This window comes from Folsomia candida, unplaced genomic scaffold, assembly GCF_002217175.1.
Source record: "Folsomia candida strain VU population unplaced genomic scaffold, ASM221717v1 Fcan01_Sc010, whole genome shotgun sequence".
NCBI classification, from domain to species: domain Eukaryota; kingdom Metazoa; phylum Arthropoda; class Collembola; order Entomobryomorpha; family Isotomidae; genus Folsomia; species Folsomia candida.
Window position 1 is genome coordinate 1,061,613 of NW_019091202.1, and position 71,486 is coordinate 1,133,098.

Sequence of the window (71,486 nt, forward strand, 5' to 3'; positions counted from 1 at the left end):
TTTGTCCTACATACATATGTACATATGCACATATACCTGCCAATCTTAAAAAGTGGACTTTTCGTATTTTTCGTAAAAAAACTCCATAATTGGAAACCAGTTGAAAATATTAAATGGTTGCCATCAGGTGAAATTATCAAACCAACGTTTTACCGAAGGGAAATTGTTTTTAAGAAAAATAGTAGTACGAAAGCGGTTAAAGGTCATGGTTTAAGCAAAAGCTCTCGCTGTGATTTTGTACCCAATTTATTTTTAAACAAAACCTTTTTTCTTAAAACCTTTTCCTAAAACTCACAGTATTTAACGGCATGGCCTGGGCATGTTCATTACGAGAAGGATTAAGTAGGTATTTTAGTCTCTGCCCCTCATGGATGGAAACAGTTTGTTCGAACCAACACTAGCCTCACTACATACCTGTGTAAGTTCAAATGTGAATGTAAAATGTTGTAATAAAGAAATATTTGTACATAAATTTTGTTTTATTTTTTCTACTCTTTGGAATTTAACAAATTTAGGAAGTTAAGAAATTAAGAAATTAACTTTAAAGCGTGGTAAATCCAGCGTTACTAGACTGCACATGAAATGGACGGGACTACACATTTAATCTTCAGCTTGCCCGAGGTAATAAGTTAATTCCCAAATTTAGAAAATTTGAAAATAAATGTTACGCATTTTACATTTACATGGAAATGGGGGTCATTACGAATTCATTAAACGTGCCATTTAAATAATTCTTAACTTATATTGTTCATGATTTTACAACATTTTGAAATTCTTACGATTTAGTAAAATTTGGTCACTTGAAATTTTCCTGGTTTCAGATTATCCACAAAATTATGGAATTCCTACCCACTCCCGACTTGGAATTGATCTCTCTAAACCCCACGTGGGAAAAGGAAGCTCTGAGACACATCCTAGACCGAAATCCGATCGATGTCCACCTCCACCACGTCACCGATTCCATGGACCTCGTCCCCTTTGTGAACCAGTCCCCCAAACAGCTGAATGTAATAGTTTCTGCGGCCAAAGAAAATTTACAGATGTTATTTTCAAAAATAGAATTATTCACCACCATCAACTTCAACACGGTGACAAAGTTAAGTCTCAAAATCCCCCTCGACAACTCCTTACGCCACTTGTCGTCCCGTTCCATCAAGATTTACGAATCTTGCAAAAACTTATCCTCTATCGAAGTTCATCTGATTTTCTCCGAGTACAACGCCATTTATTCTTCCGATCAAAACTGGACAGACTTACTGCCCGACAGTCCCCATGTTCCTCAAAAACTGACCACGTTGACCGTCAATATGTCCAAGCTCTATCCCGATGGGCATGTCGGGGGATGGAGTCACGTGGTCTCGCTAACCACCCGAATTCTAACTGTTTTCAGCCACGTGCAAAGTCTCAAAATGATCGACACTCCTGGCGGGCTGACTCAAAAAGCAGATCTCATCTTACCCTACCTTACCTCAATCTCCCTAGTAACGACGTATCACGCTCGCCAAGAATACAGATTTATTACATTTGAGACCCCTCTCAACCCAAACTTTGCTAACGTTACGCGGCTCGAGTTCAACTTAGAACTCAGCGTTTCGGTACAAATGTGCGAAATATTTAACCACCTCGCGCCACAGTTGGAACACCTGTGCATATCAATGGTTTTCAACCTCGACGCGAATATAGATTTCTACGACTCCCGCTGGATCACGATCCCGATTCTCCCCAGGCTAAAAGTTTTTGAAATTTTGAGGCTACGAGGTCTCTTTTGTAGCAAGGAGACAGACTGGTTTCGACCTTATCTCTGTCTAAATTTTGAAACTGAGCAGGAAAATGTTAAATTAGTTTATGAAAAACAGTTTCCCGTTTTGGAGAGGTTAATTGTGCGCCTCGTGTCGGAACCAGTTCCAAGGAAGTTTAGGTACACCGTGCATATTCCTGATGAGAATTTGCATTTTGAGGCGACCATACTTCTTCTGCATGAATCTTTTATGACGGAGGGTGTTTCGCCGTGTGGCACCTTAAGGAATTTGGATATTTCCTTCCCCACGGGAGAATTCGATGTGGGAAGTATGACGATGAAACGGCGGTGTTGGGGGGATAATGTCTTTATGCGGTGGGGATGGACAGAGAAGGTGCCTGATTTTTATAGCAGAATTGCCACAATTTTTCCAAACGTGGATTACCACGTGGTCGAGAGGGGCAAACAGGACGTCAGAAGGGCAAAGTTTAACAAGTTTAAGGAAATGGCTGTCACCTCCGGAATTTTTGATGAAGAGGGAATAGTTACTTAGGATTTTAGCGAAATGTGGAACAAGGCAAAATTTCGGTCAAATTATTCTAAATTAGAGCAGTTAAAGTTGTTTTGTGGATTTGAAATTTTGACGTTGATCATAATTTAGTTTAGGGGTTGTCCCAGCAAATAATACATATTTGAATATTTACCGACATACCTATGTAAATATTAAAAATTGAAGCGTTAAATCGTATCTGACTAATTACTTTGCAAATGAGTAAGAATTAAATGATTCGACAAGCAGATCCGCCGACTATTTCAAAAGTACAAATACTCTATTGGATTATGTTCCCCACATGAAACGAATTAAAACTTAGCATTTTTTTGGGCGCCAAAATTTCCTTTGGGGGGGTTATGAGAATAATGGGAGATAAATGTGGTGCACATAGGGCACAGCATATCTATGAAATGGGTTGATGAAATTTCAAAAACAAAATTTTGTTACACTCTATGGATCAGTACCCCCATAGGTTTTTCGAACTGAGGTGGAATTCCGACTTTGAGGGGTTTTTCACAGCGACGCAAAATTGACTCAGAAATTAATTTTTCGCTATAACGAAAAAGTATGACGAAATGTTCATACATTAGCTTTTCACCAATTTTTACTACGTTGCAAATTATTAGTAGTAGAATAAAGGTTAAATTACCCAGAAAGTCGAAATCGACCTGCGTGACCTTTTTCGGGGATCGAAAGGTCACAATGTCAAAGGTCACATAGCCACATAAATGGGGTATCGTTGGAAAGGTATTGGCGAGAGGATTCAGAATATGTATACTTTGTGGGGTCTGAAACCACTCCCTGCAAACATAGAGCCAAAAGAATATTTTTGAGTTTTTCCCATGCATGCTTCCGTGTTAGCTCCCAATCCACTGCTGTGTTAAATTCTGGACAACTGCCGATTTTCGTTCTTTGGCCTCTAGACTTGCAGGGAGTGGTTTCAGACCCCACAAAGTATACATATTCTGAATCCCCTCGCCAATACCTTTCCAACGATACCCCATTTATGGGGTAATGTGACCTTTGACATTGTGACCTTTCGATCCCCGAAAAGGTCACGCATGTCGATTTCGACTTTCTTTGTAATTTAACCTTTATTCTACTACTAATAATTTGCAACGTAGTAAAAATTGGTGAAAAGCTAATGTATGAACATTTCGTCATACTTTTTCGTTATAGCGAAAAATTAATTTCTGAGTCAATTTTGCGTCGCTGTGAAAAGCCCCTCAAAGTCGGAATTCCACCTCAGTTCGAAAAACCTATGGGGGTACTGATCCATAGAGTGTAAAAAAATTTTGTTTTTGAAATTTCATCAACCCATTTCATAGATATGCTGTGCCCTATGTGCACCACATTTATCTCCCATTATTCTCATAACCCCCCAAAGGAAATTTTGGCGCCCGAAAAAATTGCTAAGTTTTAATTCGTTTCATGTGGGGAACATAATCCAATAGAGTATTTGTAGTTTTGAAATAGTCGGCGGATCTGCTTGTCGAATCATTTAATTCTTACTCAAATATTTATGGTTTCCTTTCCAAGCCGTGTGACGTAATGCTCGGTGACGATATTTGTGCATAATACTCCGTGACGCCTTGCGATGACAGCAGTTTAAGGTCCCTGCCGCCTGCAAAAAGTCCCACTTCCTAGATATTTATATAGGATTTTGACGTCGAATCGTCGACGCTGCCGCCTTAAAATCACTCGACTTTTGGTAGTTCAGGTACTCATAATGATTGTTAAAAAGTTTGTTAAAAAGACCTCGGCGAGAGGCAGGGAAAACTTAAAATATGTACAGGCCCCGATCTTGCCAAAAATCTTACCCGGGCAAAAAATTTAGGCGCCCCAAGCCGCTCGCGCCCTCGGCGCTCGCAGTGGGTGTCTTTACTCAACCAAATATTTATGTTTGCCTTATGCGTGCAACTGTGAAACCTTATTAAGATATTTTCCGTCCTGATGATGATCGCAATCGAGATCGAAAGCTTGACACCATTTAGAAAACAATAAAGTTTTTCTCATTTGTACATCCACAATGTCCGTAAATAATAATTCTCCTTATTAAGATAGATATATACAATGAAATACTGTGTTTTTCGCGCTCTAAAGATTTTCAAGTTAGACACCTTAAAATTTGCATAAAATTGAGTAGATCAAAAATTCGTAACAAAATTGGGGTGGTCGCGATTGGGGTGGGGCTCTAACGATAGCGATGGCGATTTTAGACCTCAAACATTTCCTTGGCGAAAAATTCCTATGGGCGTCAAAAAAAATCGTACACGGTTCAACCAAAGCTAATTTTTCTTCAAAACGCATGCCGCATCCGATAAAAAATATGGACTGGTCGGTGAAGTTAAGTGTCAGGGTTCCCCGTATTGGTTTATCCAGTTAGCAGTTAATTTTGCATAAATATGTAAAAATTATCAAAATTGGCAAATTGCATTAGCTTTCTAAAACAGAAAGTAGAATTTGATTATCTCTTTTCGTTGGAAAATGACAGCACAAAATGTAGAAGGGTTGGAAAAATTAGTTTGCCACGCGTGCAAAAAAGTGATTTTCTCGGATCGGGAAAAGGCTCGTGACCACCCCACATTTCCAGGGATGCACCGGTCAAAATTCATCGTACACTATACAGATATAAGCTTGAAAATGCAAAATATAAAATTTTTGGTTTGATTTTGAACATTGAAGAGAAACATGAAAAACCTTTTACAGAAAACCCTTACAGATCTGTAAGGGTTGCACCCAGACAACTAAAAATTTCAAAAACCTATCTTCGCAAGATGAAAGCCAATAAGATGGGCTTCAAGAATTACAACACTTTAACCGGGCCAAAATACACTGAAGGTGAGCAGGCCGCAGCTAAAAAAATTTGTCGAAAACTTGTTGAGAACATGTGGAGATCGACTCCCAGAAGTTTGTCGTCGTGGATGATGAAAACTACTGTCCTGTGGACCTCGGAGCTTCAATCGTGCAAAGTTATACTCATGTAGAAGTAAAAATGACGTTCGTTCGAAATATAAATTCAAAGCCAAAGAAAATTTCCAATGAAATGCATAAAATGGCTGGCGATCGACAAAAATGGGAGAATCCATTGGCTTCCAGCAAGAACATGAACTTTGAACTTTATTTGAAAGAGTGTGTCATCAAGAGATTGACCCCTCTATCAAAAACAAACACGTTTTACTTTGGCCGAACATGTGTCATTTCCACAATGCCAAAATAGTGACCGGGTACACCCGAGGGAAAAAAGTTGATTTTGTCGATAAGAAAGGAAGCGCCAAAAGTACCTCAGTGTCGACCCATCGAAAGATTTTGGGCATAAATGATACTCTCATGAAAAAAGGACACCAAAAAATTTCGAAAATTTCGGCGGGTTATAGAGAAATTCGTTATTGACAATGGTGAAACGGGTGACAAAGCGGTCATGAGAGGTCCTCCACAAAGTCTTCTCTTCACCGGTACGGAAGGTGTATTTGGACAACTGAAGGATTAAAAAACTTAGGTCTGGTCATCGTTAATATTCCACAAAAGTTTCATTACATTTGATTAGTGCATTCATTTTTTGTACGTTAAAATAGCTTGACAATTAACTTCGCCGACCAGTCCATATTGAAAAGTTCAAAAAAAATTATCTAGAAAGTGTTTTTTTCGACCCCTCAAATTTTATCGGAAAAATGATCTTGACCGTTGACCTGTCTGTCACATTAAATATCGACGACGAGGAAATTGACCTTGACCTTAATTGAAATAGATACCTTCTAGATTTTGGGGCGGAGGTTTAAATTTTTAAATTTCGAAATAATGTCGATATAAAGAAAATGGGATCGTATAATTAAATTAGTCACATACTGTATATATTCTTCTCGCGTTTCAAAGTTTCCATAACCTTGTGAATTTTGAAAATAGGTCAAAATTGCTAAAAATTCGAGATTCCAAGTTTTACAACATACAACATATGTATGCAACATAACCTTTTAGAAAAATGACGCATTTATATTAGAGGAATCATAAACAGCACGCCATTGTATCATTTCATTGCCCCGATTTTAGCAAAAAGGCAAAAAGGCATTTCGAGCAGTTGGGCATGGCCAAAATCCGTCTGCCTAATATAGAAAAAGGAATTTCAGGCACGGCATGTTTATTTTCCTTTGCACACTCGGATTAGTTATAACAATGCCGTCTAGAAAAAGCGCCTATTTATGAACTCCAAAGAAATTACAAAAATGCACCCTAGGTTGATAAAAAAGATTATAGTAATGGGTAAAATCTACTCAATCCTTGTGTAAATTTATCCACATCCGTGAGAAATATACATAGTTAACGGCTGCTAATTTTGTTACAAATTGTAACAAAATTGTAACTTACAATCGTTGGTTTTAAAATCGAAGTTTAGAAAATTGTTGTGGCATCCCTTATTTAACTTAACCCTGCTTAAATTTTACTTGTATTTATTTAGAGTGGGGGTGCAAAAATTTAAAAACTGTAATTAAAAAAATTACACTGGTCGTCCGCACATCCAGTCTGGTTCAAGTGCCGGGGAATTGGAACTTAGTACCTGGGAAACGTCCCCCAAAAGTTCCGATCCCCTGGACATTTTAGTTATGCAAGTTACAGGGAAACGGAACCCACTTGTCGCAGGATTTAGCGGGCTTCGATTCCCCGGTACCCTCTTACGCAAAAGTTACGATTCCCCGGAACCCAACATTTTTCTTTCATTTTTCATAAATTGAATAAATTCCCAAGAAAAAATTTTATTATCTCAAATTAACAGTTAACCAATGAAGAACATTGGATAAAAAAAATAGAATTCTTTATAGTGGCGAAGTTTCCTAAAATCGCAAATATCTGACAAATTTGAGGAGCGGCAAGTCCAAAAAGTTACGGGGAATCGTCACCCAACAATTATTTTCAGGGAAAAATGCAATTATTTTTGGAGAAAAATAATTGTAACATAATAATAACGCAATAATTGTAACAAAAACTATAAAATAATTGCATTTTTCCCTGAAAATAATTGTTGGGTGACGATTCCCCGTAACTTTTTGGACTTGCCGCTCCTCAAATTTGTCAGATATTTGCGATTTTAGGAAACTTCGCCACTATAAAGAATTCTATTTTTTTTATCCAATGTTCTTCATTGGTTAACTGTTAATTTGAGATAATAAAATTTTTTCTTGGGAATTTATTCAATTTATGAAAAATGAAAGAAAAATGTTGGGTTCCGGGGAATCGTAACTTTTGCGTAAGAGGGTACCGGGGAATCGAAGCCCGCTAAATCCTGCGACAAGTGGGTTCCGTTTCCCTGTAACTTGCATAACTAAAATGTCCAGGGGATCGGAACTTTTGGGGGACGTTTCCCAGGTACTAAGTTCCAATTCCCCGGCACTTGAACCAGACTGACATCTGAATACTCGCGATGAGTTGTTCAACCTTTATTAAAATAAAAAAATCAAGGTAAAGATTTTAGAATCTTACTACTGGAAAATTCAATTATATCTATCCCGGTGTAAACCGGGGCGCCTCGCGGCGCCCCTCCAGGATTTGGCGCCCCGGGCAACCGCCCGTGTTGCCCGCCCCAAAATCGGGGCCTGAATATGTAAGGTATGCAGCTATGAATAAGCCATTTATAAATACTAGTTGTAAGTAATTTAATAAATTTAATATCTATGTACACATGCATATATACGTACACACATGTACATACATAAATAGGGTATTTATGCATGAATTGGTATCTGCTGTAATAATTACGACTAATAAATATTTGTTCTGTATATATATTCGAGGACACGTGGAATGTGGTGAAGGGTCGTGCATGAAATATTTGATCCATCTTCTGAGAATTTTTACCTCTACTCTTGAAATGCCCATGTTAGAATGGGAAGGATAGGCTACCCTTATCTTTATTCGACTACATTCCTTTTGCATGGCCTATTATCGCTTCTGTAAATACTCTGGTCAATAACTAGTTTTCTAAAAGTGTGCGCAAGTATATACATACATATGAAGCGACATGATTTTCACCCCAACTTATTTTTAGCCTTTTTAACCGACGACCTTTTTGCTTAAACCTTTTCACAAAATTTTGTTTAATAATATAAATATAATCCTCAACATGCCGAGAAGGTTAAACTATTTTAATGCACAGGCCAAAGTTATCTATGCATCAGTCACTTCTCTGCACAAATAGGGACCCTTTGAAAGGGTGACTAACCGAATAAATTTACATGTATGTAAGCTTAAATATTATCAAAAAGCGATTGCACCATTAAACGCGCATTTGTTCCGTACCGGCGAGATTTTAGCTTATTTGAGAATTTTACTTTAAAACGTCGAAAGCCATTTTAAAACTTGCCCATAAGAATGGAAAATTCTACCCGAACGTCCCATTTAATCTCGAGTTTCCCTGAGGTAATTGATTTCTGGAGGATTATAAAACCTTGCAAATAATTGTTGACTACTTACATTAAAATAACTCGGAACTTAAAATGTTACGAATTTCAGGTAATCTTCAAAATTATGGAATTTCTACCCATTTCTGACCTTGAATCAGCCGCTCTGGTCTACTCCACGTGGGAAAAGGAAGCTCTAAGACATCTCCTTGCACGAAATCCGGTCGATGTCCACCTCCACAACGTTAACGATTCCATGGACCTTCTCCCCCTTAGGAAGCTGTCCCCCAAACGGATCAACCTGATTGTCTGTGTGCCCGAGGAGAATGCTGAGATTTTATTGTCAAAAATAGAATTATTTACCGCCATGAATTTCAACACCGTGACAAGATTAGGCATCGAAATCCCCATCGCACGCCACGTGGCGTCACGTTTAGTAAAGATTTACGAATCTTTCAAAAACCTGAAATCTCTTGAGTTTCATCCAATTTTGTCCGATTGTAAAGCATTATTTTCTTCCGCTCTAAACTGGGCTGACCTACTTCCAGCCAATCTCGAAGTGCCCCAGAAACTGACGACTTTGACGATTAACATGTCTAAACTCTATCCCGACGAGCAGGCCGGACGATGGGCCAACGTGGTCTCGCTAAACACCCGATTTTTAACTGTCTTCAGCCACGTGAAAAAACTAAAACTTGTCGACAAGCAAATTTATGCACATAGTTCCGATTTGGAGCCAACTTCTGAAGAACATGTTCCTACTACATAAGAATATAATACCACAAATTGATTGCTTTTTCTGTATAATTGTCCAATATTTAAAAAACAGTATATTTGTAAGCATTTAATCGGAATAGCATACATTCGCAGAGATTTTAATATCTCGGATACTTGCAAAAATGTACCATTGGGTCAAAAGGTGGACCAGGGCCCCCAAAGAAATGCAAGCGATCCCCTTGTTGCTGACTGATTTTGTATTAATTTATGAACGAATCATAAGAAATGATTTTAATAAATGATACTCGAGATGTAATTGCCTTAAAAATGACGTAAGTAAATGATTTTTAACTATCAGAATTTTAGGGTCGAGATTCAGTTATTATCTATTTTTTTCGACCAGTTAGGGTAGGCCATTCAGTCCACCGTAGGGTTTAGTTTTTATGGTATCTCATTCAGTCACTTAGGGTCGCCATTAAATGCGACCCTTTATTTAGCTAGAACGTAGGAATAATAATCAAGGTTAGGAATGATTTGTATATATAATGGTTTTATTAAACATATACATACATACATACTTACCAAATCTATACACAAGCGTTATTGATAATTCACATTAAAAATATAATTAAACTAGTTATTTAAAAAACTGTGTTAACAAATACAGCCGTGGAAATCTAATTGAACCTTAACCTATTTTATATCGAACGAAGATTTACATATCTATCTTATAATTATGGAAATAGAACGGCACGCTAACCAAAACTAAACGGTCTAATTATAATGTTTGAGATATCATGAAAAATGAAATAATTCTGGTACATTTGCGGAGTTTATGTATCTACATTTATCTACCCCTTCCCTGGTTTTGGAAACGAAATAGCCACAAACATATAATATACCGCTGACATTAAATATTGAACAGAACACAAGTCTAGAACATTAAAATATATACATAGGCTTAAAATTGCAACTGGATACAAGTTACGATAGCATAAATTGTCTAGCTAAACAGACTGTGCTATGTTATACTGACGTTAAATATAAAGGGGGTTCAAATAGTGGAGGTATGAAATACTTGGCAGTAGTATTTCTAATATAATTTGAATATGAAAATTAAGGTGAGTATAATCTCTAAATTATCAATAACAACCCAGCCTGCACAAACACGAGATTAACATGAGTTTTGAACGAGTTTGGTGACCCCAGTATTCGTGTTAAACACGTATGAAACTGGTAGAGAGCTGGTGTTAAACTGGGGGCAAGTGTCGCTCTTTTTAACGTATCTAACTCGTTCTTTACACGTGTTCCAAGAACGAGTTTCACACCACATCGACGAGATTTACCCCAGTAAAACACGTATTTAGCCACGAGATTTACCCCAAAAAAACACGTATTTAGCCACGAGATTTACCCCAAAAAAACACGTATTTAGCCACGAGATTTACCCCAAAAAAACACGTATTTAGCCACGAGATTTACCCCAAAAAAACACGTATTTAGCCACGAGATTTACCCCAAAAAAACACGTATTACAACATGAAAATTTACGTTCACGATTTTTATTTCTTTATAACTTCTATATTATTCTACAAATTTAGACAATTAAATGAAGATGAATTTAGAAGGTACCAAAAGTAAATTAAAATTTATAGAGTATAAATTAATCGTCGGAGTTGAATCCAGCAATGACGGATGGATGATTTGCATTGGATTTTGCCAAGCGTTTCCTGCTTAAGCAGTTGAAAATGTTTACAATTCTTAATTTTAAAATTACATATAAATAAATCCTGCTGTCTTCGTACCTGTCAGATTCAATACGTTTATTGGAATTCTTTAGCCAATCTTTAATAGCGTTTGAAATCTCGTCGTCGCCAGCGTCGCTCAATTTCGGGATTCCATGAATCGCTTCTGAAAAAGAGTGACCAGTTACAAAAATTTATCTTACACACTAAAGTAGTAACATATTCATGAAAACTACCAAAAATAATGTGTTTCATCAAAGACTTCGAAAAAGCTGTCTTTTCTCCTCTCGAACCAATCCAGTTATATGAAGACGCATACGTATCCGTCAACAATTTCGACAGTATCCGCTGAGTAGCCTTCTGTGCCGTCTTTGTCGCACCTAGGCCCCTCTGCAGTTCTCGAATCTGAAAAATAAATACATAAATAATTAATACTGTATCATTAGCACTAACACCAGCAGCGATGCATTTATTACTTATCAAAGTAATTATCAAATGTGTTGCACGTAATATTCTACCAATGTGTTCCTGGATTCCGTCGCAAAATCTTCGAGTTTTTTTAAGTCGGAATCGCAATCCACAGGTAATAATCCAGCTGGCAACGTATTTAAACTTTGACCACCACCCTGTCCGTTCAAATTGCAGCTATTGAGCAAGGCGTCCACACATTCTTGTAGTTGTCGCAATTGGGCTTTCACAACATTCATTTGTCTAACCATCCAGTTTTGAAATTCTGCAGAAAAATATTTACAAATCTTTAGCTTAATAAGACCGTGTCGAGTCGCGTTATTCAAATAATAAATTTCTTACCTATATTTGCAGAGATTTCCTGATTTATCTCGACCTGCGTGTCGATCTCCACGCTATGGTTGCTCGAAACATTGACCAATTCACCGGTACAATGTTGACGCAGCATGTTATTTGGGGAGAGGTCTCTCATTTGACCATGTGGTGATGGGGAGTGGAGTTTGTTAAAGGTCAATGAATTTGCTGACCTGGAAGTAATTTCCTCATTTTCTTGCTGTGAATGGGAATCACTTACTGGTGGTGAGTGACGCGGTAGATGAATAGAGCTGCCTGATTCATGGTCATCTTGACGGTCTGAACGTTGCGATATACCTCCAACTAAAGCTAAATACCAGTAGAATGTGCAATTATACATAACAGAATAAGCAGACGGAGCAACAAATTATATGATTTCACATTATGATGACTAACCAAAATATTGTGGTGGGGGCGGAATTGAAAAATTCGGCTTTGATGGTATTTTAGTAAGTCCATCCTCTCTCTCCGAATCGCTTGACTCTTCCTGACGCTGACTTTTCTTGTGACGTTGCCCACGACCTGTCACTTCGAAATCACTTTCAAATTCCGGTTCGGTTTCATCCAAGGCTTTGCCAAGCTGACTCTTGGCTTGTTGGTATGATTCTGAATAGAAAATAAATTTATTTTGTAAATATTTTTCACGACTACAATAAAAAGGAGACTCACCAAATATTTTACCTCCTCCAACAACCTTCACGTCGAATGATAACCATTGTTTACTTGGATTGTCTCCACCCATAGCGGCCTTCAATTGGCGTTCGGTAGATTTAAACGGCGGCCACCAGCATTTATCTCTTGATGGTGACAACCAATTTATTGGGATAATCTCTATCTCGTTAGTTTCAATAAAATTTACTATAGAAAATCGCATGGTAAAAAGTCACTGGATTGCACTGTGAATTAGAGGATAACACATTAATTCTGTTTCCAGTGGAAGAAGTACACACTTTGTTTCAACTAAATTAAGGTCAAATCTTCTTATATTACTCAATTCTTTCACAATTTGCACACCAATTAAAGATGATGGACACGGAGAGTGAAAAAAATCTTCGCTTCTTTTAAACTTTTTCCCAATTATTTCTGGAGGAGAAGATCGAACAAAATAGTGGATTTTTATAACACTTCCGTCTTTTAACTTGCAAATATTATTTCCTGGTTTGTCTGATAGTTCAAAATTGGTAAATTTGCACACTCTAAAACACTCAGATCTCTCACTTGAATTAGTTTCAACCTGGCAAAATTTTAGTTGTTCATATTTTTCAACGTGGTCAGCCAACTCAACTTCTTCTCTTTCCATCAACCGCCGGCAAACTTGTTGCAAGGGGTAAGATGGAGATCTGACCAATCTCTTTATTTGTTGTAGTTTATTCTCAAATGGAAACGCACTAAAGCGGTCAAGAGGACCGTGTCGACTGCAATCTCGAGATAAATGCAATAAACTGTGCAAATTATGACTGTAATATTTCTTTCCATACAATGAACCAAAGTTATTCACAAAATATTCTAATAGTTCCCCTGCGTAATTATTTTTGCTGAGATAGGTGTTAGGATTGGCAAGAATTGCAATTGCAATGTGAAAACATAAGAAATGTTGGTAAAATGGCAGAGGAAGAATTTTTTTCAACACTACAGGACCAGTGTATAAAATAAACTGCCTAAATTCGGTTGCCTTCCAATGATCTACATCCCTAATTGGACGCGGTTTTCGTGCAAATTCCTTTGGTATTGACTTCTTGATATTTAACAAATTAATGGATAATTGGTCAATTTGATGAGGTCGCAAGCGCCCTGTACACTTTTTTCCTTTCGACCATAAAAACAATAACTTTCTCGTCACTCCTAAACATACAAGATGCATAAAATCAACCGGCACATCTTCTACTAAATCTATAGAAAGTAATTCTATTATAGAGTCCTGATTATGATGAGCCTGGTCAAATTTTGATCGAAAAGATTCGTTATTTCTTAAATTATAATTTCCCGGAGGAAATGTTACCCGATTATCCAAATATTCGCCTTTTATGTCGCACTTTCCGCAAGAACTGTAACCACTATGACACTTTGTCCCTAAAATAAATGATCTTGCAGGCACATCACACACAATTGCAGATATTTTAAATTTCAAAACTAATGACTGTTCTAATCTAATGAATTGGTTGACAAATCTACTCAAAAAATCGTTAATATTTGCGGGCTTTCCCAGACCAGAATAAATGCCTATTACAATAACTTCATTAAATTCTACAATATTCGCTAAAATTGGCCAAAATTGTCTGGCACTGCTTTTATAGAGAGGAATTCCGTCAATATTAATTTGAATGTTGGTTGTACACTGTGCACCTTTAAGTAATTTTTCTATTAATGAAATCCACTCAAAATGTACATACTCGCCCGGTTCAACCTTTTCAATAGCACAAGTTCTTGGCGTACGTAATAGTGTCCTTGGATCGCTTGGTAAATCGAAGCCAGGACGTCGTTTTAAAATATCCAGCAGATCACTCAAAGCAGAGAAAGTAATATTATGTTTAACTGCCCATGTTCTTAAATCACTTGTACAACTGCTGGTATCAGTCTTATCACAATCACTATCACTAGAATCTGACTCTGTGAAGATATGACTATCAGAGTAGTCCGAAGAGTACAGGTCATCTGCCCCAGAAATCGAATCGAACTGCGGAGTTGCGGCCTCAGGATGAGAAGTTTTTGGGTGTGGCTTTGGCGTTGTCTGATTTTTTCGATCACCACTTTCAGAAAGTAAGGAAAAATCCGACGTTCCTTGTCTTGCTTTGCGAAATAATTTTCTAGATCGTGTCTTGTCCATACTTTTTGGTTTTATTATGTGAGACATGCAACAAAATAATTCTCCCACCTCAATAACAAAGGGACAGTGTTTAGTTTCGCATGTGCAAAAACACTGGTAAAGTTCGTGTATTTCTCGCGATTATGACACGAGTCTCGGGTTATTAGCATACTCGAGTATTTCACGTGTTTTAATCGAGAAAATTCGTTTTGAAGATGCGGTGTAAAATTCGGTCTTTTTTCACGAATTAATTTCGTGTTTAAAAAAATATTTATACGAATAATGCACCCAACACGGGATTTACACCGGGGACACCAATATAACACGTGTTTAACTCGGTCGGTGCAGGCTGGGCAATTGTCTTCACCATAGGCGAGAATTCTGATAACTGAAGTCATAGATGAAATCTTCCAGTAAAAAATGGTACCAAGAGCGGTGATGCAAAAATTTTGCCGTCTAATTTTTTTAAATAGTTGTTTGCTATTGCACCGCCTCACTAAGAATTCCACTTTTTTGGACCATCTTTAATAGAAATTACATCTCCGAACCATCACGTCATCAATAAATGCATACCATGACATATTACTACTTATATCGCAACACGGTATTTCTGGAGGAAATTTCTTGCTCAATAATTACATAGATTTACGTATGTATGACAATTTCGCTTGGTTAATCGCTGGTGCCCCAACTACGGCCAGGACAGTGGAGTAGTTCATCCCAAAATCTTGCATAAATATTTGATGTGTAAGTACTTTTAGTATATTTGTTAATTAACTAATCAATTTATCATTAGTTGCATAATTGTGGAATTTATTTTCATGAGCAATACAGTGCACTACAGAGTAAAAGTATTTAAAAGTGACAGAAAAACTGACTTCACACGAGTCATATGAAACTTAACCTTGAATAATAACCTAAATAATTTTGAAAAACGAGTTCAAATGTTACTATCTAACCAACCCCAAAAGATAAAATTTTGCAAAAATTCGTACACACATTATTCGCCATCCTCGTTCTCCTCCTCTTCCACGGGATCCTCCTCCGCCCGTTTTTCCCTCGCCGCCCACATCTTACTCTGTTCGAAATGCTTGTAGCTCAGCACGGTGGCCACCGTCTTGTCCGGGTTTTTACCAATAAGTCCGCGATGCATGCGAATGCATCTGCCACAAAACTGCTCAAATAGCACGCTGGACTGGCACTTGCGAAGAAACACGACCAGTGTGACGTTTGAGTTGTCGTACCCTTCACGACACATGCCACACACGACGGCAATCTTCTTCACCCCCTTGGTGAAGTCTTTCAAATTCTTGTCCCGATTTTTGTCAGCTATAATGTACGTGGCACATTCGCCCAGTCCGTTTGCGACATCTTTCGCTTGATACGTATCTCCCACGAGAATCATGGCTTGGGGTGATTTTTCCCGTCGTTCTTGGCCTTCATGTTTGCCGAGAATCTCGGCAATATCCTTACCTAACTGTTCTAAAAATTTGGGATCATTCAGCACCTCTGAAACGGCAGGTTTTTCGCTAAACTCCGTTGGTCGGATGGTCACTCCTAGGAGTAAAAATTAATATCGCTCATTACTACTTGATCATCATTATTTTCGAAATTTCGAAATAAATATTTGTTCACTACATCTTATCTTAATTGTTCATTTTATCCCGAATTCGCGTTATTATTATGCAGAAAATGAGTTGTTTAAAAAAACATCACCGGAGTGTTGTAATGGCCCTCACAAACTACAGATCTTAATCCCATTGAATCTCTGTGGGGCCATGTAGAAACATAAATTTCAGACTTGGGCGACCTGAGACAAAAATTCTGAAGCATGAGATAACGTCTGTGTAGAAATCGCCTCAAAATGGTTTCATCCATAGTTTTTGAATGCAATTATTTGCTATAGCATGCTGTATAGAACAAACACATAATTGATTACAAGGTTTTGATGTTTAATCTTACACCCAAAATAACAAGTAAAATTTACTTAAGGCTGAGCAAAAATGACGATGACACAACCAAAATGGAAAAATTGGCTGACGTTGTGCTAAATGTATCCTCCCGTTGGACAGATTTTATACAACTTCGGTCAAATTTTGCAAAACGTTTTGCTTATTATTATTAGCTCGCCCTGCGTAGCATGAGAGCTATTGAATTCCTCTTGTCCGTCTGTCTGTCCGTCTGTCTGTCTGTCCGTCTGTCTGTCCGTCTGTCTGTCTGTTAACGAGTTTTTTGCATCAATTGATGCTACTTAAACAGCCCCTTGACCATTATTGGATACGTTAGGCGCACCATTGGTACTAAACAAACCGAATCAAATTTTTTAACGAGTTAATAGGACTATTGATATCTAACAATCGGGAACACAAAATGATGCGAAATAATTGGGGGAAGGGGTGCAAAACGCACCAATAGGGCAGAATATCCGGGAGAAATGATCATACAATTTTGACATAAATTTTTCAAAATTATCGTTGGTTGGTAATTCTGCACCAGTGATGCACAATTTTTGGACTCTTCTCGATGCATAAAAATTATTGATCCACTTTGTTGGATTGTTATGCACCATTGGTGCATAATTGCAAAAAATTATGTAACTATTTTGTTGCATTTTTCTGCACTTTTGGGGCAAGTTATAACCAAATCATTATTACAGGGTGAGCTACTTCTAACGTTACTACGGTTTATTTAGAGTGTAAGATGATGTATATGCATACGCAGTTATAACATAAAAGCTAATAATTCTGCTCGAATAATTTTGCCCATTTTTCAGACTTTTGTAAATGTCACTTGGTTCATAAGGAAATTTGAATTTTTCTTTCAAAATAGATTTAATACAAGTGAAGGACTGGTAAACGGTGCACAAATGTAAAAGAATTGAAACCGATGTCTTTTCTAGTTACTCACTTATTGTCTTTTGAGTTTTAAGGTACCTCTTGTCCAAATAGTATTGCTCCCTATTGCGGTGCATCGAAGTCAACCGGAGAGAATTTCTACGCGCCAAAATCACGTGCCCATTTGATTAACATTGGAGGCGGGCCGGAATTCAAATCAAATCCATCCGGTTGACTTCGATGCACCGCAATAGTGTGCGTCAAAATTTAAATCTATTTTGTATGTTCATTCTGCACCCTTCGTACCAAGCTGCATCCATAACACTATTACAGTGCGAGCCGCTTCTGTCATTATGTACAATAGTTTACTATTTATTCTCACCCTCCAGCCGATTTCTCGGAATTTCATAGACAACCTCCAATCCTCCAAGTAGCTTAAACGCCTTGTCATCCGATCCGCGATAAGGTGTAGCCGTTAAAAAGACGATATTTTTGCCCATAAATGAATTCACGATGACCTCCCACGTCTTGGCCGGGTAGTGATGCGCCTCGTCAACAATGATGGTATCGAACTGCTCCAGCTTGTCTAAGATGATTTGCCTTTGTGACGACTTACTGCTCACGCTGCTAGCAGCTTTCCCCGCGAATTTCTGAGCATTCACAATCACCAAATTGCCCTCTTCCATGTAGTCGACGACGTCTCTGGTTGACCTGGCGAGGAATAAGGGCTCCAGCAGTTTCTTACATTCAGCTCTCTTAAACATGCCAGACTTGACGAAAAATGGCTGAGTCCCTTCCCCACGGCCGAAATCGGCGGCGAGCTGATCAGAAATGATTTGCGATGGAGTCAAGATCAAGACTTTCTTCGAGCTGAGGACGTACGGGAGGAGGGTGACCATACCAGATTTTCCGGATCCAGGTGGCGCCACGATCAAAGCCATGTCAGGGGCTTCGGACGGAACGGGTTTACTTCTTGCGAAAAAGTCGGCCGTCTTAAGGACAGCATCGATTTGATAGTCGTACAAGGAGGACGGTGTCGCGAGGCCTTTTCTGATTTGAAGGAGATTATGCTTCAGCGAACTTGTGATTAATTTACTTTGCTTTTCAAACTTGGATTTTTCTGATTCTTCATTTTCGAACTTGCGACGATTCTCTTCATATTCTTTCACCAAGTCGTCATCGGAAGGGGCTTGCATGACTGTTGAAGAATTACCAATTAATATATCTTTTAGCTTAGCCCTGTTGTTAGAAGTCAAACTCCAATCTCCTCCTTGAGATGTTGCCAGCCAAAGCAAACCCAAGGTCTAGACTAGAAAATGTGCCCAAACTGAATTATTTCGAGTTATCTACTTTACTTAAATAAACTGCGGCAACGCAGGGTACACAAGTAGCGCAATAATGCTGAGAATGCGATACAAAATAAAGAAGCTATAGATTGCCGAATCTAAATAATTTAAAAATAATAAAATAATTTAAATTTCCTCAATAACACGTAGCCACTCTGACAAATCATACATCTTACATGTTTTATAGTTTTATCAATCTTAATCGATTAATTAATCAATCTTACTGTTTTACATATCCTTAATGCTAGATTAAATTTTTATAAAAATCTCATTTTGCCCCGACCACACCCCCTGGCGCCCGAGGTGTGTGGCATAACTCGGGGACACTTAATTTAACTCTGTTTCATCCATAGATTCTATTTTTGTAAAAATTTCATTTTGGCCCGACCACACCCCTGGCGCCCGGGGGGTGTGGCACAACTCGGAAACACCTAATTTTACTCTACTTCATCTGTAGATTAAATTCCACTAAAAATCTCATTTTGCCCCGACCACACCCACTGGTGCCCGGGGGGTGTGGTCCGGCCGCCCCCAAAAGCTTAGGGGATCCTCCCCCTATGGGCATACGTATGATGGCGAAAACCGATTTCGATTATCTCGATCCGTTCTCCTGTTATCGTGTTGACGGACGGACGGACAGACAGACAGACAGACTAACTAAGTCATCGCATTAAGTAGCTTGCGCTACTTAATAAACAGACTAGTAAGTCGCTGCTCGGTCGGTGGCTAAGTTGAGAATTTACTGATAGTCCATCATTTTTTCTTTTCACTCTATGGAGGAGAAAATGGTCGGGCAACTTTACTAAACTCCTGTTGCCATTCCCTGACACGATCTTAACTTAACTCGTTCGGAAAGAATATGCGTGAAGATACTACAGATATATACATATGGCATTAAATTTTGGGTATATGTACAGGGTGGTTTAAATGTCAGGTTACAATGGAAAATTTTTCAATGGGAAAAATTCGCAAATCTCCATGAGTTACCAAAATTTTGCCTTTGAAATTCAATATTTTATGAATTGTGTCATCAGTGTTCCAAAAGTTTTGATAAAAATTAATAAAACTCTCAACCCCAAACCCATAACTAATGGAAATTTACGAATTTTTCCCATTGAAAAATTTTCCTTTGTAACCTGACTTTTAAACCACCCTGTACATAAATACACAGTGTAGACGTGTCGATTTGTAATTATATTTATTTACCTTAAAGCTTTGTAAACGATGGAAGCGGAAATTCAGTTGGCGCAGGGTAAAAATTGAGATATGTTGATGTAAATTGTTAAATATATTAAGTTGCACATATATCACTAAAAATTTAAGTACATGCTTAATAAGATTATAACAATGCTGCTCGCGAGAATTAAGTGCCTCCTAACTTTAAAACCCCAGAAACATTAGTCAGGTAAATTTTACGATGCTGAGTTTATATAGCCAATGCACCCCATCTTCATACATAATCTGGATGAATTGGTGGAGTCATTCGTGTACATATGTATCTACAGATATCTATGTGTATTTACTTACGACGAAGTGAATACATCACTATGAGTTAAGCCGGGGATTATTATCCATTGTCCACAAATAATTTTCAGTTAGTCATACATTCGTATTTAAGCTGTCTTCCATTATCATTGGGTGAAAGGATGTTGGTCTTATTTAATCTGGTGGTATGTAGGTTGGATAAATACTGTTTGACGAGACGGTAGCCTGGAAAATGTGTACACCTTTGAAATGAGAACGAACTGATTACACATGCTGATAAGCATGCCTTTGCCGGCTCTGGTGATCGGGGTTTTTACCATGTTGGTGATGGTCTACTTCTACGTAGTGATTGAGTACAAAGGGTTGAGTACGTGAATAGGAAAGTTCTTGTCTTAGACTTTAATTTGCCATTTATTTCAGCTCAATCCGTCATATGCAAGTAAAGTAATTTAAATTCAAAGTGCTGTATCGACAATATGGCAAAACGATCTTTTGGCGAAAATTTTCATACTGATTAAATTTAGAACAATGTTTTAAAATTTAATATTGTAGCTCATATGGCGCTAATATTAGATTAGCACAGGCCAATACAAGCCTGAATGACCTTAAGTTTTAAGTTTCAGGTTTATCGCCCGATGTTAAGTTTCTAGGTAACGTTAAGGTCCTGGAAAAGGTCAAGGCGCAATTTTTTTATTTTTATTAGGTAATACAAGCCTGTACAACCTGAAGTTTTAAATTTGAGGTGGAATGCTTAACATTAATGTTTATTTCGCCAATTCAGCTTTTTGACGAAATGGGTTTCGCTGAACGTGTTCTGTTTTGGTATTTTGCCACTTGTACATAATGAGAAAAGTATGAATAAACCGTAGTAACGTTAGAAGTAGCTCACTCTTTAATATTAATTAGGACATTACTTTGTACCAAAGGTGCCAAATAAGCGCACAAAATAAGCGCGGTACTATAATATCTATAATTTTCCATCAATGGTGCATTATAATTGGACAACATACATAGATGTACAATTTTGTACAATTTTGCACCAATAGTTAGAATAAGGTGATAAGATAAATATCTAATTCTGACACAATTTCGATTTTTGTCCGGAAACCAAGAAATTGTGGTGACAAATTTTTGAAATTATTTCTTCAAGTTACTCGGCACTTTTGGTGAATTTTGGATGAATGCTACCAATTGTTTCGCATTATTTTGAACAACCGATTGTTCGATATTAACAGTGCTACTTATTCCAAAATTGTAGTCCTTTCTAGATCTATTTGCACAATTGATTCGCACCATTTGGCTTACGGATTGTTCGATACCAAAGGTGCGAATAAGTTAATCAATAATAGACAAGGGGATTTTTAATTAGCATCAATTGATGCAAAAAACTTGTGAACATAAAGACGGACAGACGGACAGACGGACAAGAGGAATTCAATAGCTCCCGTGCTACGCAGGGTGAGCTAATAAGGTCACTTTTCATGGAGACAGTCACAAATATGTAAATACGTATGTATGTAGTAACCGGCCGGTGATAAAATTTGTTAGGGAATAGGTTTCGACGGCGTTTAACCAAGTGAAAAGATGTGTAAACCCAATGCCTACTGTGTGCAATGGGTGTTCAAAAACAGCGGACTTTAGGGCCACCAAACGCTGGTTAAGCCAAAAAATAAAACTGCTGCTATCTAACCCACGGTGAATGAGTAAATAGTGAATAGAGTAGTGATCCCGGTGGGTGATAGTGGTTTGCATTTTAGTCATCACGTGACTTGCATCCTCAATTAACTAAGGTAAATCTCATAATGTCTAATAATGTATGTAATGTGTATAATGTATCTGTGCTATGTATCTCGTTATGTATGTAAACCATTGTATGTAAATATCTTAAATAATGATTGAATGATGCCAGGTACATAAACATTTGTACTTGCACACATATGTACTTATGATATGTATGTACACAGCCGCATGTGGGGGCGTGGCTAAATGCCGTCCCTTTGCTACAACTTGGGACGCTACTCCCAAATGAGACTTTCCGTGTCGCTTGTGCTCTTCGTCTTGGTTGTGTGTGTCCCAATTATGCATATGCACATATTCATTTACCTCCCTCCCTTCTGGAATCGTTTTAGTTATTGTGTATTCATACTGATACTTTTCCGCTTCTTTCCTTCCACCCAGCATGGTCGTCCAGACGTAGACGGATTGATCTCGATTTGTGTGGCTATGTAGTAGGAAATTTTTGCTCTGTTTTTTCAAGATGCGAAATGGCCATGCCGTTCCACCTGGATTTGCGGGTGCATGAGGTTTTATGGATAAAATGGTAACTGGATTCATAAGGGAACTTACCAAGGTGTCAAGCGCGTTATGGGAGGAAATATGTTTGTATTTAAATATTGTATGTATGAATATTTAGATATGTTTGAACCATAAGCTGGGTTGGAAAACTCCGATTCTAGAAAAATCTAACCCCACGGGTTTTTCCGGTAGTTTTGGGGTTTTTGTAGGTTTTTGCGTTTTTTTGTAAAGATTATCTTTGAATTTTGGAGCAGATTGAACCAAAATTCGAAAAATTGTGAAAATTGATCAAAATTTCGTTATGAATCCGACAATTTATTAAGTATTGATCCAATTTGTAGTTTAACGGATTTTGTTTCAATCTGCCTCAAAATCTTGCAAAACACCCGGAAAACCCTATGAAAACCCGCCAAAACTCCATGAAGCATTAGGGTTTTTCCAGAGATTTGATACTCCGAAAACCGGCAAAAATCCGGGGTGGCGAATCCCGACCATATTGGATTTCTTACATAAAGCGATGAGCAGTCTTCGTAAAATATGCATTAGGTTGAATTATCTATGATGATAAACCAGTTATGTAGCTCTAACCAAATAAAATCGTCACAAATACAATGACACCTTAAGGAAAAGTCAGGTTGACAGAAATTCGTTCACTTTACTTGATACATTGTCTCCGCACTAGCTTGACACCACGGCACGTTCCATTAAATATTTACCTTTAACTTTTCCACCTTTGCATTCAAATTGGCAAACTCCGCTTGATCTCAAGGGCCTATCGTGATGGTCTCGTAAATGCGGGAGATAGTCCTTCATAGAAAATTTTGCTCCGTCACATTTCTTAGTTGTCCATTGCGTGCAGGAAATATCACTGATAAATTGAAAAGTTATAGTTTTTAATTCAAAAAATTATTTGATGTATGTACATACATATGTAGAACTCAAAATCGTCAGGATCAAAATATGTATTTGAAATTATGTATATCTTGGTTATATGGATTTATTTTAAAATTCTGACCGACAAGTTTATAGAGCAGGTGGTTACGATTTATTAAAAAAAATGAACACCAAATTTTGATATTTTCGAAGGAAATCTCGAGCTTTCAGAAAAATTGAAACTGGTTTCAGAAACTCACCTGCATTCTATTAATCAAGTACCATTCATTCAAAATTAATATGAAGTAAAAAATCCGAAATGTTGGATGACTTTTCCGTGACTTGATTTTGTTTAAAATTTTCGATTTTCAGTTAAACAGTGGAATTAATATGTGTGGGGAAGAGAAGTATGAGTGAGATTTGACGGGTGCATTGATATGGTGGTCGCGTAGTACAAAGGAGTACGTCTGGGGCTATACCGGGAAATGTTTCCTTCGATGGAGACCGGGGTCACCAAATTTTTGCACTATACCGTTATTTCTCATTCCTACATATGCACAATTATATCATTGTCAGCGAGCAATGATGAACTGTGACCATTTGACCTAAACAAATTTTGAGAACTTCACTGCATATTAATTTTGAAATCGTGTACAAATTAGTCGTCCAGAATTTAAAAATAAGCTCCAGAGCGGAAGAATTATTAAAAATTTGTTGATCTTGCCAATGTTGATAAATATATAATACTAAATTTTTGCTATACCGGTATTCGCAACTTTCCTTATGCGTTGTATGATCCGCTTCGGCAATAACTTGTTGACAGCCGACATCGTAGTATGGATACTTGAGTTTAAAGTCGAGCTGAAAATATGTAATTTTATTAGGGGGCCGTCCATGAATTATGTAACGTAACCATCGTGATTTTCTGGACCCATATCCCCCTTTAACATGTGCAAATACGATAGCATTGTAGCTTAGACCCTCCCAACCACCCTTTTGCGTTATGTAATTTATGAACGGCCGATATTATTTGTTCGTTGGGAAATCTATGTATGGACACCAACCTGTCGGGACAGTCTTTCTCCGAGGATGGAAACTTGCAACTTGGTGGACTGACAGAGCCCACATTTAGCAACTTTCTCCACACAAACGCCACAAATAATGTGCCCATTCGCACAATTGTGGATCCGCGAGGCCGGCACGTCCAGACAGATGGTGCACTCGAGCAGGTTCGGAAGACTGGGTTCGGTAGACTTTGCCATGATGTAAATACCACGGACAACAATTTATTAAGAAATTTTATTTCCAGGATTTTAGTACACTCTTAGAAATCCTGTGTTAAAATAAGTAATACCAAGGGGTTATCATGTATTTATGTATAACTCTCCCAAGGAATAGTTGATAAACAGTTCCTTGCAGGAATATCTCAGAATTCAAGTTTTACCATATCGGTATCAAACTTTTACAGACCGGCATCATTTTAATAAGGGGCGTTCGTTACCTTCATAACACAAATTTTGTGCTTTTTGGACACCTATATATGTACCTACCCCTTTTTAACCTGCGTCACATAAGCACGATATCATTTGGGGCTGACCACCAACATATACGAAGTTTACGAACGTCCCCACACCGAGATATCAATGCCTTCCTGACCACGCCAGATTTTTTCTTAGTGTAAAAACGATTGAAAGAAAATGGTGATTATAAATATTTCCATGTGTTTAACCAACCTTACATTCCTTGATAGGATCATCCTTACTTTAAACGACTTTCATAAATCCATACGTAAATATCTATACAGATATGTGCCTGTAATATGTTTGTAATTTAGATAATTCACTTCCAGCTGAACACGGAATACTGAAATACGCGAAACGTAATAACTATAAATTTCAACGGTTCAGTTAATTCGGTTGATGTTGTCTTCCAAGAAATCCGCCAAGAAACAGGAACACAACAATACAAAATGTACAACCCTTCGAATGGGGCCATACATAAAGCATGTGATGATGTATTGATTGCGGGAATTTTAACCCCTAGGCCACGGAGTAGCCGATACCCCTCATGTTATGTAATAATTAATATGGGAAGGATTAGGGATGTGCCGTCATGACATGTCATTGACAAATTGACATATTGACATGTCATAAATGTCCAATTTGTCAGACATTTAAAATTTGTGACAAATATGACATATATGACAAATATGACAAATTCAAAATGTCATAAATGTCCAATTTGTCTGACATTTAAATCTTGGACAAATTGGACATTTATGACAAATTGAACTTCTCAAATGAACATTTGTCAGTGAAATTGACTAAATTAAATTTATTTATTATTATATATTAAAATTTATTAATCAAAACATAAAAATTTCATTTCCTTGCTCGACTCAAGCAGTGTGAGATTCTTATACCTACTGGGAGCATTTACTTTGACTTGATTTACACAAAATTTCCAAATCAAAATAGCAACTCGCAATGCTGAGGAAAAGAGATCTTTACATGCCCCTCTCAAATCCGATGCATTTTGCACATGTGGTAACCCTAGGCGAATGCATGATAACCCTAAAGTGGATTGATGCCATGGACACATTTGCATGCGCCACACCCCCTCATAATTATGAAACCTATAGAAGTTACCAGCTTAAAATATCCACCAAAAATCTAATTTTTCTCGTATGTTGATAAGTTTTACATTTTTGTGATCCCTGGTACTTGTGTAATCATATCCGGTAGATGTCTTAACTTTGTTGAAATTTTAAACTTTTTTAAATAATGCTGTGGGATGTCCCAAAATTTAAAAAAATTCAAAAAAGGTGAGATATCTACTGGATATGATCACATAAGTATCTGAGATAACAAAAATGTAAATTTTATCAACATCCGAGCAAAATTGGATTTTTGGTGAATATTTGAAGTTGGTAACTTCTGTAGCTTTGGTCACATTAAGGAGGTGTGGCGGACTCAAACGTGGCCATCCTACATTCTATCAGGGATATCAAATATTCAAAGGGCATCAATATCTGAGAGGGGCAAGTAGAAGGTCTCTCCTACTGACCCCACATAGGAAATATTAATGCAAACATTTGGCTGCTGATGTAAACAGTTACTTATATCCAGCAAGGATATCATTGATAAAATGGTAATTGGTAAAGTTAGAAACAATTGATAAGTAATATCATAGGTAAATTAATTCAATCAACTAATTAAGGGTTATTATCTCGATTATTTTTGCTGCAGTACCCTTATTTGACAATTTAGACAACTCTTGCCTTAAAACCCGCAATATCTTACTTTACGAACTCCGTAGGATTTTAAAATTGTTCCTAGCTTAATTAATAAAATTAAATAAATTTATGTACGAACGTTTAGTTTCTTGACAATAGGGCATTCCAATAGACTCAATTACAAATTCTGCCATAACTGGGGAATACTGAGACAAAATGTCATATTTGTCCAATTTGTCCAATTTGTCCGTCATATTTGTCATAAATGTCTGACATATTGAAACCGTGACATATTGGACGGTCAAATTGACAAATATGACATATATTCGCTTGACACGGACAAACTCCATCCTTAGGAAGGATACCACTCACCAGTCAAATCGATCGCATGATTTCTGCACAGTCTCCTCGTATGTATGTATCTATGCACTTTTTATATCCTTCTTTGTACATATAGGACTGGTACACTTGCCCAATTCTGTGTGTATCCCCAACCTAAGGATCTTTATCTAAGGGTCTTTATCTGTGGGTACCCTTTTTCCCGGGACGGACACGGTTATACGTGGGTGTTTTATTATTAATTTTCAAAAGGTATGTTCCGCACTGTTTCTGACCAAACTTTTGATGAAATAACAAACTTCAAATACTTTTAGGATGCTGTGATTTTTTTCAGTTCTGTAGGTTAACATTAACACTAGCAATAACTCATTAAAATTTACCTCGAAAATATGCCAAAATTTACGACTTGATTTCATTATCATCCGAGAACCGTTTTCTTCTGATGTTTTTCTTTTAGTTTCGAAACGAATAATAATCACTAAGGGACAAGTCTGGACTGCACGGGGCGTGGTTTGTGCAGGTAAAGCGATTTTCGTCTGCACTAACCCTCGCAAAAAGCCAGGTATGAGGTGGCGCGTTGTCGTCTAAAAAAAGGCCAACTCTTTATTTTGACCCCACGTTTCTTTTCAACCGGAGGACGCAGCTCCTTCGGGGTTCCAGCATACACGGCCCCATTTATTGCAGTATTACCAGCAATAAATTTTATAAGGAGGGGACCTTTGGTATCCTTGAAAATGGTCATCAATTTTTTTGTCAGATTTTTGCACTTTTCAATTCACGGGCGGTGGCAACCCCTCGTGCTTCCAATGAGGGAATTATTATTTGGTCACCGGGTCATAATAGTAAACCCAAGTACCATATGCAGCTAATAAAATATTGAGCAGGTTCCAGTTTTCATTTAATAGGTTAAAATTGGCATTGCAAAAGTCGACTCGATCCTGTTTTTGAGATGCTGGAAGCAATTTTGGTACCCAACGGGCGGAAACCATTTTCATACCTAAGTCTTCAGTTAACATGGAACAAATTGCTGGTTTTGGAACACCCATCTCATCTGCTATATAGGACAGTTTCAATCGCGGATCTCTCATTATTGGTTCCTCTAGTTTCCGGAGCCTTTCTGTGGAAGAAGCGGATTTTGAGCGTCTTTGCGACTTTTTGCCCGAGACCTCGTTTCGCCATAATTAAAAATTATTGACCCAATTGAATTTGTGTTTTGTGTTGGGCAGTTTTCATTGTACATTTTAAGCATTCAACCATAAATCTGCGACACGTATTGCCCATCCAGCATTAAAAATTAAATCACACTACGATATTTAATTTGCAAATCTAGCATTTTTTCCGTCGAGGTAAAGTTTGCCGATTTATTGCTAGTGTTTATGTTAACCCACAGAGTTGAAAAAAATCACAGCCTCCTAAATGTATTTGAAGTTTGTTATTTCATCACAATTTTGGTCAGAAACAGTGCGGAACATACCTTTTGAAAATTAATAATAAAACACCTACGTATTTATATGAATTATGTTTGTCTATATGTCGCAACCGGTTATGCATACATATGCATGTACATGCATAAGTGCGTACACTCTAAATAATTTTGGGACAAATCGTCACCCTACGGAGGTACTATATGTAGTGTTCTGTTTTTTGGTCCTACGTTTGTCACTAGGGGGAGATAAACCAAAAACTCGTGTATCAAGCACACTTGACGTCGTCATTTAAGAAATTCAATATTGACATGTAAAAAACGATCTTATTGTCAGATAACAATGTTTATTTTTTTAAATTACGACGTCACGTGTGTTTGATACACGAGTGGGGGACTCATCTCCCCCTTGTGATAAAACCTCTCGTAAATCGTTACCCAAAAATAGAGCACTAAAATCCCTCCGTCGGGTGACGATTTGTCTCCAAATTATTTACAGTATGTAGTAAGTACTTACACTAGTCGAGGACATATGTACATACTATGTACATATGTCCTCGACCTGCTAGGGGTACTCATGCATATTCACCTATAGATTATTAAATTATATTAATTATTGAAGCCATATTTTCATTATGTAAATAAATGGATCACACCATTCTAAAAAATGCTACAAAATGCAGACTGCATTATGCAGTAATCATGGAACAGAGTCTTCCGGAGTTCAACTGACAATTGAGGTCTCCCTAGGTATTCTCACAGATTTGGACCAAGTTAGTGTAAATAGATCACAAGTATAATTAGCATGAAATTTTCCAAAAATGACAGTATCTGCCAATGGGCACGTTTAGCAGAGAAAATTGCATCCGAAGAGGATAAAATGCAAAGAGGTAAATTTGGAAAGTGTAAAATTTGTCAACTTTTACGCAAACATCTCCGCTAAACTGATGTTTGGCAGATAGTGCCATCTGCAAATTTCATACTATATAGGCTGGCACATCCAAACAGTTGGTGCACTCGAGCAGGTTTGGAAGATTGGATGGACTTGACATACTCTAAAGAAGTAAATCTAGGGAACAATTCAGGATTTGAGAAAACGGTCGAGTATATATTTCACCTATTTACAAATACTAAGCGTATATTTTTTTTGTATTGCCTTTTGTAATTAATCTAGTTCACTTCTAGCCGAGTATTTAGTGAAGTATCTATGTACATATAAATATACGTGTAGTAGAATTAATAGTTTCAAGAGTTGAATAATAAGTAGAGACACGTGTTATCTGAATTGTTTCCAAGAAATTCAGCACCGCCTTAAGAAGATAGAGTAGTGCTCAATCATCTTAGTTATTCATCGGCTGCATATGTACATACATATACATTCTTACGATTTTACTAACAAAGAGATGGTGTGCCAACCTTCGGTACAAGTCGGGTTTTGAGCTTACTTTCATATGTACATATGTACATAGTTAAGTAGACATGTACATACTTTGAAGGCGTACATACCGTAAAAACTCAAATAGTAGCTCATGCTCAAATAGTAGCCGTGCCCAAATAGTAGCCCTGCCTTTTTTCGTAATTTTATAAATAGTGACCTGCCCAAATAGTAGCCTTATTCGAATTTTAGACGTTCGTCAATTTCCAATGTATATACAAGCAGACATCTCCTAGCCAGCTCTTTTAAGTACTTAAATCACGATTCAATTTAATCTCCGTTATACAAAATCGAATTGAACACGAAATTCGGCTTATCGGAAAAATTATTAAAATTAAGAGCAGGCCTAACCTATAGAATTGTCATCTAATACGAATCTAAGGGAGAATTTGGTGCTGTTATTAAAATTTAATTTGAGTTTGATTCAGGAAACAAAATTACAATAGCTGTTTGCTAATAGTAGCCGTGCATCTTTTCATAATTTTATAAATAGTGACCGTGCCCAAATAGTGACCGTGCCCAAATAGTAGCCTTGCTCAAATAGTAGCCGGGTCCCAGCCACCGGTTTTTTAAATAGTAGCCCCCGTCTACTATTTGAGTTTTTACGGTACATACATATGTAAATATATATCCTTTAATATATTTAAGCAGCATGGATACAAATGTATGTACAAGTAGTAAGTACAATGTACATATATACTTACAATGGAGGTCTCCCAACGTATGCTCACAGATTTGGACTAAATTAGCGTCAATCGATCACAAATATAATTAGTATGAAATTTGCAAATGACACTATCTGCCAATGCGCAGGTTTGGCGGAGATATTTGCATAAAAAGAGGAGAAAACGCACCACCAAGGGTGGCAAATTTTTTATTTTCTAAATTTGCTGCGTAATTTTCCCACTTCCTATGCAAATATCTCCGCCAAACCTGCGCATTGGCAGATAGTTCCATTTGCAAATTTCATACTAATTATATTTGCCATCGATTGACGCTAATTTGGTCCAAATCTGGGAGCATACGTTGGGACACCTCCATTGTTAGTCTAACCATAAGAAGTGATAGTGGTGCGTAGTATTTGACCCGGTCGACATAAAATTAAAATGTAAGTTACAGTTTGTGCCTACATTCAGTGGCTATCATTGTTGTTAACCTCATTTGACTGACTTCACTAGGTCAAAAGCTAGAGGAGCTTTACCACACGCGCGCGACAATAAGTTTTCACTTTTTACGCGAGACAAAAAAATCACAATGCTAGATATAGGGTAGAAATTCAAGGGCAACTACGATCTGGTTGTCCAACCCATTAAATTGACCCTATGGACTGTGACTGTTTATGACATAAAAGTTCCGGTTGTCCAAGGTCAAGGAGGACTACAGTGATGTCCGAAGCTTTGAACGCCAGAATAGCACAAAATCTCCGTCTGACACCGAAGACTTGGGCCATACAAATGACCTTTCAACTTTAGAAATGAGATGAGCACTGAAAAATGATCCAAAGATGGAGGCCTTTTATAGTAGAAAGCGTTACGCGCTACAGATTTCCTAGACCCAAGCTAAGGTCAATAAATCGACCTCCCTCTCCCAGCGGTACGGTGAAAAAACAAGCAACATTTTCCATTTACCGATAGGAATTTCTTTAAAACGGAACCATATTTCCACAAAAAAAGAAGCAGAATTTATGATAAATATTCTTAGGGTTAGTTGATTACGAAAAAGAGGTCGAATGTTATCTTATCGGGCTGCATTCATGGTTTTGGCGGGAATCGGCGGAATCGAACAAAAACCGCCCAATTTCCTCGATTATGGAGAGGAGATAGTTCAAAAAAATATTTGATTAACGTCATAATGAAGATGGAACACCCCCTCGACCAGTCCATATTGGGTGGAAAGCCACCGACCTTTGTGCAGGGCCCACAGAAAAAAATGCAGCGAAATTCGTGAAAACCTGGCTGAAGAAATCTATTTCTGACTTCATTTTCGATTTAAGTTTGTCGTTGGTATTTTCCAACCGAAATTGATTTCACCGCCAAATCATCATTAAAGTTGAGGAAAAGGTCCGTTCTGAGCCATATCGAAGTGTCAGGGTCACAAAAAAATTTCTGACCCGGGAATGATACACTTTTTCAATAAATTTCGTGCGTAATTTTGATAGAGGCTTCTCCTCTGGTAACGAATTTTTCATGGTCACAGGAGAAATATATTTTCAAGTCTGATACATATTTCCTACGTGAAATTTAACTGGCTTTTCAATGGAATAAAAAGAAATTTGAAATTCCTTAAAACTAACATAATATAGTCATCTGCTCTACTATCACTTTTTAAGTTTAGACTAGGTACAGTCTGTATGCTATAGTCATATACTTATAAATACCTATGCTGTTAAAGTGTGCACAATGGGGAAGTAAAAATGAACCTAAATTTCATATTCAATTTCACATATTGACTTTTTGCCTTAATGGTAATGTTGCTCCTAACTAATTTTTAGAGTCCCCAACAAACCTTTTTTCCTTGCGCATTTCTAAGGACTGTGCAGAAAAAATGTAATCGATTCGAGGGGAGGTAGAGGTCAAGTAGTGTTCCTATTCTTCCCATGTTAATTATTAACATGGGGTACAGTCAATGGAAAAAGTATTGGCAACCCCCACGCCAGCTAAATAAAATTGGCTGTAACGTTGGAATGCATTATACAATTGGCATGAAAATTTGTAGGCCTTTAGCAAATATAATGTAATTTTCGATTATAGTCATGTTTTATTGATTAAAATTAGATCAACACAGTTTTTAAATAATTTGTTGGAAAATTTGCAAAATTTACCCGCGAAAAGTATTGGCAACATGTGGCCAAATTAATAACGCAAAACAATTTTCTTAATCGGCTACCACATTTCATTACGGTAAGTTAATTAGGTGAGCAAATATGACGTTAGCTACATTTTAAGTCCGAGGGTCCCCAAAACGAACCAACTCAATAAATTCGAATGGACTAAATACCACCCTGAATAGACTTCCAATGAATGAAAAAGGTTCTGCTGGTCTGACATAAGCATATTTTACTTATTCGGAGCCAATTGAATGGTTCAAGTCTGGCAGATGCCATAATAGCCTCACAAAAACGAATATGTTCCTATGACAGCTAAACACAGAAGAGGAGCGATTATGGTTTGGGGTTAAATGACTAGGTCGTGGCGTAGGTAGCTGGTCATTATCGATGGAATCATGACCAATGAGGTCCAAATAATCATTCTAAACGATAATTTGAAATAATTTGATAAAAATCTGACCTATGAAGGAATTTTATATTCCAAAAATTCAGTGACCCCAAATATGTAGCCAATTTAACGATGCAAGGTTTTGGAGATCGAAAAGGTTAAGCTTTTTTCGTTGATTGCACAGTCTCCCGATGTGATTCTGATTGTCCGGATTGAGAAAAGAGGGACTGGTGGGAAACCACTCTTCGAAAAACGAGCTTGTCAAAAGTTCGAAGGAAGTGTGGGCAGCCATATAGAAAAGCGTTATAAAGAAACTTGTTGAATCAATTCCACGACGTATTTTTGCTCGTATTGCGTCGAAGGGAGGTGCTACGTAATACTAGAAGCAGTTTGTCATAATAAAATTGGCGTTTCTTTGATTTATGATTTTTTAAGTTAAGGGTTGCCAATACTTTTTGTGGGTAAATTTTGCAAATTTTCCAACAAATTATTTAAAAACTGTATTTATCTAATTTTAATTAATAAATCATGATTATAATCGAAAACTACATTATATTTGCTAAATGGGTACAAATTTTCATGCCAATTGTATGATACATTCCATGGTGATAGCCAATTTTATTTAGCTGGCGTGGGGGTTGCCAATACTTTTTCCATTGACTGTATACAGGTAACCCCTGCGGGTAGTGGTTAACATTCAACATTCCCGCAAAATCGATCACATATTTTATATGTACGGCCCCCTCCAACATTTTGTGTTATATGTAGCGGATTATTTCTAAATGCCAAGTATTCTAATCCTTTCAGTCCCTAGCCTTCAAAAGGACTAGTTTCTGTCTACTTTCGAAAGGGCGCACTGAAGGACAACACGCCTCGCATCTTAAAACATTGTCAAAATCGATTCCAGAGTTTACATACATCGAGATTGTTTGTGTTAAGGTGAAACATTAAGTCTGAAAAAGTGTCCTTGAAAACTCGATACGGCGCGTAGGTAAAAATAGAAACTTCCACCCGAAAGCGCAACATAATTTCCGGCTTGCCTGAGATTGATTCCGTCACGATTTTTTAAAATTTGGAAAAAAAATTGATTAACATTTGCGTAATTCTTAACAGGAAGTTGTTACATGCTTAACCAACGTTTCAGACAGTTTTCAAAATTATGGAATTTCTTCCCATAAAGTAAACGCTGCGTGGTAATTTTTGATGACGTAATATATCGTTGGCCCCAAAGCTAGTTATTTTAGTCGCTGTCCTTCATACGCAAATATTGAAGGGACCAGTCCCATCATACCCTCGGAACAGTAGTCACTACCTGAGTTAGTTCACGGGTCTACTTAAAATATTATAGAAAAGGGTTAATCATTAACATTTAGATTACTTTCTGTCCTTGGGAAACGTTAGGTTAATTGGAATATTCTACTTTCAGAGTTGGATAAAATCTTACCAAGGTGCGCATAAAAATGGAAACTTCTATCGAAATGCGCAGCATAATCTCCAGTTTGCCCGAGGTACATCATATTTTATTGATTTCTTGACGATTTTTAAGAAACTGCAAATAATTATTTCCTACCGTGAAATAATTCCAAGCTTAAAATTGTGTGATTTTCAGATAATTTACAAAATTATGGAATTCCTGCCCTGTCCCGACTTAGAACCGGCCTCTCTCGTCAACTCTACGTGGGAAAAGGAAGCTCTGACACATCTCCTTGCACGAAATTCGATCGATGTCCTCCTCCACAACGTCACCGATCCTTTGGACCTCGTCCCCCTTAGGAACCTGTCCCCCAAACAGCTCAACATAACAACCTGTCTGCCCGAGGTGAATACTGAGATTTTATTGTCAAAAATAGAATCATTTACCGCCATAAATTTCGCCACGGTGACAAAATTACGCATCACTTTCGCCATCGATAACTCCTCACGCCACGTGGGGTCTCGTTTGGTTAGGACTTACGAATCCTTCCAAAACTTGAGATCTCTCGAATTTCAAGTAGTCTTAGCAAATGATAAAAAAATGTTTTCCTCCAATGAAAACTGGGCAGAATTGTTTCCCGATAGTCTCACAATACCCCAAAATCTGACCACATTGACCCTTAACCTTCCCAAACTCTACCCCTTCGCGGGTGATCCCCAGTTTGGCAGCATTTTCTCGCTCGCCACCCGAATTCTGGTTGTGTTCAGACACGTGGAAAATCTCACCGTAATCGACACTCCTAGCAGGCTGATTCAAGAAGATGGTCTCAATTTACCCCACCTCAAGTCACTTTCCTTCCTAAGAACGTCTCAAGTTGGACCGTATTTCTTCTCATATTTTAAATTTAATGCCCTCCTGCCGCCAAGTTTTGCTACGGTAACGCGGCTCGAGTTCAACCTTCCGATCTACGATCCGGAAAAGGAATGCGAAATTTTACACCTCCTCGCGCCACAGCTGGAACACGTGGTCATCTCCGGGGTGAAAAACATGTCTCCGGATGCAATCCTGGTGGGCCCGATCCAATCCCGATTCTGCCCAGGGTGAAAGTTTTCGAAATTTTACGCCAACAACGAGTCTCTGAGAGTAACGAGAAGGACTGGTTTCGACCGGTCATTGATTTAAAGTTTGAGTCTGCCAGGGACGGGGTAAAGTTAGACTATGAAAAACAATTTCCCGTTTTGGAGAGGTTAATTGTGCGCGTGGTCCCGGAATCTGTTCCAAGGAGATTTTTAATCCAGCCGGATCATTATCCAGGGGACGATTTGCATTTTGAAGCGACCATGCTTCTCCTCTGTGAAACCTTTTTGGCGGAGGGTGTCCAGCCGTGTACCACCTTAAGGAATTTGGATATTCAATTTCCTAGCAGCGAATGGGATGTGGCAAATATGCAAATGAAGTGGCGGTGTAATGGGGAAGATTTCTGCACCCCGTGGGGCTGGAAGGAAGAAGTGCCGGATTTTTATGGGAGAATTGCCACGGTTTTTCCCCACGTGGTCGCTGAGGGAATGAAAGCCGTGAGAATATTGAGACTAAAGAAGTTTAAGGAGATGGGGGAGACCTTGGGGGTTTTTGATGAGGAGGGACGAATTTCGAAGGAGTTTAGCGAGTTGTTTAAGTTTAAGAAGGAATAAATAAAAATTTGGATTACGTTTTGACGAGGGGTTTTGGAAATTTGAGGCTGATGGAAAATTAATTAATGGCTAAAACGATATTTGCATGTATGTATGTAAATATTTCGATGTTAATTTTTATGACATAAAATTATTTATTTCATAAAAAATAAATATAATGTCTATATAAGTTAAGTCGATAAGATAACCTCTGTATCTGTAAGTGTATGTACGCAGACTCTTAAAAATACGGTGTTTGTCAATTAAATATATCTGATTTTGTTAAGGCTTGGACATTTTTTTGGAGCTAATTTTTGTGGGTGCAACTTGCGCCACTTAAATGATGACGTAATATATGTACCGTCCCTTCTGAATCCGAAATATCCATGTATTTATAATAGACATGTTCCGGGTAGCAGCATTACCCGGTACCCGGTTACCCGGACCCTGTAACAAAATTCCTACCGGGTCCCGGGTACCCGGCCGGGTAATTAGTAATTTAAAATTCGCGAATCATATGCAAGCTAAGAACATGCTAAGTATATGAGTAATTGAACACTTACAATGGGAGTATGGTTCCAGGTACGCAGGGATTGTCTAGCGAGTTATACTATAACATCAAGCCAAGAACTACCAACTTGGTAGGAGTCATGTGACGCATATCTTTCCGTTTAAGGCACATTTGAAGACATATTGACAGCAAATTTCACCCGCTCGACTTGGTTTCCGCCACGTGGAGATAATATCGAGAGAAAATTAGCTCGAAAATTTAACTTTACCTCCAGTATTTTTATTCAACGGAAACATAAGCGTCACGCGATTCCTAAGCTTTGGCTTCACATAACTCATTAAACAATCCAGGTGTATCTTGAAAAAATATGCCATTGTTAGCGATAGCTTTTAAAGCTAGAAACCTAGCGAAGTTTTAATAAAATCATGTAGTATTCATGTATTGGAAAAATAGGACGGATGTTCCATATTCGGGTGGTCGAAAGATGTGACCAAAAACAGAAAGACAAACCAAATCACTTAAATTGAGCAGCATTCTGTGATAAAAGTTTATAGCAATAGAAGGGATCCCCCCAACCGGACTTCATCAACGACCCCTTTATTTAATCATTGACTCTTCTCCTTCACTATGCATAACTAGGGCTAAGCAATGTCCTAGTTATAGAAAATAAGTTGATACCGAAGGGAACGACCAATTTCCGTGACTTTAGAAATAGATGACCAAAAGGTGAATGACCTGGTCATGGCCTACGGTCGAGTTAAAAATTGGGAAACAGCTCGGGACTTGTACTTTTCTAAAATCAATGTCCTGATAATCCTACATAGACGTATTGCCCTTAACTTGGTCAGTTTAACATGAAGGAAAATGAATTTTAGCATTCAGTAAAAAGTAGCCGATGCCCATTTTCGTCAAGCAAATATAGACCTTCAAAACCCACACAAAAACTTCTTTTTGATCCCGTCAACGGGGATGGTATCTGGTTTCATGGTTAATGGTTATGATCATGAAAGTAAGCCGGAGACAATGGGATTCAATGAATGAAATTCGATTTCGCAATCGATAAAATTCAGACAACTCAAGGATTTCTGGTGATTTGATTTATAAGGAAAATTCTTCAAAGATTCGACATACGTACATATGTTTGTCCATAGAATGAAAGACAATAGATATTTTGAATTTGTTTGATTTTTATCAATTTTATGGTTGACACGACGAGGTGACATGAAACGAACATGAGATGAACATGCATGCACCCAATATTGAGACAAATGCATGCATGCATATCAGGACCATGCGATGAAAGAATACTTTTTTGACTAGTAAGATTAAAAATTTTATGTAGACGACAAGACGACTTGAACTCAGCGCACCAAGTGTGTTAACCCTGCAGGGGACTACACTGGAAAATAATAGGGCAAGTACCCCGAATTTATTGCTCCTTCATGGCGTTGCCACGTGAATATGGAACATTCGTAAATTGTAATGACGAACGTATCGCATATTAATCAGTGAAATTAATATATTCAGTTATTCTTTGCTAGGCACAAGTAAAGTAAAAAAATATGTTTCAACATTTATTTAGCAAAATAAATTTTTAAAGTACCCGGCCGGGTAAAACGGGTAGTAAAATTACCCGGTACTCGCCGGGTAGTTGGAAAAGTGCCGGGTAAGCCGGGTACCGGGTAGCTACCCGGTACCCGGAACATGCCTAATTTATAATCTAGATGTTTTCAATTGAATGCACATTTTTTTCTATTTAATTATCCAAGTTAATATTTATACGAGTATGTAACATCGTCAAAAGCTGTAATAGTTATATTTATTCGGCATAAATTATCTCATGCATAAAATTACGAACAATTTCAAAACACTCAAAATATACACACTCTTAAATATAATGTTATCATTTTGACAAGTATAAAGATGAATTTTACATATGTTAAGCAAGATTATGTTGAAGGTTAAAGTTGGATTTATTTATGTGATAGTTTGCTTAAATTTAAGGTTCTAAATAAATTCAGGATACTATTAAATGCAGGATGCTTAAATTTTACTCTTCAAAAGGGTAACATTATTTTCCCTTTTGCATAAAGAAATCAATTCATTTTTAACTCCATCATGGTGTTCAATTCGTCCTGAAAATTGTGCAGAAATCTTTGCAAATCAATGTCATCAGTAAACGCGGCCTTATCCGTGGTTAACTGGATGATAAGTTTCCCATTGTATGAAATAGTAGTGATAAACAACGAATTTCCCGCTGCCATAATTCCCGGGAGAAGGTCGAACGTTTCCATCACATGGCCAAACATTTTGAGCGGGTTGCTCAAATTAAGGTTCACATTGGAATGCGCATAAGTTCCACCGTTCGATATGCCGATATCAACTCCAAATGAGGCCAGAAGCAGGCAGAAGCACGTGGCCGATGCCATCAGACCGATCGGGAGGGCGGAGTGGAGCACGTGGTCGAACTGTTTCGAAATCCATGCAAGTCGGCGAAATCGATCCTCCAAATTGATGGGGGATTGGAGCGGGAAGCAAAATCTGGAAGTAAAATATGGCAAAGAGATATGTGCAAATATTTTGCATGCAGTCTTACATACATAAAAATGATGGAACCCTTTGAAATTGCAGTACTTTCTGCTGCTAACAAGGGAACCACTTCTACTGTCCCATCTCGATTTCCTTCGGAATAGCCTTAATCGATAGATAATTTAGTGAAACTAAAACTTTGTCATAGAACATGTGGTGCAAAATCACGTTTTCGCGAAATATTTGGCGAGAGCTGCACCAAAACCTGCCATTTTCCTAATGCTTTTAAGATAGCCTCCAGCCTCTCGAATGATGAAATGAACTTTATGGAATATTGAAAAAAATATGTACTCGTCCGCGTAATTTCAGCCAGAATTGCAAATATTGAAATTCGCAATTTTGCATGAAAATTAGTTAAAATAACCAATTCCAGTCTATTTTTACGCATTTTTCGAAATTATTTGCGATATTTATTTTTTGCAAACTGCAAAAAAATTGTAATTTATGTCGTAATTTTTTAGTTGTTCAAAAAATTAGCTGTTCCTTGATTCGTACATATGTAAATGATACTTTTCTAGTTTCTATAAAATGATAATGAAAAATTGAAAAATTGCGAACTTCAATCTTTGCAAATTATTGCAAATATTTTGCAATAAAAAATATATTTTACATTAGTTAAACTTGTATATTTTGTTGAATTTAAAGGAACGAAGAATTCAATTTGCGAAATTTTTCCGATTTTCGCAATTTGCAAAAAATTGGGAAATGCTTGCATCACTTTTTGCATATTCGTGATCGGGCTGAAGTTACGCGGACATGTACATACATAATTTTTCAATATTCCATAAAGTTCATTTCATCATTCGAAAGGCTGGTGGCTATGTTAAAAGCATAGGGAAAACGACAGGTTTTGGTGCGGCTCTCGCCAAATATTTCGCGAAAACGCGATTTTGCACCGCATGTTCTATGACAAAGTTTTAGTTTCACTAAATGATCTGTCGATTAAGGCTATTCCGAAGGAAATCGAGATTGGACAGTAGAAGTGGTTCCCTTGTAAGAATAGAAAGTTTTTTCAAACTATACTGAGACTGTTTAGTGAGTTATATCAAAAAATCAAGCCGAAAGTTAGCAATCACATGGCGCTTGTCAGACTTGTCACATGATGGCCTATTTGAAGAAAAATATTTGCTGCAAAGTTAAATTTTAGAGTTAATTTCTATCGCAATCTCCTACACGGGGCAAAAAACAAGGCGCGCGTGACTTTTTCGGCCAATATTTTTCTTCAAAGTGGCTGCTGGATGAAAATATGAGTGTCACGTGATTGTTAATTTTTGGCTTAATATTTTTTACACAATTTTGAAAATTCTGGTGCAACATGAAAAATGATTCCATTGTGAGTTCGAAGAATCTGAAGTTATGATTATAATTAAATAGGTCGCTATTTTAATTGAATTTAACTGAATATTTAACGTCTTACACGTTATTCGCCATGGTTCCGGGATGATTGAGTCTTGGCAGGATGTACGATGCTACCACGTCCCGCTCAAGATCCCCGCCCCTCGACACGATTAGTTCTCTCAATGCCCCCGCCAGTCCCGCCTGAATGACGGCCGTTACACTGAATCCAGTCTTTTTTGAAATATTTTTCAGCAAATTGATGTCGAACCGCGCCGTCGTGTTGGTCACTCCAACCCCAAATTTCTGCGGGTTCGAATCTGGCGGCGGGATTTTTTGTGAATTTAACCCTTTCATCATGTAGTAAACCGTTTCGCTCGGGGTAACGAAAATAAGTTGGAAAAAGTAGCAAATTTTCTGCCACGTGGTTAACTCGAACTTTTTCCTGATACTTTTTAAGACTTGGGCGACATTCGCGTCCATGGCGGGATCTGGGTCGCACAATTCGCGAATAATGGAGAGCATGGAGAGCCCGTCGCCGATCGAGTGATGGATGCGTATGATGATGGCGGACTTGGTGCCGTGCTCGGCGGGGGTGTAGTTCGGCAGGGAAATACATTCCCATAAGGGTTGGCCCGCCAGAAAACTTTTGGTTACTTGGGAATTTATAAATTCAGCAAGGATGGCGGGATCAGATTCTGTGTTGAGTTTGATGTGATTGTGAAGGTTGAAATTGTCACATTTCTTCCAAAAAGGGACGTTCATCCAGCGCGTTAGGCTGCAGGTGAATTTAGGATCCTAAGAAAAGGTAACGGATTTTTGGCAAAATTAAAAATTCGCTAATTAATATGAACATACATACTTTGTAAATTTTAAAAAGTTGTTATAAATTTGAAGACGTTAGGTGCCAAATTATAAATCTCCAAGAATGTGTGCCGGAAATATTTTGCGCATTTTGTGGCCTTTGTTAAATTGCGTTTGCCAGATAAATAAATATGTATGTGCGCACCTTTCCAGACGCCTTCTCAATCCTGGCCACAAGGTCGCTAAAAGAGTGCGTTCCCTTCAAATAAATGACGAACACAATTCCAGCAAGTGGCCGATTGTACACATCGTCCCAGGCCCACGCACAATCGTTGAGACTTAAGGGTCCGGACAATTCCTTGTTCCAAGAAGATAGCCAGATCACAATTTTTCTGTAGATTGCGAGTGGAAAAATTACGAAAATCAAGGAAACTGGGAGAATCGTGAAGGTTATAAAAATGGAGGAGACGATTGAGAAAATTTCCTTAAAATTTAACGACATTTTAAGAAGTCTTGGAGAGATGTACATTCAATGAGAAGTGACCGAGGAGAACTGGACGAAAGTAGGAAAAACAATTTTTTTACTGGATTTACTTCCATACGTGACGTTATTAATAAATGTTTTGAATGTATGAAAGGTTATCCGTTAACTGACCCCAGCTCAGTGTATCAAGTCAGGAAAAGAATCAATGTATGTCAATTGGGTCGAGTTACAGATTCAGATTACTTCAGATTTTGCACGTGTGAAAGAAATGTAAAGGAGAGACCCAATATATACATAAATATGTATGTAAATATGTATGCAAATACATATGTGTAGTTTTAATGAACTAAATACATACATATAAATAAATAGTTTTAAACCAGAATAATTTATTTCCAAAGTTTGTTAGTACATTGCTAACTAAAATCAGTAAAAATTTGTCGTTTAATTTGAATAGTACATAAATATCTAAATAAATTCCTGAGTGTCACATGCAAACTTGTAAGTGCTTATGAATGGTGCTGCAAATGTCTGTATGTATGTATACTCGTTAGCTATGATATATCTTATCTAGCTCATTCATTGCGAGTGCTTGAAAAATCTAATAAGGAGAGATTGTGACTGCTGAAATTCTTTCCAAGCAATAAAGAAAAAAATCTTTCTAAATATTTCTAAATTAGCTTTTAGGCTATACCTACAGATCTATGTACTTATAAACAAACTCTGAGTGACACGACAAATATGTAGCCGACATTTATGTAGCGATATGCATATTGGCTGACAAATATGACAACTAACCCGACAAATATGCATTTCAGTTTTTTTTGTCTGGATGTTTCTTAATGTTAAATGTAAAATGATGTATTTATGAAATTGTTTTATGTATTTTTGTAAATTGTTGAATATGCGTGTAAGATTGCCCCGTGACGTGGTGGTGGTTGCCATGGTGACGTCAGAGTGGGATTTTGAGTGCGCGTCGCTCTTTGTTAAGTCGTAGTAAGTAAGTAGGTAGAAGAATTCTACACAGTCGAGTTTTAGTCGTTGTCAAAGTCAGACATTTTGGATTTAGTCGTCGTGGTAGGCAGTCAAATTTATGAATTGTTAGTTCTTTTTTGTTGCCCACGATCAATTTATAATTAAAGTAAGTCATCAATCAACTCGTGTTGTTGCAGAGCTCTGAATTGTGTTGACCATCGTTTAATTGATTTAAATAAAATCTAGTTTAAGTAGATAAAATAATCGTATATTCACTTAGTCACTTTCTTTAATTCCAACGAGCAAGGCACAATTAAATATTCGTAAAGACACTATACTCCGGGTAGGTGATAGCTTGGTTTTTACACTTAACGAGCAGTTCGTACTGGGTATGCATGCACGTATTTAACATTGGGATGATCAGTTAATGTGAAGTCGAAGTTATTTTTAGTGTTCATATATAAATAGATACACAAAAACCCTTTTTTAAGCCTGTTCACACAATTTTGTTTAGTAATGGATAATCCCAACATGCCGAAAACTATTTACATATATAGTAATTTTAGTCGCTACCCTTCATATGAAGTATGAACAGAAATGGTAAAGGAACCAGTCCCATCATACCCTCGGAAGAGTCACTACCTGAGTTAATTCACGGGTCTACTTATATAAAATTCTATAGAAAAGGGTTAACAATTTAAATTTACATTAATTCCAGTCCTTAGGAAAGGTTAAATTAATTGGACAATTCTACTTTAAGCGTTGGATAAAATCTTACCAAAGTGCATATACTTCAAAATGGAAACTTCTACCGGAATGCGCAACTTAATTTCCAATTTGCCCGAGGTAAGTACATACATATCGTCGCACTAATTCTAAAAAGACGTAAGTGCATTCGATGCTTAATTTTAAAACCATGTAAGTGCACTCGATGTTTAATTTTAAAACCACGTAAGTGCAGTGGATGTTTAATTTTAAAAAGACGTAAGTGCACAAAAAAAAACTAGTAAAAAGACGTAAGTGCACTTTTAAAATTATAAAGAGTAATTACTTGTTCAAAATTGTCCTATCAAGGGAAATTTGAACTTATTGGCCCCCGCAGGCAAGTAATGAAAAACAATTCAAAATTTAAAAACCACACCCTCAGGGGGTGTGGTTCTCGGCACCTAGCGTAAGGTGAATTAAATGCTGACGTATTTATTTCTTCACCTCGGTGACGCAATTCCTAAAGATTATTAAAAATTTAAAAACCACACCCTTTGTGGGTGCGGTTCTCGGCGCCTAATTTGCAATAAATAAAACATGGCAAGCAATATATCCTTTTTCTCATCTCGATGATCCATATTCGACGATACATTCAAAATTTTAAAACCAAAACATTCAGGGGGTGTGGTTCTTCAAGCAAAAATTGCATTTTGACGTGGTTACACCCCCAAAGTTTCAAAGATTGCATTTCAACGTGGTTACACCCCGAATTTTCTAAAATTGAATTTTGACTTGGTTACACCCCCAACGTTTCCAAAATTGAATTTTGACTTGGCTACACCCCCAAAGTTCCAAAAATTGAATTTTGACTTGGTTACACCCCCAAATTTTACAAATTTTTTTTTTTTTTTCTGAAAAATAATGACGAGATTATTATTACATAAATTAAATTGGGATACATTAAACATTGTTTTGGCTGAATTTCAAATATTTCAAAGTATATTAATATTTACAAAATTGAATTTTAAGTTGGTTACACCCCCAAGTTTTACAAAATTGAATTTTAAGTTGGTTACACCCCCAAAGTTTCTAAAATTGAATTTTTACTTGGTTACACCCCCAATGTTTCCAAAATTGAATTTTGACTTGGTTACACCTCCAAAGTTTCCAAACTTGAAATTTGACTTGGGAAAACTTTGAGGGTGTAAACAAATCAAAATTTAGGTTTGTAAAATTTGGGGGAGTAACCAAGTCAAAATTTAATTTTTGAAACTTTGGGGGTGTAACCAAATCAAAATTCAATTTTTGAAACTTTGGGGGTGTAGCCAAGTCAAAATTCAATTTTGGAAACGTTGGGGGTGTAACCAAGTCAAAATTCAATTTTAGAAAATTCGGGGTGTAACCACGTTGAAATGCAATCTTTGAAACTTTGGGGGTGTAACCACGTCAAAATGCAATTTTTGCTTGAAGAACCACACCCCCTGAATGTTTTGGTTTTAAAATTTTGAATGTATCGTCGAATATGGATCATCGAGATGAGAAAAAGGATATATTGCTTGCCATGTTTTATTTATTGCAAATTAGGCGCCGAGAACCGCACCCACAAAGGGTGTGGTTTTTAAATTTTTAATAATCTTTAGGAATTGCGTCACCGAGGTGAAGAAATAAATACGTCAGCATTTAATTCACCTTACGCTAGGTGCCGAGAACCACACCCCCTGAGGGTGTGGTTTTTAAATTTTGAATTGTTTTTCATTACTTGCCTGCGGGGGCCAATAAGTTCAAATTTCCCTTGATAGGACAATTTTGAACAAGTAATTACTCTTTATAATTTTAAAAGTGCACTTACGTCTTTTTACTAGTTTTTTTTTGTGCACTTACGTCTTTTTAAAATTAAACATCCACTGCATTTACGTGGTTTTAAAATTAAACATCGAGTGCACTTACGTGGTTTTAAAATTAAGCATCGAATGCACTTACGTCTTTTTAGAATTAGTGCGACGATATGTACATATAATTCATTTCTTGACGATTTTTAAGAAACTGCTAATAATTATTTCCTACTGTGAAATATTTCCAAGCCTAAAATTTGTGATTTCCAGATAATTTACAAAATTATGGAATTCCTGCCCAGTCCAGATTTAGAATCGGTCTCCCTCGTCAACTCCACGTGGGAAAAGGAAGCTCTGAGACATCTCCTTGCACGAAATCCGGTCGATGTCCTCCTCCACAACGTGACCGATCCCCCGGACCTTATCCCCCTTAGGAACCTGTCCCCCACACAGCTCGACGTAATAGCTTATTTGCTCGAGGATGATGAGAATGGAGAGATTTTAATATCAAAAATAGAATCATTCACCGCCATCAATTTCACCACGGTGACAAAATTACGCATCACTTTCGCCGTCGACAACTACTTACGCCACGTGGCGTCTCATTTCGCTAGGACTTACGAGTCCTTCAAAAACTTGAGATCTCTTGAGTTTCAAATAGTCTTAGGAAATTATAAGGAATTATTTTCTTCCGATCAAAACTGGGCAGACTTGTTTCCCGATGGTCACGTGCCTCAAAAACTGACCAATTTGACCCTTAACCTTTCCGAACTCTATCCTTACATGCATGCTCCCCAACTGGCCGAAATTTTCTCCTTGACCACTCGAATTCTCGCGGTGTTCAGACAGGTCAAAAGTCTCACCCTAATCGACACTCCTGGCGGGCTGATTCAAGAAAATTGTCTCATTTTACCCCATCTCGCGTCAATCTCTTTAATAAGAACGTGCCGCGTGGAGGAAAATCTCGGCCGATATTTTCAATTTAAGGCGCCCCTCGCCCCCAATTTTTCTAATATAACACGGCTCGAATTTAACGTTCCAATCATAAATAGGACAAACGAATGCGACATCTTGAACCTCCTCGCGCCCCAACTGGAACACGTGGTCATTTCCGCAGTGGACAACATTCCCCCGAGTGAAAATCTGGTAAACTGGAGATTCACGACGATTCCGATTCTTCCCAGGTTGAAAATTTTCGAAATTTTGAGAAAACAAAGTATCCTTTATGAAGAAAAGCCGAACTGGTTTCGACCCGATTTGCGTTTAAAGTTTGAAACGGAGAGGGACGAGGTTAAGTTAGACTACGGAAAACAGTTTCCCGTCTTGGAGAGGTTAATTGTACACGTGGTGAGGGAACCTGTCCCATGGGGGAGGAGGAATTGTCCCGATGACAATTTGCATTTTGAGGCGACCATGCTCTTTCTATATGAAACTTTTTTGGCGGAGGGTGTCCAGCCGTGTGGCACCTTAAGGAATTTGGACATTCCATTTCCGAAGGAAGAATGGGATGTGGGAAGGATGCAAATGAAGTGGCGGTGTGAGGGGGAAGATTTCTGCACTTCTTGGGGATGGAGGGAAGAAGTGCCGGATTTTTATGACAGAATTTACAAGATTTTTCCAAACTTGGAGTACCACGTGGTCGAGAAGGGCAAGAAGGCCGTGAGAAAAGCGAGGGTAAGGAAGTTTAAGGAGATGGGGGTGACTTTGGGGGTTTTTAATGAGGAGGGACGCATTAGTACGGAGTTAAGCGAAATGTTTGGGTCGAAAAAGGAATAAATGAAAGGTTTTGTTAGGTTATTATTGTGCAGTAATCTGGATTGGTTAACAAGCTGTTAAATTTATTTGAAATTGTATTTTGAAACCATGCATAATTAGACCCACAATGCACAAAAACGATTTCATTGCAAATGGTGTAGAACGTTGTAATTTTTATAAATGATTGATTAATCAACCGTTACACAAGTTAATTTACATATGGACAGTATTTTCATCGTTTCAGTATTTTAAGGTCAAACTGGGTTGCATTTTTGATATTAAAAGTAAATCAATTAAATGTTTTTAAAAACTTGTGGTATTCTGAATTTATCTATCTCAAACTTATTTACATATGCACATACACACTCTTAAAAACCCTGTTGATCGTCATTACGTGGTGTGAGTACATAAATACATATGTATGTATGCAACTTAATAGTGATAATGTTGTTAACCATATTTTGATAAATTTTGCTGCAAGATTTCTAATAGATTTCTAAAATAGAAGATTTCTAACAGTGTATGTACAATGGACATATGTAAACATAAAAGTGTGCGTTGTGGTGAACTAAAAATGACCCCTAAAATTTTAGTCCAATGTATGGATTTCTGCCTTTCTGTCTTTCGTAGTGATAATTGTGTTTACAAGTTATTTTTAGTGGCAATACAAACCCTTGTAAGCCTTTTCACAGAATTTTGTTAAATAAACCGTTAAACGCATGTAACGAAGGGGTGAAACCAAGAACTTTATAACGTTTGTGAGCTGAGATATGTATCAAATTTAACATTTGGTGTCAATTAACAGTTAACAAACAGTCATTTAAAAATCTCATATTCGTTGAGGGAGAAATGAATTTCATCATTGAATTTGTGGATAAATTTCACTTAAAATTGACATACGTATCAGATATAACGTTTAGTGACCTTTTAGCGACCTCTACGTGACCTTTGAGGTCAAAATGGAGATCACCACTGAATTCGGAGTTAAGTTTCATGTCAAAGTGACATATATATGGAATTTGACCATTACGTGACCTTTAGTGACCTTTTGACCTTGAAGGGTGTGACCTTCAGTGCCCATCTTCTAACCTGGCCTTTGTTTGTATATGTATGATATAGTCATGTTTCAAATTTCAAGTCAATATGTCAAATCTTTCTAAAGCGGACAGACAGACAGACATATCATTCTTATAAAGGGGTTTCACCCCTTAATAATGGATTATTCTTGACATACCGAGAAGGGTTGAAGAGGATATATTAGTCGCTGCCCTTCGGGTTAAGGGGTCAGTGCCTTCGTAACATTCCAACCGTTTCACTACCTGATTTCATTCACGTATCAACTTAAATTATTGTAAAAATTTCATCATAATCACGATTTTACTATTTAAATCTACATTTCTTTCTATGAAACGCTAAGTTCGTTGGAGAACTTTACTTAAATATTCGCCAAACCAGAACAAAAGTGACGGTCAAAATGGAAACTTCTACCGGATTAATTTCCAGTATTCCCGAGGTATGTAGTTAATTGATTCCTTAACGATTTTGAAAAATTTGCAAACAATTGCTAACTACATTTCAATAATTGGTATCATAAAATTTTACGTGTTTCAGATAATTTCCAAAATTATGGAATTCCTGCCCTGTCCAGATTTAGAATCGGCCTCTCTGGTCAACTCCACATGGGAAAAGGAAGCTTTGAGATATCTCCTCGTTCGAAATCCGGTTGATGTCCTCGTCCACAATGTCACCGATTCCATGGACCTTATCCCCCTTAGGAAAATGTCCCCCACACAGCTCAACGCCATAGCTTATCTGCTCAAGGATGACGAGAACGGAGAGATTTTAATATCAAAAATAGAATCATTTACCGCCATAAATTTCAACAGTGACAAAATTAAGCATCACTTTCGGCGTCGACAACTACTTACGCCACGTGGCGTCTCGTTTCGTCAGGACTTACGAATCCTTCAAAAGCTTGAAATCTCTCGAATTTCAAGTACTCTTAGGAAATTATAAGGAACTAGAGTAGAGGCCCGTTCAAGAACGGGTTCTAGGCCCCCAGAGGGGGGTGTGCCCATAGCGCAAAATCCCTAAACTTTAAATAATTTCCAGTAGAGACTTTGTCCCTTGTCATAGCGCATACATGCATCAAAGTGCCCAAGTCATGCTGTATTTCAATTTCCCTGGTTACGGAACAATCTGATTTCCCCCTGTGGGAGTGGCTGGATAGCTAACCACTTAAATTCTCACGTTCCACGCTCCCATTAACTTCCACAAACCCCGTTGACTTCCACAAACCCCGTTAACTTCCACAAACCCCGTTGACGTCCACAAACCCCGTTAACTTCCACAAACCCCGTTAGCTTACACAAACCCCGTTAGCTTACACAAACCCCGTTAACTTCCACAATCCCCTTTAACTTCTACAATTAACGCCAAGCTATTGACGGCGTTGGATTCAGCGTTAAAAATACATTCGAATTGATATGCGACATCACGAATAAGCAATATTTGAACCCCACTGTCACGGGAAGGTCACGGGGGCCTCGCAGGTCAAAACCTTTGGCGACGTTGGATTCAGCGTCAAAAATACATTCGAATTGATATGCGACATCACGAATAAGCAATATTTGAACCCCACGGTCACGGGGGCCTCGGAGGTCAAAACTATTGACGGCGTTGAATTCAGCGTCAAAAATACATTCGAATTGATATGCGACTCGCTGTGGGTGGAGTTTCTCAAACTAAAATAATTAATTAATAGTGTTTATCACGATCACTTATCATGATAACCACTATTGATGAGTGATGTATGTATGTATACTGCTCACTCACTCAATTTACTTGCACACTGCAAATATACAAAGACAATTAATTTGAGATTGATGGCAAGCGTACGTGAAAGTCACGTGCAGGCGAAGTGAGACTCATGCAGAAAATTCATGCATGCGGTTGCTCCGCGTCCTTCTTTGTCTACTCTACGGGGCAATTTGCATTGAGAGCCACAGGGACCCAGGCAGAACTTAACACTAACGCTTTATGGAAGTAGATTATTTTCTTCCGATCAAAACTTAGCAGACTTATTTCCCGATGGTCACCTGCCTCAAAAACTGACCACTTTGACCCTTAACCTTTCCGGACTCTACCCCTACGCGCATGCTCCCCAAATGGACGACATTTGTTTACTAACTACCCGAATTCTAATGCTGTTCAGGCACGTGCAAAATCTCAAATTGGTCGACACTCCTGGGTCATTGATTGCACAAAACAGTCTCATTTTACCCCACCTTAAGTCAATCGCCTTCATAAGAACATCCCGTGTCGGGGAAAATCTTACAAAATTTTTCAAATTAAAGTCACCCCTAACGCCAAATTTTGACAATGTAACCCGGCTCGAGGTCAACGATAGGAGAACCGGGCGCGAAATTTTGAACCTTCTCGCGCCACATCTGGAACACGTGGTCATCTCCGGAGTGAGAAACATCAAACCGGGCTTAGGCCTGCCAAGCTCGAAATTCTTCATGATTCCGATTTTGCCCAGGGTGAAAGTTTTCGAAATTTTGAGATCAGAATTTGTCCATTTTCAGGAACCCACGAATTGGTTTCGGCCTTATCTTTACTTAAATTTTGAAACTGGGAGGGATGAGGTGAAGTTAGTGTATGAAAAACAATTTCCCGTCTTGGAGAGGTTAATTGTGCGCGTGGTGCAGGAACCTGCTCAATGGAGGGGCAGGAATATGAAGCAAATTCCTGACGAGAATTTGCATTTTGAGGCGACCATGCTTTTTCTGTGTGAAACTTTTTTGGCGGAGGGTATCGCGCCGTGTGGCACCTTAAGGAATTTGGATATTCGATTTCCTACGGAAAACTGGGATGTGGGAAGTATGACGATGAAACGGCGGTATGGGGAGGATGATTTTTGTAGCCGGTGGGGCTGGAGGGAAGACGTGCCGGATTTTTATTCCAGAATTTCCACGGTTTTTCCCCACGTGGATTACCACGTGGTCGAGAAAGGGATGAAGGATGTGAGAATGGCGAGGTTCAAGAAGTTTAAGGAGCTTGGGTTGGTCTTGGGCGTTTTTGATGGCAAGGGAGGCATTTGCACGGAATTTAGCGAAATGTGTGGGTTTAAAAATTAAAAATTTCAGTTAAATTATTACAAATATAGACAAATTCAATTAAATGGATTAATTACTTATTTAACTTTATACTAATGTTTTGGTGGATTGGAGATTCTATATATGATGATAAAAAACTAGTTGTTATGTAAATAATTTAATTAATTATTTAAAGCTGAACAGAAAATGGATTTACAGAAATTACATACTCAGTGGATAAGAGGGCAAAAAAAATTAAAAATATGTAATATAACCCTTTGAACCGCAAACGAGTGCACTTACTTCTGCTATTAATCTCTTTCTCACGACGATGAAATCGTCGAAATTGTCGAAAAAGATAAACAGTGGGGAATAGGCTAATAGCAGAAGTCGATGCATGCGATATCAACAAATTAAAATTTTCATGATTCCCCAATAATATACAATTCGACATTTGAATTTAAGCTTCGGCACCCCATTTGATCTGTTCTCTAGTGGTAAGAAAGTTTACCACCAGAGAAAATTGTCTGGCAGTGGCCCGAGAGGGGCCCCCACCAGCACACCCACCACCGCCACTCAATCACCTGGTCTCATGGGGCCCGTTCATATATTATGCCGAGAGAAGAAAACAATTCTTCAACATCCACCTAACTTCCCTTTGTCAATAATCATCAACATTTGCTTGACCCCCCAATGGTAGCATAAACTTCTCTTCATAATTGGGAAAGAGGTTCCTTTACAAATTCATTAATTTTTCTACATATATACATACATATATAAATATGTATGTAATTGTGTGCATACTAATTAGAAAACTGCAGACAAACGTAACACTTTGATAATATCATACGATAAGTAAAAACTATGAAAGTTGGTTGGTTGGAAATATGAAAAGCGAGCTAAACATGGTGATGATATACATATCACAGAACGGCGTCTGTTTTTATGTACGTATGTATGCACATACCCAAGGACAATGAGTACGTCGCAGAATAAAATAATTTATGAATATGCCCAATTCCAAGTTTTGGAATAGCTATTCTAAATTACTTATTTATGTATCTGACCCACGAACATGAAACTGGAACTTTTAATTTATTTAGTACTTTTCTCATAGAGAGATATGCGTGCGGATACACGCGGAGGTTGTTGCGGTATTCGTTACATACCACAAATCCTGTCGTCGACTTTATGAAGCTTACATAACCTATCGCATGCCCACCTTAATTAATATGGGGGATTTTTAGTATCTACATGGTTGCGAAATCATGAATTCTATCAGAATCGTTGTCACCGAGTGGTGGCTTTCTGTGACTTTACCGCAATGGTGGTGATAGAAACTGCTATCACCATCATGGTGATATACACAGAGTTGGGCGATGAAATGTTTTTTTTTGCTCCGGATTAGGGATTAGTTTCACCGGTTTATTCGGTTATATTGGGATTAGAATTGGTTAATTTTTCTAGGATTAGATTTTTCAGGGATTAGTTTTTTTAGAAGAAATGTTAGGATTAAGGATTAGGATTACATACATAATTACTTGTGTGATTAAAGATTAGTTATAATTTATCCAGTCTTCACACGCACTACGTATGCATAGTATAGATGGATGAAGTATTAGTTAATCTTAATCCGACTTAATAATCACCAATCCCTAATCCCGATTTTTCCCAGTTCTGAATACACATACATATACATACATCTGACAGACGATTGTAGAATGATCAAAATTTACGTATCACCGTTGGGTGATATGTATACCACCACCATGTTTATTAGCTCACACTGCGTAGCACGAGAGCTATTGAATTCCTCCTGTCCGTCCGTCCGTCTGTCTGTGTGTTCACGAGTTTTTTGCATCAATTGATGCTAATTAATAATCCCCATGACCATTATTGAATAAATTAGACGCACCATTGGGGTCGAACAATCCGTGGCGCAAATGGTGCGAATTAATTGTGCAAAATAGATCGAGAAAGGACTACAATTTTGGAATAGGTAGCACCGTTGGTACCGAACAATCGGTTATTTAAACTGATGCGGAACAATTGGGGGAATCGATGCGAACCGCACCAAAACTGCAGAATAACTGATGAAAATAGTAACAAAATTTTGACACTACGGAATCATGATTTCTTGACAAAAAATTTAAATTATGTCAAAATTGGATATTTATTTTGTCGCCTTATTCTACACCATTGGTGCAAAACTACATGACCTGTATTTAGGTATTCTACCTGATTATCCTGCACCATTGTTGCAAAATTTTTTGAAAATTCTACATCTATTTGTTCCATTATTCTGCACCATTGATGCTAAAACATATAAATTTTATACTTGCGGTTATTCAGCACCTTTGGTCCGAATTTAAATCAAAACCATATTAGCTCACCCTGCAAATGCTTATGCACATATTTTGTCGGCTAATTCGGCACCATTGGTGCAAAGTGATATTCAAATTATTGCAGGGTGAGCTACTTCTAACGTTACTACGGTTTATTATAGCTCGCCTTGCAACTGTCTGGTAAGTGGTAATACATGAAAAATCGTGTTCATAAATATCACATTTTATCACAATTTTTTGCTTTATTTAAATACTTTAACAAGTAATGTAGTATTTGATACATGCAAAACCTATGTTCCAAGCAACAGTGTGTATGATTACATTAACAATTGCTGTTGTGAATAGCTTCTGGCCTTGAGATGTAGGACATTAACTGAAATTAATAGTTAAAAATAATAGTTATTACTTTATTCCTTCAGCTTGAATACCTTTGTCACAATTTTTTGCTAACAAAGTTACTGCTGTAGCATCAACAAATTTTTTGCAGTAAAGACAGCCGGTAACCTCACTCGTATCGATTAAAATTTGGGAACCAATTATAAAAATCTATTACTTAATTACATATGTGCGAATGTGACAAATAGGCAAGTAAGTTTTATGGGAACATTACCTGGTCATAATAATCCACCTCTGGTTCAGGTATAGCCATAATATGTGGCTACACTATTACGCCTCATTCTAATTATACGTATCCACGTACGCTGAGTATGTCGCCGAATCAAATACTTTATACATGTCCAATTCCCTCCAAGTTTTGCAATGGGCGTACTAATTTATTTATCTTGCTCAAGAACATAACGAAGCTGGACCTTTTAATTTATTTAGTAGTTCGCTTCTCATAAATATTGCGATACATATGCGTGGGAATACCCGAAGTTATGGCGATATTTGGTATATATCATAAATCTGTCGATGTAACAAAGCTTATATGACCTATCGCTTGTCCACCTTCATTATTAGCTCACCCTGCGTAGCATGAGAGCTTTTGAATTCCTCTTGTCCGTCCGTCTGTCTGTGTGTTCACGAGTTTTTTGCATCAATTGATGCTAATTAATAAGTCCCAAAACCATTTTAACACAAATTAGTAGCACACTTGGCCTGCAATAATCTATGTCAAAATTGGCTAACAATTTTTTCCGCTTACTTTCCACCATTGGTGCATAGCTCTATTAAAATCACGTATCTAGGTTGTCTGTTTTGTATGGTACAAAACAATTGGGATAATCGATGCAACACGCACCAAAAAGTACAAAATAACTGGCAGTACCAAACGGGCCCGCATTTTTAGGTCGATATTAGGTTGAAATTATGTATCTATTTTCACCGTTTATTTCCAACTATTGGTACTAATTTGAGTCGCAACTATGTATTTCCTTTGTCGGCTTACTCTGCACCTTTGATGCAAATAACTAATCAAAATTATGTCAGAATTAGATATTTATTTTGTCGCCTTATTAAACACCACAGGTGCATAATTATCTGGTTATGATATATCTATTCACTCCGATTATTCTGCATCAATGGTGCAAAATTGTGTGACAATTTCGAATTTATTTTGCGGGCTAATTCAGCACCATTGACGCTAAAATATATATATTTTTTATTTGCGGTTATTCAGCACCTTTGGTCCAAAGTTAAACCAAAAGCATTATTACATCTATTTTCATGCTAATTAAAATGGACCAGGTCCATTTTGTAAATTCATATATATATTTCCGTTTATATTGCGCCATTGGTGGCAAGAATATATAAGAGTTATGATCTATTTTGTCGGCTTATTCCGCACTTTCAGTGCAAACTTGCTTAAATCATTATGACAGGGTGAGCTACTTAAGTAGCTCACCCTGACGTTAGAATTCTAACGTTACTACTGTTTATTAGCTCGCCCTGCGTAGCATGAGAGCTATTGAATTCCTCTTGTCCGTCTGTCTGTCTGTCTGTCTGTCCGTCTGTCTGTTAATGAGTTTTTTGCATCAATTGATGCTAATTAAATAGGCCCGTGTCCGTTTTTTACGAAATTAGTAGCACCATTGCTGTCTAGCAGTCAGTCCCGAAAAATGGTGCGAAATAATTGGGGGAATAGGTGCAACCCGCATCAGTGGGGCATATTATCCCGTAGTAATTTACATCCCATTTTGCAATCAGTGAACCTCGAAAAAGTATCAATATTCTGTATCAATTTTCCTCATTTCTGCTGCACCAATAGTGCAATTGTTTCTAATATATCTGGTTCTTTCCATTAGTGAAACTCGAAAAAGTGTCAATATTCTGTATCACTTTTCCCCATTTCTGCTGCACCAATAGTGCAATTGTTTCTAATATATCTGGTTCTTTCCATTAGTGAACCTCGAAAAAGTGTCAATATTCTGTATCAATTTTCCCCATTTCTGCTGCACCAATAGTGCAATTGTTTCTAATATATCTAGTTTATTCGCTTCTTCGGTACGATTGGTGATCGTCATACGTACATTTAACTTCAAATTACTTGCATGATTCTACACAACACCAACTGGGTTTCGGCTCTCTATAAGCCCAAGACAGGTCGCTACTCCCGTTCATCAGGTAACCAACCAGGTTACGACCCAGTGCGATTTCTATTTCTCTTACATCGCATCTGGGCCCTGGTAATGTCAACATTACCAGACCATTTGAAATGATAATTTTATTTCTATTTAGACTCTTTCATCTATTTCAATGTTTGTTTGATCTGGTGAATAACGTGATCATAGCTACAGTACATAAGTTTTAGAATGTTTCTCCATGACATTTTTTTTTGCTCCCATGTATGTATATGCACATATTGACTAAGATTATCAAAATTATGTACCAACTTATTTTTTATTCTTATTGTTTAGTCTGTCATTTAAGTATGACAGGGCGAGCTACTTCTACCGCTACAACGGTTTATTACAGGGTGAGCTACTTCTAACGTTACTACGGTTTATTATTTGTAGTTCTTTAACATTTCGTGTTTTTATTTGTATATTAAGGTTCCTATGTGTGATAAGGGCCAACATCACACAAATTCATGTGATTTTTGTCATAAAAGTCTTTGAAACAATATGAGTTTTGACACCAGCTACATTTTATAAAAAAGAGGCCTTCACAAGAAGGTAACACGCACTGTATACCAGAATATGTAAAGCAGACTGATTTTACATTAGCGAATGTTGGCTTCTCATCCTCGATCCATAGCCCACTTGAATACCAACAATACTTTATCATCGGTATAAATGATGGTGCACTTAAAAGAAAGTGAGCAAGTGCGATCAACTTTAAAATAAATAGTTTAGCTTGAACTTCATTCTTGTGGCATAGTGCATTGTAGTGATAAAATTGTTTCGATAAGTATTTTAATTCTCGGTGAAAATAGGTGTCCAATGGCTGAGCAACATCAGTACAATTCTCTGGAACGAATTTCACTGTGAGTGCCGGCCATCCATCATCGGGATTAAATTTCGACTCATACATTTGAAGGTTTGTCTGTCCGGTCCAGTGGTCCAAAATGTATAGTACATCACAAATGATATTGGGTTGTATAATTTCGTCCAGAAATGTAGCAACTAAAGGCCTGCTTAATTTGCCGGACTTGCTAGCGGTGACAAACAGGTTTGGAGCAGAAAACAGTGTCTTCTTGACTACTGGTCCAATGGTGCCACTTGCCTCCTAGAGACAAGTTAGGGATTTTGAAACATTCGGTGTGAAAATTTAATTAGTTAAATTTACCTGTAAGCATACAAATACTTTTGGTAGAATTCTTCCTGCGTAGGTAATAGTATACTGTACTGTATACGAGTGGGTCACCTTATTCTTTGGGGATATCGCCGAACCGAACGTTGACCTCTCGCCTTTCCAAGACAACGTCCTATTCGACACAATCTCGTATTTGAAACCAGTTTGGTCCGTGTTCCAAACTAACGTCGGGTCATGAACAGAAATTAGTGGTTGCATTTCATTCCTGAACTCTTCAGCCATGAGACCTATTTGTTCCATATCACGAATGGAAGACCTGTTCACTAGTTTTTGGATTCTTCTTGAAGAAATCCGGTTTCTACTTCTAAATCGAGCAATCCAACTATCTGACGCCTTGAATTTGAAACCTGGATATTCATTAGCCTTCGATACTGCCCAGCGCCGCAGATCCATACTGTGGACCGATCGGAATTCTTGGCGAGCCTCGCGAAAGAGTTGTAGGACATGATGCTCAATTTCCATATAAATATCGAAGTTTGTTCCGCCTTAAACAAAATATCCTAGGTAAATCAATTGAAAAAAGTTACGAAATAAAAAAACTCATCTCAAAGTTTACCCATGCGTATTTGACTTTTCCATCTTTGCAAATAATTACGATGTTTGACCTTCTTAAATTTGTTCTGGAATGTTAAGAATTTCCACGCCGGATTGCTTTCAAATGCATTTATGGCTCTTTTCTTGTATTCCATATCCACTTTGTCTCGTTTAATTGGCTCTCCTTCTTCATCCTCGTAGTCATTTAGCGCAGATATACTATGCACCCCTTAAATACGATTTCAGATTAACTTCAACTCTTGAAATTTGTTAACCCAAGCTTTACTACCTTCGAAATGTTCTTCCTCTTCAACAAAAATGTATTCGATGAGCAGCTCATCAAGCTTTTTTAGAAGAACTTCTGCAATTTGTTTTTCCTCCTCGGTTGGAACCTGATCTGCCCACTCAAAACTATTTTCAACCAGTATTTGAAATGATTTTGCCACTGATAAGAAGTTAATGGAATCCATTTCAAAAATCAAAAATGGTTAAAAATGATTAAAAATAAAAAAAAATGATAATTCGAATGATAATTTGGTTGAGAAGTTAGCCGCTGCTTAAATTATGCATCGAGAGGTGAAAACTGATGACCTGGTGGAGAGAAGCGCAAGAGAAAATCGGGAAGCGGAGTGGTGAACCCCATATAGTTTCGCATGGTGAAAATGTGCGTTTTTGCCACCTTAAAACCTTCGCAACTTCGCGAATTCTGCAGAAGTGCTCAAGCATCATATCAATTGTTGTTTGTGCTTAGTTTCTGGATATTTTAGTGCTAGTTTGAGGAAGATCTGTGAGAAACATGTCTGACATGTGCATTGTAAGTACCGTCTTCTGTACCTTTGACATAGATGTTAAATTTTGGGAAATTTCATTTGAATTATTCGAGTGGTTATGGCGTGGCACATGCCTAAACTTGCCTTATAACATTGGGCTAAATAGGAAAAACTTCAAGTTGAAAGTCCTGTCTAGTCCTGTGATATTTCGAGAAACCGTTAATATTTTATTAAACCCTTATATATCATCTACATAAACCGCTGCCCCTTTTTGTCCCTTTTGCAAATTGACAGAGAAATTTGAGTTTATGCAAAGGCAAATTGAAGAAAAAAACAAATATTTGGAGTGCTCCAATTATTGCCATGTATGAAATTTTTGAGTGTTCCAAATAACACAATCGCTTCCAAATATGTTGCCCGTTCCTAGTGGAAGGGAACATGGTAAACCAAATCCCTCCAAAAATTTGTTACCACAGGGGGAATTTTATGACGTGGTGGCCTCATGAGGAGGGACCACGAAATTTTTAATTTTGGCCCTGTTTTCTTTGTTAATGAGATCAAAGGGCCGAAATACACACTAAAACTATAGAATATTTTATTTGACAAATATACATCCTCAAATGCATCGAAACAAAACTTTCAAATTTACATTTTGACCACTCCCCCTGGTGGTGGGTGTGCCAGTAATGTCCCAATGTTGTTATTGAATTGTATAAAGCTTGATGAGACCTTTCACATGATACCCCACTTGATGGGGTAACGCGAGAAAATAATTATTTACCCTTGACCACACCCCCAATAGGGTGTGGCTATCAGTGAATCCTCCATAACTTTTACCCTTCGGACTTCAAAGCTCGATTTCCGAAGACAGTATTCGAAAAAATTGATTTGTTCGAAAGTTATAGGTTTTGGCAAACAAATAAGCTAATCCGGACCAGTATGCAACCCAGTGAAACCAAAAAAACTATTGAAACTTAGGCATGTATTATTAAAATTATGTATATGTATATTATTTAAAGAATTGTATGTGAAATAGATATCAATTTTTATTTATATATGTGGTATTGTGCACTTTTCCATCCATCAATTGCCACTCGACAATTGCTACTCTTGACCAGTTTTCATCCATCAATTTCCACTCAACAATTTCCGCCTTATGCCAATTCCCACCTTTACATTTTTTATGCATTTTACCACCAAGTCATTTATGCAACTTCTCCACCAAAATTTTTGTTTCGGATTCCGAAAAATTGTGAATAATTTGGCTTTGCCTGAAAATTTGTAAAGCTCATGAAAGAAGGAAAGCTAGGTTTTTTCAAATTTTACTGTTTGGGTAACTTTTGCAAGAGTCGTTCAGTCAAAATCATGGCTCGCTTCCCGTTTTTCAAACAAAAATTCTTTGTCGTCTTCAATAATCTTCGTCTTCGTTCTTATTATTACAAGATTTAGCAGTTGCATAGAGTGGAAATTGTTGAGTGGAAATTGGTAAAGAGTGGCAATTGTGGGGTGGCAAATAGAGGATGGCAATTGGTCCAGAGTGGTAATTGCCGAGTGGCAATTGTTGGATGTAAATTTACACCGAATCATATATGTATTATTGAAATACATATGTAGTGGTCTCAACGGTGCGGTTCGGTTCGGTTCTTGGAAGAACCGGTTTAGAACCGCGAACCAGAATTGAAGAACCGAAACAGAACCGAACTTTTTTTAGCTGGAACCGAACCGGAACCGGACCAAACCGTGACCGAACCGGCGGTTCGGGTCAAACCGGTAGTGTTATTAATATGCAATAAACAACAAACAATGCTAATTGACGTGTTTCTGATGAAATTTCACATACAAGCCAATAACTTATCTGTATTTAAACAAGCAAATTCTAATACATGTCAGCAGCAAAACCACTTATGTATGTATTATTGAAGTTAGAAAACAATTCCAAGTTTGGGGTGCAACCAAGTCAAAATTTCATTTTGGAAACATTGGGGGTGTAACCAAGTCAAAATTTCATTTTGGAAACTTTGGGGTGTGACCAAGTAAAGATTTCATTTTAGAAACTTTTGGGAGTAAAAATTTCGTTTAGGAAACTTTGGGGGTGAAAATTTCATTTTGGAAACTTTGGAGGTATCATCAAGTCAAAATTTGGTTTTGGAAACATTGGGGGTGTAACCAAGTCAAAATTTCATTTTGGAAACATTTGGGGTGTAACCAAGTAAAAATTTCATGTTGGAAACATTTGGGGGTGTGACCAAGTAAAAATTTCATTTTGGAAACATTTGGGGTGTAACCAAGTAAAAATTTCATTTTGGAAACATTTGGGGTGTAACCAAGTAAAAATTTCATGTTGGAAACATTTTGGGGTGTGACCAAGTAAAAATTTGGTTTTGGAAACATTGGGGATGTAACCAGGTCAATATTTCGTTTTGGAAACATTGGGGGTGTGACCAAATAAAAGTTTCATTTTGGGAACTTTGGGCGTGTCATCAAGTCAAAGTTTCATTTCGGGAACTTTGGGGGTGTGGCCATGTCAAAGTTTCATTTTGGGAACTATGTGTATTTCGGGAAATTCGTAAAACTTTTTGGAAAAATGATTGACTTCGCTAATGTATTTATGTATGAAGTTCGGTTCAACCCGAACCGGCCGGTTCGGTTCGGTTCTCAAAGACTTGGAACCGGAACCGAACCGGTAATAAAAGTTTCGGTTCGGTTCGGTTCTCCGTATAAACCGGAACCGAACAGAGCCATCGGTTCCGGTTCGGTTCTATGAGAACCGAGAACCGTTGAGACCACTATACATATGTATGCATACTGTAGGTTCCCAATTTCAGTTGTTATTTTTCAACAAATTTCTGATATGTATCTACATATTATGAAGTTATGTACATAGGTGACTGCACACTTAGTTATATTCTGCTCGTATTATATAAATTGTCACAACGCCGACTAATTAATCTTTCCTCAGTGCATCGGCCCATTTCTATGTACGTGCAGCTCTCATGGACTATTTATAAATACACCTTGTAACGAGCAACTCAAAAAGATAAGCCATTACTTGACGTTCATTACAAAGATGACCCGCAGGTCAATAAATTATGCCATACAAATTAATTTACATACGTAAATGCGTATCTATAATTTAGTTGCAAACATACATATGAGCTTATCCATGTTGGGGAATATCTTCGTCTTGGTTGATGACGCTAAAATTAGATCTGCTTCTTCTTTAGATCGTGGCGTTGTCCTGGCCCGATGAGAGGACAGAGTCCAGGTCACAAATTTGCGAATTACACGTGCCAATACGTTCTTTGGTTTGTGGTCAGGTTAAATTTTTTGGTGGACGTGTGTATGTAAATATGAACGTGGGGCGGGGGTTTGAGGGAGATTTTGGTAGCATATGTATGGTCCGTTCCCTATGAAAAGAGACCCATGTTAAGTGTGTATAAATTATAAACCGGATTAATCCAAAAAATCTTAATAAAAAGGCAAATCTATGAAAATTCTGGTCATTCGGATCTGAACTCTCGTCTGATCAGGATAAAAATATTTTTCAAGAATATTTGGCGCGAACACTATCGGAGGAGTGGAATGTAAGTACTACAGTAATTTTGGAAATATATAATTTGTGGATTGTTCATAATGTATGTGACCGATTTTCGAATATTTTCACCCCTTACAGTATAATTCGGACAGAAAAAGTAGGAAAGTCAGGCTCAACTTGACTTTGTTCAGATTTTAATTTTTATATCCAAGTTTCCCATAGTGCTTGGAAATCGTTTCTGTTTCGATTGTTCTCAAAAGTATGTATGGTGCTATTGCTTCCGTAAATTTATAATTTTTAGTTTTAAAGTTAGATATTTAAAAGTTATTGAAAGTTTTATTTGCAAGGAATTTTGGATGTAATTTTATTGTTATTCTTCCATCAGAAAATAGAAACAAATAGTAAAGATAAAATATTTGCTCACTAACATTCTCTTCTATGGGGGCGTTCGAAATGAATTTTTGTCTCAAATTTCCCTTCTTCGGACATATTTAAATGGCGATTTGCTATATCAATTACTTTTTACGTAATTAAGATTTTATTACTTATTTCATATTACTTAAGTAATAAAATCTTAATTTCATATCAACTGTGCATGGTCGATTTTTAGAATTCTAAAAATCGGCCACAGTTGATATGCTTACAAAGTTATGAATTTAAATTTTCGATGGTTCTTTTCTTATGAGAAAATGTTTCGTTTTTAATTGCTATCTTTTATCTTGTTTTAATGTTTACATAAAGGACAAAAATTTCAAAATTACGTAACTTTGAAAATCAAACAATTTTAATTACTGGAAACAATAAAATCTTCATTTTACAAAAACACACGGACATGAACAAGTTTCAAAATATGTAGCCAATAATCTCTTAAATCGTACCTAATAATTTACTTTATGCATATAAAGATTGTATAAAAATATCACAGGCCTTCGTTCGGAAGATTTACGGCGGGTTTTGCATTAGCGACAATTTTCATGTGGCTGATTGTTACGAACCCTGCGGCAGCTCAGGAATGCGTGACTGGCCGGGAGTTGGTAAGCGGTATAAATTGGGATTTTTATTCACCATGGAAGTCATCCATGCTCACAAATTTTAACGAGACTTGTATTAATTGATAACAAATTTAGTTAATATATGTACATCACCCCCCAATGGTCACGTTTGTCCAAGATATTTCATTTTATCAGAAGAGTAGACAACGCACAGAAAATTTGAAAATGTTCTTGTCCGTAAATGCAACTATGTATTTACCTGCGCATTGGAAAATAGTTCAAATTTCAAATTAATTTAATTTGTGACCGATTGGTAAAAATATGGGAGCATGTGTTGCGGGACGTGCATTGTGAGTACCGTGTTTTCACTTTGTTTCAAGTCATTTTATATTTTGCTAGTGTACAAAGGGCACTGTTTGCCTCGTAGCCCTTGGACTAGAAGGAATCCTGTGCAGCCCAACGCAGCAACCAGTTTGCGATGAAACAGGCCCTTATGAGACCAGTTGCTGCAAATGTCTTGAGGTATGGAACCCTGCACATTTCTAAATAAATTTTTGTTTATCGGGGAAATGTGTAGAATTAGTCTTTAATCCTTATATACGATACGTGGTCATATTTTTTCATTAGTTAAGGGTCGTTCATAAATTGTGTAGAGCAAAAATCGACTTCGTTCAAACCCTTCTCCCCTATGTCACACTAGTCTAACGCAAGACCACTATCTCCATCCTCCTGCTACGGAGGCTCCGCCACTAACACGTGAACGTTTTTAACCTTCAATTACTGGTTGAACGGCTTGGAGTTTAGGTCCCGAACATTTTTTATGTGAAAGCCCTTTTCTCGAGCTACAAGTCGGCATCGGCGATTTCAACTTCTGTACACTGATTTGACCATGGCGAAGTAAACTTTAGACCACTCGTCTCACGAAACTTTCCAAACTCCGTCAAAAGTTTTTAGGTGGCGGAGAAAAGATTTTGTTTCAGATATCCAAAGCCGAATAAATCCATGGGACTTACATAAGGTGACTTAATAGGTATTTCACTATCCTGGATGATTGTTATCCCGAGTCTAGCTTTTAAGTCCTTGGCGTAATCCACGGTCAAAAGGGCGGTGTGTGATGACGCTGCGTCGTGATGAACTACCACTTTTTTTGTGTCCTTGCCATATGGTTTTGGGACATGAATCTCCAAAAGCGGTTTTAAAACAAAGTCAATGAAGTACTTCGTAGTTACCTTCACTTTTTGTGGAACTTTGATAAGTGGGAGGAGACCACGACCAGATAATGCACCAACCACCATTAACTTGTTGCAAAAGTTTTCCGTGTGCGGGATGGTCAATCTTCTGGAATTTTTTTCTTCTTTGGTTGTACCAAAGCGAGGGCAGCCTGGTGGATACGAATTTGGCCTTGAATAACCCCGGAACGGTTTGTCGTAGCGGGTCAAAATTTTGAACAGAAGAGCATGTTATCCTCAGATAGTTGTGTGCAAAAATTCAACTCTCTACTTTCAAAAATGCCTCCCCCACAGCCCCCAGAAGTTTAGACACTCATTTCAACTTTTTCCAAACTCCGTCTACAAAATTCGGTCCCCACAGAAAGATTTTCTTTTCATCTATCCGAACTCAAACAAGTCGATTTGACTTATATAAGGGGATTGTATAGGTATTTCACTATTCGAAATAATTTTTATCCCCAATCTAGGTGCAAGGTCATTTGCATAATCTTGGGCCAACTTTGCCGTCTGGGAGGACGCTCCGTCATGATGAAAAATCACCTTGATTATTATTTTACCGTGCAAATTAGGAAAATTGTATTCTAAAAGTGGTTTCAGTACAAGGTCCACATAATACTTCGAAGATTCCTTCACTTTTTGGGGGACTTTGATAAGTGGGAGGACACCACGACAGGACATTGCACCCACGACCATCAACTGTTTAAAAAAGATCTCCTCACTGAAAATCACCAAATTTGTTGAATTTTTTTTCGGCATTTGTCGTGTAGTAAGCTTTTCAAACCCAATTAGTAACTTGTAGGGAAAATAGTTCTTCGTCAATTGTCACCAATAGCTCACTTCTATTCCTCAACAGAATATTCAAATAAAATTTTTTGGCCAACACGGGCGAGATTTTTTCTGGAACTATTCGAAATGACTGTCTCAGCTTCTGGGGGATGTGGGGCAGGCATTTTTCAAAGTAGAAGGCTGAAATTTTGCACACAACTATCTGAGGATAACATGCTCGTCTGTTCAAAATTTTGACCCGCTACGACAAACCGTTCCGGGGTTATTCAAGGTCAAATTCGTATCCAACAGGCCGCCCTCCCTTTGGTATAGTAAATTTTTCTATGACCGTTGGTATCTTTAAATAAAATAATTCTTCATCCAACGACACTAGAAAGTCACTTTTATCTTTTGTCAGGTAATTTATATAAAATTTTTTGCAGGTCAGACGACGATTTTGTTTATGCTTCTCAGTCAGCTGATGGACTCGGATTTTTCTTCTTTTTTGCTTCTGCAAAATTTTAATTGCTCGTCGCACACTAATCTATGACACTTTGGTTAAACGTGCCACTGCTCTCTGGGGTGGAGGGTTGCCCTTAGAGGTCAATAGGTCAATTTTCTTAATCACGGGCCAAATTAGCACTTTTCGGACTCGGGTATGAGGCATGATGGGTGTCCTTTGGTACAAGCTTGTCGTTGTTGACCTTCATTTATCAGTACCTTATGTATCCCTGTTTTCGAAACTTGTTGTCCTTGAATTTTGAAGTGGTTAATTATGTCTGTGTACGAAAAATTAAGTTTGGAAAGTGTTTTTATGGTACCCTCTTACTCTAAGGTCAATGGTAGGGTCATTTTTGAATCTAGAGAGCTAATTTTTTACTCAGCCCTTGTCAATAATCACATGTCCCTATGCTCAAAATTTGGAACCGAGACTCCAACCCGTTTCGGAGCAATTCAAGAGTGACCGCGTTCACGTGTTAGTAGCGGATCCTGTATGTAACGTAACGCAAATCTCATTTTCCCCAAAAAATGAAAGTGCGAATAGTGGACGCTGCCGACAATTCTATGTTAGCTAAGATTTAATTTACGTTTTAACGTAATTTCTATTATTTTTTTAATTACAAATTTCGACCTTCCTTAATTTTCCTAATTTTGTATTAATTTTAAATCTTAAATCAAACTTCGTAATTCAATTTTAATTTCATACATCCATAAATTATGGATGTATTGGACCATAAATATCTAAGTACGTACGTATGCTGATTGGTATTTATGAATATAAAATATTTCAAGAATTTTTTTACGGAGGCTCGCCAAAAAAACAATTACTAAAACATTCCCACAATTTAAAACAACTTTTACCAGCAATTTGAATACTTTCTCCCAATTCAGGCGCAATGCTACAGCAACAATGAGTGTGCAGAAAATATGGAATGCCCCTCTGGTGAGAAGGCCTACTGCGTGGTGAAGTATGGAAGTCAAATAAACGTGTGTAAGTGTCTGGCAACGGCACCCTTGGTAGGTGAAATTAAGTTCATAAATAATTCTTCGAAAATGATGACCCACTTCTTGTTGCAAGTGTTCTATTTCAGAAAACGATTAAAATTCTATGAATTTAAATAATATTACATATTTCAGTCCACTATGAAGGTGTTCGAATCATACTGTTCGCTTCAACGGAGTGAGGTGTCCGCTCAAAATAAGTGGACACTAGAGTGTACAGATTCTGGAGGCATGCCCATCGCAACATTTGTGGACGGCAAGGAAGCCTGCGTTTGCGATCCAGGGGTACGTCCATATATTTCGTAATCAAAGCTTTGACTTTTAGACCACCCACCCATCCCATTTCTCTACCCTAAATATTCACGTTAAGGTTAACATAGGTGATCCAAAACCACCCACCCACCTTTATGATGAGCTAATACATTTTTATTTAAATCATAGTTGTATGTAAGGTGTATTCGCTAAGTTATGCAGAAAAAATGACCTAATGCAAGCATGTTCCCTAGAAACATAATAAATTTCCTATTTGTCATACGACAGTACATATTTAAATCCAGGTATAACAGTTTCTACTTGGTGTAAAAAATAATGCACTACAAATTCAAATTGCACCAATACTTGTGGACCTGGTAACAGACCGGCATGTCTTGCGGAAACTTTTGGGGGAAAGGGTGTCCTAAATCGGCGGTACTGCGGGTGTGAAAATTATGTAAGTTGTACTCTCTGAGAAATAATGTTACCCTTTTGAAAAGTAATCGTACTTTTAATTCGAACTTTAGTAAAATGCAGAGTTAAACTTCACTCTTTACCAAGTTAACGGAATTCTCGATTTCGTATAGGTTATTCAATTTAGAATTAAAAGGGTGACATTATTTGTAAGAGCGTATATACATAAATACTGTCAAAGATTTTGCATAAATTACAATTTCATTCATGACTCTGATTTCCTAGTGCGATTCCAATGCCGATTGCACATATCTGACATGTGACGACTCATACCAAACTAAACGCTGTATAAATAATGCTTGTGTTTGCAACAGCGAGGTTTGTGCAGATAATGTATTTTCATATCTATGTAAATGTGTTGTACTTATAATGGAGGTCGCCCAGGTAACAGATTTTGACCAAATTGGTTTCAATCGATTCAAAAATTTAATTAGTATGAAATTTTGTAAATGGCACTATCTGCCAATGCTCAATGTACATATGGTATGTATGTATTTTCAATGTATTCTCGTATATTTCAATGTATTTTCGTACTTCTCACAAATATCTGCACTGCAAATAATTTAGTGTATGTAAATCCAGTGCGGTGTAGTCCCATATGCACACGGGCGATGTTAATTGGCCTGGTTTGTTACCGGTTGTGTATATACATATGTGGCTACACCGCACTAGATCTAAACCAAATTATTTGCAGTGTGTCAAACCTGTGCATTGGTAGATAGTAGAATTTGCAAGTTTCATGCTACTTAAGTTTGTGACCGATTGACATAAATTTACTCCAAATCTGAGCATTCGTTTCGAGACTTCCATTGTTAGAAGTTGGGTCATTAAGTTGTCCAGATACCTAACTTAAATATTTTACCAACAGTGCACTTCGAACTCACAGTGTCCATCTTGCACAAGTCCGCCCAAGAAAATGTGTTTCGTTTCAGGCAATCGGCAACCGGTTGGAAGTTGTGGGTGTATCGCAGACATCGGGGTATTAAATAGATTAAAATCTAAACTTGTAAATATATAAATGCATGAAATATATAATTGTAATTGAATAAGGCTAAGAAAAATGGCAAACAAAATCATGGAAAAAATCACAACCATTTTAAAGAAAGAAAGTGGATTTTAATCATTTTAAAAACTTTTTTAGCTCTCTTTTCAGCAAGAGACGTGATATGGAAATTGATGAATTTTTCATTGCTTATATCCTGACCTATTTATGCAGACGCAAAGAATATTCACGCGAACCACGTCAAATTCGGTGACTTAAAATATAAAAAGTTTTATCCGTTTGATTCGTAACGAAGACAGTTCTGCCGTTCCTCGTAGGTTATTGACTTTGGCCATTTTCTGTGTAAAATCTGATGTCATTTTGACGAATTTCGGCAAGCTATGCCGATCTAATGGTGAATTTTAACATTTTCTTAACGAAAATTTTCAAATTTCATAATATAACGCAAAACTAGTGTCCCAACCTGATTCGGGTCATTTTCTCGTAGCGGGTGACACTGCTTTAAGTGCTTCAAAATATCACAAAATGCAAAATATCTATGTATAGTTTAGTCATACATATTTCAAAATTATTCTAATTTATCACGGGTTTGTTGTAGTGCATAGTGTGAGAAGAATTCCGACTGCGCAGCTCTGGACAAATGTTGTGTTAAGGACTGTTACGGGGCATGGCGCTGTCATGATACCCCACATCTCCTTGGCTGTAGCAATGGTGACAATGGCTACATAAACAACGCAAATTTCAAGACTTCCTGGTGCTCAAGATATAATTAGTCAAAAGAAAGTGGTCTTAGCCTGTTTACTAATAGTTTGAGTTCACACATATCTATGTGAAATTAACCTCAAATTAAGATTAGCATTCAAAACTATCTAGAAATCAAATAAATATCTCATAATGGAGGTGCAAACCATGTTCAGAGAAACCATTTCTTGACCATCTATGTTTGAAAGAGTCCGGAATTTGTGCAGATGCGTAAAATTCAGCGTGTTATTGGTGACGTACACATGTAAGTAACTGCAACATGTGAGTATTCGTATTCGGCTGGAAAATTGAGCGTTTCCGCGAACTTGCGACGCCCATAACGTATTAAATTTTTCGTACATAAATGCTGGTCTAATTGTTGTTTCTAAACAGTTTTTCTTTCATAGTAACATACATGATTCAAAAATTTTCTAAGGAGGGGAGGTTGTGTACTATCAACTCCCGGATCTCGATGCCCTTTGGATATGTTGTAGTGTCCCATGAATGTAGAACAACCTCGAAGTGGTTTGATTCCATGGCCACATTTGTGCCCGCCACACCAACTCAAAGGTGCCCAAAAATCGCTTTCACCCAAACTTTCACCCATTCAAACCCACGCCAAAAGTCCAATTGTGCTCCGATTTTCAAATTTTTTTCACACTTATACTCCCAGATAGTTGCTTTCTTATTCCCAACATCAAGCTCAGCTTTTTGAAATTCTTAGTATTTTAAAAATTTAAAATTCTGAATGAGCATTGTCGTAGTAGTCAACAAAACAAATTATGCCTGCGGAATAATCATCAAAAAAGTTGAGTTTGATGTCGGAAATCAGAAAGCAACTATCTGGGAGTATAAGAGTGAAAGAAATTTGAAAATCGGAGTACAATTGGATTTTTGGCGTGGTTTTGAATGGGTGAAAGTTGGAGTGAAAGCGATTTTTGGGCACCTTTGAGTTGTTGTGGCGGGCACAAATGTGGCCATGGAATTAAACCACTTCAGGGTTCTTGTACATTCATGGGACACTACAACATATCCAAAGGGCATCGAGATCCGGGAGTTGATAGTACACAACCTCCCATCCTAAGTTGAACATGGTTTGCATCCCCATATTTGTTAACTAGGGAACAAATCAAATTGCATTAATATTCATGTATAAATTAAATATCATTTGTATAATTGTTACATACGTCATTCATTGAATAAACTTGAAGTCTTCATTTAAGTTTTATTTAGTACTGACATAACCTATTAATAATAGGATATATAATAGGCTATTATATATCCAATATTATCTTAAACCCTTGGAATTATAACATTGTTGCTGAATATGCAATTTTTGACATTAATTGATTATGTTATATTTGACAGGTAGTTTATAATTTCATGTGTCGAACATCGTACATTCGGAAGGTTCGTTGGTACATATTATTCTCCAAATATGTAGTATCATAAATGATATCGCTGAGCAGTAATACATGTAGATCTACTTAATTTTCCAGAGGTTTAAACACAACTATAAATTTTGTATCCTTAATTTATGCGGTACTATGTGTAAATTCAGACAGAATTAAGTACATGAGTATAATGCTTTCGAAATTGATAATAGTTTGTGGCAATTGGTGATAAATTTTGCATAATTTTGTTTTTATAAAGATATATGTAAAATATGCGAATAAATCTGTTTGTTTCTGTACATCTGTGCGATTAAATTAATTTACCCAGACAAAATATCCATTATATTATGCAAGTTGTTTGGCACTTTTTTCTATATACAGAATATTGGTATTGGAATATTAATATATTGGTAGGGGAAGAATTTCTGTGCACCATTGGGGTGGATGGAAGATTTTTCCAAACCTGAATTACCACCAAGAAGGGCTTAAGTGAGTATTGTGCAACCGGAAAAAGGATGGGGAATGGGTGGGTGGGGCTCGTCGATTTTTTTTCGATTTTGATTTTCTAAATAATATTTTAAGATTAAAATAACTGGTGATTGATAAAGTACGAAGAATGACAAACCACGATCTTACGAGGACGTGTAATATGAAAGATACAAATAGAAAAAATTAAACAATGACTTGATTTTGTATAAGAGAAAAAAGGTGATTTGACGATAATCGTAGTGTTACACTTCAGTGGACTGCATATCTCTACTCTTTGTTTCATTGCGCA

At 37.4% G+C, this 71,486-nt stretch overlaps 6 protein-coding genes and 1 long non-coding RNA gene across 16 annotated transcripts; 4 read left to right on the top strand and 3 right to left on the bottom strand.

Moving 5' to 3' along the window:
* The first annotated feature begins 315 nt into the window (after positions 1-315).
* On the top strand, positions 316-4,292 carry LOC118436858. Of its 2 annotated transcripts, XR_004835739.1 has the most exons (4): positions 316-418; positions 516-621; positions 822-2,510; positions 3,831-4,292. XR_004835739.1 is itself a non-coding variant. In XM_035855491.1 (3 exons), exons 2-3 carry the CDS (start codon positions 583-585, stop codon positions 2,289-2,291), a joined length of 1,509 nt encoding a protein of 502 aa, XP_035711384.1. In that variant the 5' UTR covers positions 316-418; positions 516-582; the 3' UTR covers positions 2,292-2,808. The 2 variants fall into 2 exon arrangements, 1 of the variants encoding a protein (XP_035711384.1); XM_035855491.1 differs by lacking the exon at positions 3,831-4,292 and having other exon boundaries at positions 822-2,808.
* A 4,185-nt stretch (positions 4,293-8,477) lies between these two features.
* Positions 8,478-9,710, top strand: LOC118436670. The gene is made up of 2 exons (XM_035855186.1): positions 8,478-8,699; positions 8,793-9,710. Exons 1-2 carry the CDS (start codon positions 8,652-8,654, stop codon positions 9,447-9,449), a joined length of 705 nt encoding a protein of 234 aa, XP_035711079.1. The 5' UTR covers positions 8,478-8,651; the 3' UTR covers positions 9,450-9,710.
* Positions 9,711-9,990: 280 nt separating this feature from the next.
* Positions 9,991-15,430, bottom strand: LOC118436745. 4 transcript variants are annotated; one of them, XM_035855331.1, is made up of 7 exons: positions 12,634-12,851; positions 12,361-12,570; positions 11,953-12,273; positions 11,661-11,875; positions 11,379-11,547; positions 11,203-11,308; positions 9,991-11,127 (listed from the first exon to the last, which is right to left on the bottom strand). In XM_035855331.1, the coding sequence occupies exons 1-7, from the start codon at positions 12,836-12,838 to the stop codon at positions 11,061-11,063; spliced, it is 1,293 nt and encodes a 430-aa protein (XP_035711224.1). In that variant the 5' UTR covers positions 12,839-12,851; the 3' UTR covers positions 9,991-11,060. The 4 variants fall into 4 exon arrangements, 3 of the variants coding, with proteins under 3 accessions (XP_035711224.1, XP_035711223.1, XP_035711222.1); XM_035855330.1 differs by having other exon boundaries at positions 11,203-11,305; positions 12,361-12,851; XM_035855329.1 differs by having other exon boundaries at positions 12,361-12,851.
* A 132-nt stretch (positions 15,431-15,562) lies between these two features.
* LOC110854552 lies at positions 15,563-20,397 on the bottom strand. Of its 2 annotated transcripts, XM_022102995.2 has the most exons (4): positions 20,154-20,397; positions 17,984-18,799; positions 15,767-16,324; positions 15,563-15,684 (listed from the first exon to the last, which is right to left on the bottom strand). In XM_022102995.2, exons 2-3 carry the CDS (start codon positions 18,795-18,797, stop codon positions 15,768-15,770), a joined length of 1,371 nt encoding a protein of 456 aa, XP_021958687.1. In that variant the 5' UTR covers positions 18,798-18,799; positions 20,154-20,397; the 3' UTR covers positions 15,563-15,684; position 15,767. The 2 variants fall into 2 exon arrangements, with proteins under 2 accessions (XP_021958687.1, XP_021958686.1); XM_022102994.2 differs by having other exon boundaries at positions 15,563-16,324; positions 20,154-20,395.
* An 18,244-nt stretch (positions 20,398-38,641) lies between these two features.
* On the bottom strand, positions 38,642-42,123 carry LOC118436869 (putative diacyglycerol O-acyltransferase Rv1760). The gene is made up of 3 exons (XM_035855513.1): positions 41,776-42,123; positions 40,849-41,564; positions 38,642-39,383 (listed from the first exon to the last, which is right to left on the bottom strand). The coding sequence occupies exons 1-3, from the start codon at positions 42,097-42,099 to the stop codon at positions 38,939-38,941; spliced, it is 1,485 nt and encodes a 494-aa protein (XP_035711406.1). The 5' UTR covers positions 42,100-42,123; the 3' UTR covers positions 38,642-38,938.
* A 13,599-nt stretch (positions 42,124-55,722) lies between these two features.
* Positions 55,723-58,262, top strand: LOC118436749. 2 transcript variants are annotated; one of them, XR_004835682.1, is made up of 4 exons: positions 55,723-56,677; positions 56,754-57,018; positions 57,137-57,240; positions 57,316-58,262. It is a non-coding gene; the product is annotated as an uncharacterized LOC118436749 (long non-coding RNA). The 2 variants fall into 2 exon arrangements; XR_004835681.1 differs by having other exon boundaries at positions 56,754-57,240.
* A 3,731-nt stretch (positions 58,263-61,993) lies between these two features.
* On the top strand, positions 61,994-69,472 carry LOC118436854. 4 transcript variants are annotated; one of them, XR_004835736.1, is made up of 11 exons: positions 61,994-62,404; positions 63,281-63,389; positions 63,747-63,869; positions 66,734-66,859; positions 66,980-67,129; positions 67,402-67,553; positions 67,796-67,888; positions 68,439-68,549; positions 68,712-68,822; positions 68,891-68,967; positions 69,172-69,472. XR_004835736.1 is itself a non-coding variant. In XM_035855488.1 (7 exons), coding segments are annotated over exons 1-5 (531 nt in total). In that variant the 5' UTR covers positions 61,994-62,402; the 3' UTR covers positions 67,151-67,553; positions 67,796-67,888; positions 68,439-69,472. The 4 variants fall into 4 exon arrangements, 1 of the variants encoding a protein (XP_035711381.1); XR_004835737.1 differs by having other exon boundaries at positions 68,724-68,822; XR_004835735.1 differs by having other exon boundaries at positions 68,439-68,822.
* Positions 69,473-71,486: the final 2,014 nt, after the last annotated feature.

Coding starts and splice junctions, on each gene's coding strand:
- LOC118436858 (XM_035855491.1), top strand. CDS start 583: ATGGACGGGACTACACATTTAATCTTCAGCTTGCCCGAG. Junction 622..821: donor TAATCTTCAGCTTGCCCGAG/GTAATAAGTTAA, acceptor TCCTGGTTTCAG/ATTATCCACAAAATTATGGA.
- LOC118436670 (XM_035855186.1), top strand. CDS start 8,652: ATGGAAAATTCTACCCGAACGTCCCATTTAATCTCGAGTTTCCCTGAG. Junction 8,700..8,792: donor TAATCTCGAGTTTCCCTGAG/GTAATTGATTTC, acceptor TACGAATTTCAG/GTAATCTTCAAAATTATGGA.
- LOC118436745 (XM_035855329.1), bottom strand. CDS start 12,838: ATGCGATTTTCTATAGTAAATTTTATTGAAACTAACGAGATAGAGATT. Junction 11,548..11,660: donor CGGAATCCAGGAACACATTG/GTAGAATATTAC, acceptor TTTATTTTTCAG/ATTCGAGAACTGCAGAGGGG. Junction 11,128..11,202: donor AAACGTATTGAATCTGACAG/GTACGAAGACAG, acceptor CTGCTTAAGCAG/GAAACGCTTGGCAAAATCCA.
- LOC110854552 (XM_022102995.2), bottom strand. CDS start 18,797: ATGCAAGCCCCTTCCGATGACGACTTGGTGAAAGAATATGAAGAGAAT. Junction 16,325..17,983: donor TCCGAGAAATCGGCTGGAGG/GTGAGAATAAAT, acceptor TTTTACTCCTAG/GAGTGACCATCCGACCAACG.
- LOC118436869 (XM_035855513.1), bottom strand. CDS start 42,099: ATGTACATCTCTCCAAGACTTCTTAAAATGTCGTTAAATTTTAAGGAA. Junction 41,565..41,775: donor TTGAGAAGGCGTCTGGAAAG/GTGCGCACATAC, acceptor ACCTTTTCTTAG/GATCCTAAATTCACCTGCAG. Junction 39,384..40,848: donor GGAACCATGGCGAATAACGT/GTAAGACGTTAA, acceptor TTTTACTTCCAG/ATTTTGCTTCCCGCTCCAAT.
- LOC118436854 (XM_035855488.1), top strand. Junction 63,390..63,746: donor GCGTGACTGGCCGGGAGTTG/GTAAGCGGTATA, acceptor ATATTTTGCTAG/TGTACAAAGGGCACTGTTTG. Junction 63,870..66,733: donor GTTGCTGCAAATGTCTTGAG/GTATGGAACCCT, acceptor CTCCCAATTCAG/GCGCAATGCTACAGCAACAA.